At 43.8% G+C, this 71,898-nt stretch overlaps 2 protein-coding genes across 3 annotated transcripts in view; both read right to left on the reverse strand.

Moving 5' to 3' along the window:
* LOC136376222 (hepatitis A virus cellular receptor 2-like) overlaps positions 1-10,872 on the reverse strand; it is a 16,360-nt gene extending 5,488 nt beyond the window's left edge. Inside the window, exons 1-5 of the mRNA XM_066342076.1 lie at positions 10,678-10,872; positions 8,161-8,499; positions 6,407-6,490; positions 4,839-4,879; positions 2,336-2,462 (exon numbers count right to left, since the gene is read on the reverse strand). Coding sequence (XP_066198173.1) covers positions 2,336-2,462; positions 4,839-4,879; positions 6,407-6,490; positions 8,161-8,499; positions 10,678-10,732 — 646 coding nt within the window. The 5' untranslated portion in view covers positions 10,733-10,872. The remainder of the gene's footprint in view (positions 1-2,335; positions 2,463-4,838; positions 4,880-6,406; positions 6,491-8,160; positions 8,500-10,677) is intronic.
* Positions 10,873-24,672: 13,800 nt separating this feature from the next.
* Positions 24,673-59,784, reverse strand: HAVCR1 (hepatitis A virus cellular receptor 1). 2 transcript variants are annotated; one of them, XM_066341616.1, is made up of 9 exons: positions 59,235-59,784; positions 57,170-57,259; positions 51,923-52,012; positions 48,582-48,671; positions 43,929-44,018; positions 34,296-34,351; positions 29,511-29,622; positions 28,606-28,642; positions 24,673-25,019 (listed from the first exon to the last, which is right to left on the reverse strand). In XM_066341616.1, exons 1-9 carry the CDS (start codon positions 59,479-59,481, stop codon positions 24,908-24,910), a joined length of 924 nt encoding a protein of 307 aa, XP_066197713.1. In that variant the 5' UTR covers positions 59,482-59,784; the 3' UTR covers positions 24,673-24,907. The 2 variants fall into 2 exon arrangements, with proteins under 2 accessions (XP_066197713.1, XP_066197714.1); XM_066341617.1 differs by lacking the exons at positions 48,582-48,671; positions 51,923-52,012 and having other exon boundaries at positions 59,235-59,780.
* Positions 59,785-71,898: the final 12,114 nt, after the last annotated feature.

Raw genomic sequence — 71,898 nt, forward strand, 5'->3', positions numbered from 1 at the left:
GGGCTCATCAGCTTGAGCACGGGGTCATCAACTTGAGCATTGGATCATAGACATGACCCCATGGTCACTGGCTTGAGCCCAAAGATCAATGGCTTGAAGCCCAAGGTCAATGGCTTAAGTCTAATATCTCTGGCTTGAACAAGGGGTCACTCGCTCTGCTATAGCTCCCAGTAAAGGCACATATGAAAAAGCAATCAATGAACAACTAAGGTGCTGCAACAAAGAATTGATGCTTCTCATCTTTCTCCCTTCCTGTCTGTCTGTCCCTATCTGTTCCTCTGTCTCTCTCTTGGTCTCTGTCACAAAAATAAATAAAAATTTAAAAATAAAATAAAAGTAGGATTACTGGGCATTACTGAGTGCCAAATTTTGGCTTTGATGATATGACTTAAAAACCTGTCACCATGGTTGTAAAATTTTCTTGAGCTACTGCTTGGGATGAGACTGCAAATTGAACAGGACTTCCCCAGGTTCTTCTCAGTAGCCGTGATTCTGGAGTGACGTATATTTGTGTACAAAATGTCAGACTCTTTCCAGTCCTCACGACCCTCCCTTCAAACCCCTTCTCACATTCTCGATTGGGCCCTAACATTCAGGCCTTGACAGAATTCAAAAAGTTATGACTGTCATCACTGCTCCTAATCAATCCGTAGACCATATTCATGTGATCAATTCACAAACTCCACTGCTGCCTCTGGTAAACCCGTGTGCATGTAGGCGAATAGTTTCTCTCTACACAACCCGTTTAGCAATAATGGCAGAATAAGCTAACAGGGGGAGCAGGAGAGCCCTGATTTCAAAGACCATGGATAGCAATTAACTGTGTGACTGGGCATGTAACCAAACTTTCAGCACGCTGGTCTCCATTTGGTTAGTTGGAATAATATTAATACCTTTCTCAGTAGACTAGTTGTAAAGATTTAATGCCCGTAAATACTTAACTGCTTCTAGCCACACAGTCAGGTCAGGGTGACCAGTTCATCCTGGTTTTCCCTGCACTGTCCCAGTACTAGCACTGGAAGTCCCACGTCTTAGGCAAATATGGAGTGGTTAGTTAGCGTGTTTGTGTATCGGAAAGAAAGGCTAGAATGCACTAAGCCCTGGGGTAGAAGGCCCTGGCCTCTGTGTTAGAGAGACGAGGCTATATCACAATTTTAAGAGTGTGTGAGGTTTGGGGGCTGATCAAATATTTGGGTCTTGATTGTGGTCATAGTTTCCCAGTTTCCCACGTGTAATTATCCACTGAAATTTACCCAGTTGTATACATTTAAAATATAAGGTTTACTGTATATAAATAATACTTTAATAGCATTTTTAAAAATAAAAATAAGAAAGCTCTGGATGGGGAGCTGAGCATCTTCCTGATACACAGAGGTTGTAGGTTTGATCCTCGGTCAGAGCACATACAAGAATCAACCAATAAATGCATAAATAAGTGGAACAACAAATCCATATTTCTCTCTCTCTCTCTTTCTCCCTTTCTCTCTCTTTTTAAAATCAATCAATAAATTATTTTAAATGATAAGTAACTTTGAGAAAAGTGCATGTGCTCAGTGCCACAGTAGAGGAAAATACTAAAGCTCTAGTTTTGACCATGGCCCAGTATTAAAAAGGACTTGATACCTCACTCTACAGATCTATGCCTGAGAAATGAAGAGGTAGCAAAATTCACAGAAGGAAAGGATTTCATTGCTGTACTTCCTAATAAACCTAGACATATTCATGAATTTAAAAGGTTCATTTTCTTAACAAAAGGTAAGAGAACAGGTACTGAACTCAGCCTTCCTGGATCTGACTTCCAGCTTTGCCACTTTCTCATTCTGAAACCTTGGGAAAGTGGCTTTCTCTCTCTAAGCCAGGGGTCTCAAACTCGTGGCCTGCGGGCCGCATGCGGCCCGCCAAACAATTTTGTACTGATTTTTTTTTGTTTTCAACTGCAGTGAGAAAAGTGTTGCGTAACAGTTGCCTTTTGTAGACCTAGTGCGGCCCGCCAAAGGGCTGTGATCTTGCTCTGCGGCCCACATGCTGAGTTGAGTTTGAGACCCCTGCTCTAAGCTCTACTCTCCCCTGCTGTCAAATGGGGCAATAACCTTACCTAATAAGGTGGAGATTATGATGAAATACTGTATATGTAAAAGTTAGCACAATGCCTGCTTATTACATAACTGTCGGATAAAAATTAGCTTTTATTGCTAGGGTCTGGAAGGACTAAAGAGTTTTAGTCTAATCACCTTTAGGTATAAATATAAACTTATAGTTCTATCTAGGTTTATATTTGTTCCTATATTAACAGTTTCTTTCCAGAGGGAGAGACAGACAACATCAAATGACTTACATTTGAGAATTAAAGCACCGAAGATAAGAACCAGAGCCAGCCCAGCGGAGGTCCCTAGTCCGATGTACACACTCATTCGGGTGATCGCACCAGAGTCTTGTAACTCATTAGCCAATGTGGATATTTGCTATGGAAACACAAACAGAATTGAAGCATATGGTCAGAAATTAGTTGGGTGCTCAGCCATTTTCAGACTTGTGCATTGGACCACCTCTTTTGCAGCATCACAGGAGTACAGGAACCTTGAACCCACCCTTGATCTGTTCCCTTCTAGACAAGCCTCAAACCACCCAAAGAAAGGGAGCTGCTTAACCTTTAGAATCACAGGGGATTAAAATGTGCTCTTCTGTGCTGTGGGGTAAAGTAGGAGCTCTTAGTAAATGGACTCCCCTCTCCCACAAACAAAAATGGGCTTCAGAGTCTTTTTTTATTCAAGACTGCCTAGCAGGGCCCTGGCCGGTAGGCTCAGCGGTAGAGCGCTGGCCTGGCATGTGGGAGTCCCGGGTTCGATTCCTGGCCAGGGCACACAGGAGAGGCGCCCATTTGCTTCTCCACCCCTCCCCTTCTCCTTCTTCTCTGTCTCTCTCTTCCCCTCCCACAGCGAGGCTCCATTGGAGCAAAGATGGCCCGCGCGCTGGGGATGGCTCTGTGGCCTCTGCCTCAGGTGCTAGAATGGCTCTGGATGCAACAGAGCAACACCCCAGAGGGGCAAAGCATCGCCCCCTGGTGGGCATGCCGGGTGGATCCCGGTCGGGCGCATGCAGGAATCTGTCTGACTGCCTCCCCATTTCCAGCTTCGGAAAAATGGGGGAAAAAAAAAAGATTGCCTAGCAGTCCCAGGAAGTTTCAGAGAAGTCTAAATTTGGTGTCTTTTGGTGAAACTGCTATTTTCATAGAAAGACAGCAACTCGACAACTCGAGAGCCAAGGCTTTGCAGCCAGACAGTCCGGGATTCAACTCCAAGCTCTGTCACCAAGAGCTAAGTCATCTTGTAGAGTTTTGGGGAAAATTAAGAAACAATACATATAAAATGCTTGGTGCAGCACCCAATCGATAATAAATGCTTAATAATTGCTATTGCTATTGCTGTAATTAATTTGATTCTTTGATAACTGAGAATCACACATAAAATCCTCTGCTTCTAAATTTCAGTTCAAGTTCCCCCTTTAGAACAATAGTAAACACTTTTGAAACAAAGAAGGCAAGGAAGTTAAATTCTCCACTTATTCAATAAGCATTACTGCAGCAATGCTCTGTGCAAGGCAGGGGTCAGGAAACATTTTGGCTGAGAGAGCCATGAACGCCACATAGTTTAAGATGTAATTTCGTGAGAGCCATACAACAACCTGTGTATGTTATGCATTATCCAATAAAAATTTGGTGTTGTCCCAAAGGAGAGCTGTGATTGGCTCCAGCCATCCGCAACCATGAACATGAGCGGTAGGAAATGAATGGATTGTAATATATGATAATGTTTTATATTTTTAATGTTATTATTATTTTTATTAAAGATTTGTCTGTGAGCCAGATGCAGCCATCAAAAGAGCCTCATCTGGCCTGACCTGTGGTGGCGCAGTGGATAAAGCGTTGACCTGGAAATGCTGAGGTCGCCGGTTCAAAACCCTAGGCTTGCCTGGTCAAGGCACATATGGGAGTTGATGCTTCCAGCTCCTCCCCCCTTCTCTCTCTCTGTTTCTCTCTCTCCCTCTCTCTCTCCTCTCTGAAAATGAATAAATAAAATCTAAAAAAAAAAAAAAAAAAAAAAAAAAGAGCCTCATCTGTCTCACGAGCCGTAGGTTCCCGACCCCTGGTGCAAGGTATTGCTCATCAAGCCCGAGGGTGCACAAAGGAACTCAAAAGGCAATCTGTGATCACAAAGAGGGGAGGGACATATACCAAATGCTGAGCCTCAGTTGTGAACACACATTGGAGACTAAATCGAATGAAGGAGGAGCCCTGGATGAGTCGTCAAAAATTTTTTTACTCATTGCTATAAGTTTGTTTTCTAGAGGTTTTCTCTTTTACTCTAAGAATGTGGGGGCACTAATGTTGTTAATTATAATATAGCTTGATTTATAGTAAGAGATATACATTTAGGGCTTAAAATATTTCTGACCAGTATCTTGTCATACATAAATAAATAAATTAAAACAGAAAACAATCTTTTGTCATTGGATTGCAATGGAAGCAAGAAAACATACTCTAGGGAGGGGAAGGGTCTCTGAACTCTCACAGGGGACACAGCTGTGAGCTGAGGACAGAGTGCTAACGCCAGGCACCTCACGGGCACCACTGCATCCATGCTGACAACAGACCATTGTCCTCAACATGCTACAGTCCAGGCATCTGAAACTGGGGAAGATGAAGGCATTGTCCACCAGGGAAAGGGTGGGCTGGAGGGAAGGCTAAAGCCATACTTTCTTTTCTCTGAGTTAAACACAATGTTAGCTCACACACACACACACACACACACACACACACACACACACACAAAGTCACTTACGGTTTGATTTTTATCATGAAGTGTTTCCAGTGTCTGTGTTTCTGCCACAAAGAGGAAGAATAACCAAGAGAATGATTAAAAATATTTTCTTGCCTGACCAGGCGGTGGCGCAGTGGGTAGAGCGACAGACTGGGATGCCGAAGACTCAGGTTCGAGACCCCAAGGTCACCAGCTTAAGCGCAGGCTCATCTGCTTTGAGCATAAGCTCACCAGCTTGGACCCAAGGTTGCTGGCTCCAGCAAGGGTTTACTCGGTCTGCTGAAGGCCCACTGTCAAGGCACATATAAAAAAGCAATCAATGAACAACCAAGGTGTCGCAATGCGCAACGAAAAACTAATGATTGATGCTTCTCATCACTTCGTTCCTGTCTGTCTGACCCTGTCTATCTCTCTCTGACTCTCTCTCTCAGTCTCTGTAAAAAACAACAACAACAACAACAACAAAAACATATTTTCTTTTATCTGAGTTTAAAATTTTAAAGATGACTATAATCCTATTGGAAATCTCTATACTCTTCACATTAATTAATTGACAGACCAACAAACTTTTTCCACATTTCAAATTAAAGAAAAGGTATATATAACTACAAATAACTTGAGTTGGGGATAACTGACATAATGTTACCTAATATAAATATGCAATTAAATATCTTTTTTTTTTCTGACAAAGACAGAAAGAGAGACAGATAGTTACAGACAGACAGGAAAGGAGAGAGATGAGAAGCATCAAGTCTTAGTTGTGACACCTTAGTTGTTTATTGATTGCTTTCTCATATGTGCCTTGACAAGGGAACTACAGTAAAGTGAGTGACCCCTTGCTCAAGGCAGCGATCTTGGGCTCAAGGTAGTGACTGCTGGGCTCAAGCCAGCAACCATACGGTCATGTCTATGATCCCACGCTGAAGCCCCTGGCCCCGTGCTCAAGCTGGTAAGCCCAGGCTCAAGGCAGCAATTTCCGGGTTTCAAACCTGGGTCCTCTGCATCCCAGTCCAATGCTCTATCCACTGTGCCACCACCTGGTAAGGTTATCATTAAATTAAATATTTTAATTTATTTTATTTTAAAGTCATTGTCTTCTGTTTGTTTGTTTAAATGTTCTCTTGTGTGTTTGAAAATCTTAAAGATTATAGATACTGTGGCGATATTCTCTGATGCTAGAGATGGCCCTACTTTGGTAGTCTAGAAGGAAGGAATAAACAAGTGAAAACTGGAAGGGAGGTGACTTCTGGGTATGGTACAAACAACTCTAAGGAAACCCACTGCCTCAGGAGGAATGTGTGTGCCTCATGAAATCCACAATCATCTGATCAGAAGAGAAAACTGAGATCCCAAGAAGTGAAAGGCATGGGCCCCGGGCTAGGCGGTGAGTAATCAAGAGTCCTAGCCCAGGGCTCATTCTCCCCAGCACAAGGTTATCTCCACCCCCTCCCGCACCTGAAATACCACATCCTGTGTGCAGATACACTCATTCCTCCAATCTTCAACTGTCTCCTCATTTTCCCATATTCAAAATGCCCTGAACTCAGACTCCCCCTGAAGGCTCGCCCCCACAGCCCGTGTATAATTACCTGGGCCATGCTCCGCGGTGGAGAACATCCTTGGAAAGGCTGTAGTGGGATCCCTCCGTGGAGTCCCCGCAGGGCTGACCTTGGCTAATGTCAGAAAGCAATGTGAGGATGAGGCTACTCTGAGAGCAGAGAGCTTATTTCAAGGCATCAAAGGGGTATGTCACACATGTAAAATGTTCACGACACAGACTAAGAACTCTGCTACAGTCATCATTGTCACAGTCTAACTGTTAATAGAACTAACAGCCACACAAAAGGCCACCCTAATGCTTTACAAAACACAACTAAAATCCTTCCAATGGCCTATACGGCAGGTATAATCATATTTCATAGAGGAAGAAGTCACAGAGTTTAAATAACCTGTCCCCAGATGACACAGCTTGTAAGAGGCAGAGAAGGAGTTGAACCCGGCTCCATCAGCCACAAAGCTCATGCTCTGTGCACCTGAAAACATACAAGCACATGCACCCCCCCCCCCCAACACTCATGCACAGTTCAGTGGGTCTCAGTACTGGCTGCACGTGGGGAAGACTTTGTGAAATCCCCGTGCTCAAGCTCTGCCTCCAGAGACGCTGCTTTCTCTGGTTAGTGGGCGGGGCTCAGGGTGAATTTAAAGTGCAGTCAGGGTCCCAACCACTGACCGAGGCTTTTCCTCCTAGTTTTTTTTTTTTTCAAAGATTTTATTTATTCATTATAGAGAGGGGAGAGAGAGAGAAAGAGAGAGAGAAGGGGAGAGAAGCAGGAAGCATCAACTCCCATATGTGCCCTGACCAGGCAAGCCCAGGGTTTTGCACCGGCAACCTAAGCATTTCCAGGTCGACGCTTTATCCACTGCGCCACCACAGGTCAGGCCCTCCTCCTAGTTTATGGATCCCGTCCATGAGTTTCAATATAGACAGAGGAATTAAACATGGCTGGTGTAAAGCCAGTAATCAGGGCCAGGGCCACTATCACAGCAGCCCGGCCCTTGCAGGTTCGCATTGGATTCGGACAGTCGGTAAAGAAACAAAGGAGCCAAAAACTGGTGGGCCATAGTCTTTAATCTAGCTTGCACCTGGCGGGCAAGTAAAAATACACACTGGGCTCCAAAACCCAGTCACATTCAGTGCTCACAAAGCTACTGACTTATCCGAGTTTCCTAGAATCAAAGGTTTCTAGCTCACCAGACTTATTCACCTCTGTTTCCCATCTCCTTCCTTATCCCAGATACAAACTCTGTACAAACTGGCATCTCACTCAGCACTCCGCCATCTTGGCTGCTTTTCCTGGCCTTCTCCACGTGGCCTCCTCCCGCTGCTGGCTCTATTCTCTCTGCTCTCTCATGCTAACCTCAGGAACCAAGAGCCGAGTCCCGTTCTGCCTCCCTTTTATAGTGTAGAAATCCAAACCCTTAATCCAATATACATAATAGGGAAGTCTCTAATACAAAGTCGCTTCTCTGAGGCATGATAGGATTGTACCGCCCTACAGCAAAAAGGGTGGGAAAGGCTTAATCCCAAAACCAAGCCCCAGGTTACAACGATCTCCAACACACATTAATATCACCTGGGCGACTGCCTCCTCGTGTTATCTTTAACAAAGTGAGCATAATACATTTTATCCGCCCAACAGCTGGACAGCACTGACAGGGCTGTAGGCCTTAGGAGCCCCCACCAGGGCTGTAATTGGGGAGGGCAGAAGTGAGGCCATCAGTATATTTCACACGGTCTGCAGATCATGCTTTCCACACAGAAAGCATGCAAAGGTCCACTCACCTGGTCTGATGTCCAACTTCAGGTCTGACTTTTTATCATTCATTGGGCCTGGGAACTGGATGCGGCAGCAATAGGTCCCACTGTCGGCTAGAGTCACATTCTCTATGGTCAAGGACACATCTCCTCTGTGGATGTACCCCCTGAGCTGGTATCTGCTGGATACCTGGAACTTCAAGTCCCTTCCATCAGTGCGGAGCAGCGTACTCTGACAGTCAAACGCAGGGCAGGGTCCCTTGCCCCAGCACACAGGCACGAGAGCCTCAGGGCTGGCTGGAGAGTAGGAGCAGTGTAGATAAGCATTCTGACCCACCTCAGCTGTGTGTGAGCCTTCCAAAGGCCCTGAATAAAAAGAGGAGAGCAAGATGCAGGCAATGAGTGAGACTGGACCATTCGGGGGAAGGGCAAATAAGTAATGCCTTGTACATACAGAGAAAGCACGGCTGCTACCCCGTCTGGAGGAAGACCACTGTGGCAATGACTCTCAGACGTGAGGCCGCCAGAATCACCGGGAAGTCTGGTTAAAACAGAGATGACTGGGCTCAACCACTAGAATTACTGGCTTAATAGATCTGGGCTGGGGCAGAAACATTTCGATTTCTTACAAGTTCCCTGGTATTGCAGACATGGTTGCTCTCAGACCCCCACTGTGAGAACCAGAGCTCTGGGAGAGAATTATGACCCAGTCTTGTGAACACTGGAGGGCAGGGCTGATGGAAATAGGCATTTTCAACCAGGAAAACAGCTCACCATGTGAGTTAGCTGTCTGTTCATCAACAAAGGGCAGTTATCCCAACACAATTTGTATTTTTTCCCCCCACCGGGCATATAATGAATAAATACCCTTACTTGAATAAGTATCTAACATATGGCTACATTAAAGTTTAAAATTAGTTGCCTCTTAACAATAATAAACATACATGGTAAAACAGTCAAACAAGCCTGACCAGGCAGTGGTGCAGTGGATAGAGCGTCGGACTGGGATGCTGAGGACCCAGGTTCAAGACCCCGAGGTCGCCAGCTTGAGCGTGGGCTCATCTGGTTTGAGCAGAAGCTCACTACTTGGACCCAAGGTTGCTGGCTTCAGCAAAGGGTTACTCGGTCTGCTGAAGGCCCATGGTCAAGACACATAAGAGAAAGCAATCAATGAACAATTAAGGTGTCAAATGTGCAATGCAAAACTAATGATTGCCTTGGCCAGTTGCCTCAGTGGTAGAGCGTCGGCCTGGCGTGCAGAAGTCCCAGGTTGGATTCCCGGCCAGGACATACAGGAGAAGCGCCCATCTGCTTCTCCACCCCTCCCCCTCTCCTTCCTCTCTGTCTCTCTCTTCCCCTCCCGCAGCCAAGGCTCCATTGGAGCAAGGTTGGCCTGGGTGCTGAGGATGGCTCCATGGCCTCTGCCTCAGGCACTAGAATGGTTTTGGTTGCAACAGAGCGATGCCCCAGATGGGCAGAGCATCGCCCCCTGGTGGGCATGCCAGGTGGATCCTGGTCGGGCGCCTGCGGAGTCTGACTGCCTCCCCGTTTCCAACTTCAGAGAAATAAAAAAAAAAACAAACAAAAAAAAACTAATGATTGATGTTTCTCATCTCTCTGTTCCTCTCTGTCTGTCCCTGTCTATTCCTCTCTCTCTGACTCTCTGTCTCTGTAAAAAACAAACAAGCAAAACAGTCAAACAATATAAAGGTGTCTGAAAAGTCTTCTCTGTTCCTCTTTCCTATGTATAGCTCCCCTTCCAAGAGGCTATACATTAAGAAACACTCATTTATTCTCACACCCTACAACACACACATACATACACACACACACATAAAATAAATGTCTACTATCTGTAATACTGTAATATTCTGCTCCTTGGTTTTATTTTCTTTTTCTTTTTTTAAGTGAGAGTAGAGGAGATATAGAGATAGACTCCCTCGTGTGCCCCAACCAGTATCGACCCGGCAACCCTGGTATGGGGCCATGCTCGCAACAGAACTATACTGCTCACAAAAATTAGGGGATATTTTATCTCTTCATATTCATTTTGAAATATCCCCTAATTTTGTGAGGAGTATATTTTTAGTGCCTGAGGCCAAGGCTCAAAAGAGCCATCGTTAGTGCCTGGGACTTGCATGCTCAATCAATTGAGTTATGGCTGCAAAAGAGAGAGAGAGAGAGAGAGAGAGAGAGAAGAGGAAGAGGGTGGAGGGAGAAGCAGATGGTCGCCTTCCCTCTATGCCCTGACTGGGAATCGAACCTGGGACATCCACATGCCAGGTCAACGCTCTACGACTGAGCCAACCGGCCAGGGCCAGCTGCTTGCTTTTTTAAATTAACATTATGAATTAGAGATACTTCATATCATTATGTTTAATCAGTTTCACTGTTGGTAAGATAGATACAGCACTATTTATTTTGCAAACTTCTCTGTGAATATTTAGGTTGCTTCCCAACTTTTGCTATTGCAAAGGTTACGACAGCTGTCCTTGTATCCTTACCTTGCACTACACAATTGCAAAGGTCCATGCCCAGACTTACTTGGAAGTAGTAGCAGCCACGGGAGGACACAGTCAAAGGAAGGGTGTGAAAACATGGGTTCTGCCAAAGAAAAGTCCAAGAACGGCTCTGCTGAGGTGCTGTTTTAATTCTCCAATTAAACTGGGTACTTCCTGCAATGGCCGCTCTACTCCACAATCACAGAAGCGGTGCCCACTTCCTCGAATGCCAGCCCAGCACACTGCGTGTCTGATTACTGATCATTCCTCTATTAATGCTGCCAAGTCCACAGCACATCAGAGGAAACCCCAGTTGTCTGTCATGCTACACCACACACATCCTGTAAGCACTCTGATATTTATTCTGTATCAACAAAGAGGAAGCAATACTCAGAGAAAAAAGTACTACTTGGTCAAAAAAAGTGTTTCTCAGCAAGTAAAGAAAGCATTCTGATACCTCAAATGAAATAGTCCTCTGTTTGAAATAGAATATGTCTGAGTCCAGCTGATTATTAGGGAATACAAGGTAAAAACTTATGCATTCATTCAGAAAGTCAGTCAGTTGGTCAGTCGTGTAACCACTGGTTATGAAGCATCTACTATGTGTCAGGCACTGGACTAGGAGCTGGAGAATACCACAATGAATGGCATGTTCCTATCCTCACAGTCGTGGGCCCTTTCCACTCCATCATGAGCCTAATTCTTCATCTTATTCTAACACAAATTGGCTGACGTCATAAAACTTAGCTGGATCTCCATTTCCTCATTTATAAAATGTATAAAATGAGGAATTTGTGTTAATATTCTTAATTTGACCTGAACTTTTAAACTCTTCTTCTAGGGAAGACATCGTCCTGCCAACAATGCTTCCTTTCCCCTCCTATGGGTAGAATTAAGGGACCGCAATTTCTATTTCAGCTCATAGACCCGAGATGTCCCCTCCCTTCTCCCCCCAGGGCTTCAGTCATCAATTGATGGAAAGTACTGAAGAACTGCCAAACTCACCATCCCCAAGGGAACACCTCAGACCCAAACAGTTTCAGTCCTGCCAGAGTGACTTTTGTCTGGAAAACTTAACAGCCAAAGGTTCTTTACAAAAGACAAGTGAGATCACAGACTGAATAGTCCCTCAAAACCCGTGGTCTTTCTCTGTCTTTCCTTCCTGAATCTCCTTGTTACCTGCTTAATGCCATTAAATCCATTTAATATAAATCTCCAGCTTGTCCAATGTGTCCACTTTCATAGCGTCACAGAGCTAGCTAGCAGTTACTTAAGAGATCAATGTCGTCATTTTATAGATTGTGAACTTGAGACCTGAGAAGGTGATTTGCCCAAAGGCACATGATTGGTCATTTTAGTTGAGAACATGTGTCTCTAAACTCCAGAATTTTCCATGATAAACTATGTTTCATGAACTTGACATTTGCCTTTAACATGTCTTCCCATATAATTAATAACAACCAGCAAATGCCCATATTCAAGTGTAAGGCAGGTAGTCAATTAACTGTGGGGTCAGGGGTCATATTTACTAACAGCATGTGGTATGTGAATCATCTCTCAATAAGGCTGTTTAAAAACTCTCAAATTTCAGCTAACATTCTGGCCAGGCCTCTCTCACCAGACATTTGCTAGGGCCACCCTGCCAAAGACCGGCCCTTGACAGGGCCAAGATCACCATCCCTCTCTAAGAAGTCCCTTCTCACTGCCAGGAAGAGTTCTAGAAATGGTCTCTGGCCTGCGGTGGCTTCCTGGCCTCTAAAATAATTATTGTAGCTATTACGATGCCCATCCTTGCACCTTTACCTTGCACTATCCAATTGTACCTAATTCTTTCATTCATATCAAATGCTTCTGATAACCTAAAAAATATTCTTCAAATAAATGAACAAAGAAAACTGAAAGAGACTAATAGATGCCGAGAAAGGACTGGTGGTAGCCAGGGGCACGGTGGGTGGGAAAGTGGGTGAAAAAAGTGAAGGGATTAAGAAGTACAACTTGTTAGCTACAAAATAGACACATGGCTATAAAGTACACAGTACAGGAAATACAGTCAATAATATTGGGATAACCTGACCAGGCGGTGGCGCAGTGGGTAGAGCGTCGGACTGCGATGCAGAGGACCCTGGTTCTAGACCCCGAGGTCACCAGCTTGAGTGCGGGCTCATCTGGTTTGAGGAAAAGCTCACCAGCTTGAACCGAGGGTCACTGGCTCCAGCAAGGGGTTACTCGGTCTGCTGAAGGCCCATGGTCAAGGCACATATGAGAAAGTAATCAATGGGCCCTGGCCGGTTGGCTCAGTGGTAGAGCGTCGGCCTGGCGTGTGGGGGACCCGGGTTCGATTTCTGGCCAGGGCACATAGGAGAAGCGCCCATTTGCTTCTCCACCCCCCCTCCTTCCTCTCTGTCTCTCTCTTCCCCTCCCGCAGCCAAGGCTCCATTGGAGCAAAGATGGCCCAGGCGTTGGGGATGGCTCCTTGGCCTCTGCCCCAGGCGCTAGAGTGGCTCTGGTTGCAGCAGAGTGACATCCCGGAGGGGCAGAGCATCGCCCCCTGGTGGGCAGAGCGTCGCCCCTGGTGGGCATGCCGGTGGATTCCGGTCGGGCGCATGCAGGAGTCTGTCTGACTGTCTCTCCCCATTTCCAGCTTCAGAAAAATACAAAAAAAAAAAAAAAAGAAAGCAATCAATGAACAACTAAGGTGTTGCAATGCGCAATGAAAAACTAATGATTGATGCTTCTCATCTCTCTCCGTTCCTGTCTGTCTGTCCCTGTCTATCCCTCTCTCTGACTCACTCTCTGTCTCTGTAAAAAATAAATGAATAAATAATAATTTTTTTAAAATTTAAAAAAAAATAAAAAATAATAATAATAATATTGGGATTACCATGTATGGTACCAGATAGGTATGTACGGAAATACTAGCAGAACACTTTAAAGTATATGATTGCCAAAAAAGTTTTTTTAATCAAAAATAGAGTATAGACTCCTGCTCCTTGTGACAACTCCTAACAGACTGAACTGGGGTTGGGTTGCATTTTTCAGGGATTTGGCATGGTGATGGTGCCAACTTGGACTTGGTGAACATGTTAAGGACACTACTCTTTTATGGATTCTTGCTGTATTGGCCAAGAGTTTGCTTAAAGGCTTTTAATCACTGTAAAAAAAAAAAAAATAGAAGACTGGATAAATAAGATGTGGCACATATACACCATGGTATACTATTCAGCCATAAGAAATGATGACATCGGATCACTTACAACAAAATGGTGGGATCTTGATAACATTATACGGAGTGAAATAAGTAAATCAGAAAAAAAAAACAAGAGCTGCAGGATTCCATACATTGGTGGGACATAAAAACGAGACTAAGAGACATGAACAAGAGTGTGGTGGTTCCGGGGGGGGGGGGGGGGGGGGGAGGAGAGAGAAGGGGAGGGGAAGGGGCACAAAGAAAACTAGATAGAAGGTGACGGAGGATAGTTTGACCTTGGGTGATGGGTATGCAACATGGTTGAATGACAAGATAACCTGGACATGTTTTCTTTGAATATATGTACCCTGATTTATTGATGTCACCCCATTAAAATTAATAAAAATGTATTTATAAAAAAAAATAGAGTATATGATTATCTAACCACTATGCTGTATACTGGAAATCAATACAAAATAATATTGAAAGTAAACTGTAATCAATAAAGAAAATAAAACCCAAAGAAGTATAAAGTGGCTCTTAATCCTAAAAAAATAAAATGAAATAAAAATATAAAATGTTGTACCAGAATAGGTCTGTTTAAATTTAGTCTCGGTTACTTTCTTATATTGCATTTGGTTGCTGGGTCTCTTAACTACCTTTTAATCTAAGACAGTCTTCCCTTCTTCCCCGACCCTCCACCCTCACTGACTGGTTGTGCAAGCCGGTTGCCCTTTGGAACATTACATATTCTGGTTTTGTCTGCTTCCTCGTGGTGTCATGTACATTAATCCTCTTTTTCTATATCCTATAAATGAAACTTAACGCTGGCCCTGGCCGGTTGGCTCAGCGGTAGAGCGTCGGCCTGGCGTGCGGGGGACCTGGGTTCGATTTCCGGCCAGGGCACACAGGAGAAGCGCCCATTTGCTTCTCCACCCCCCCTCCTTCCTCTCTGTCTCTATCTTCCCCTCCCGCAGCCAAGGCTCCATTGGGGCAAAGATGGCCCGGGCGCTGGGGATGGCTCCTTGGCCTCTGCCCCAGGCGCTAGACTGGTCGCGGCAGAGCGACGCCCCGGAGGGGCAGAGCATCGCCCCCTGGTGGTGGGCAGAGCGTCGCCCCTGGTGGGCGTGCCGGGTGGATCCTGTTCGGGCGCATGCGGGAGTCTGTCTGACTGTCTCTCCCCGTTTCCAGCTTCAGAAAAATACAAAAAAAAAAAAAAAAAATGAAACTTAACGCTAGAGAGTTTGGTTAAATTCAGGTTCGACTTGTTGGCAGGAATTCTCCACAGCGAGCGCTGTGTGGTTCCTATTCCATCACAATCGTCTGGCTACCCCATGCTTGGAGATGCTGAGTTTGATCAGCTGGCACTTTTCTCTTTTGAATTAACACGATAGTCTGAAGTGTGTGCGCTCCGTTTCAGCGCATACAGATTGTCCTCGTTCTTTCTACAGCTACGTACATGCATTCCACTTAACATAACATTTGGTGAAAACAAACAAACAATAAATTACGGTAAGTTATCATCCTTTTGAAATAGACACTCTGTCTCAGTTTATTTGTAAGGATGATCATAAAAGACACATCAAGGTCTAGAATTCTGCTATCCTAAAAACAAAAAGACCTTTCAACGTCAGAGGCAATATATTTGAGATCACAATGAACAGCTTTCAGGAAAGCACTGATTGCGGCAGAAATCCAAATAGTGTTTTGATTAGGAGATAAAGGCTCTGAGTATTTATGAGAAAGTGAAGGGAACAATGACATCAATAGAAGAAAGACATTTTTATTTATTTTTTTTTATTTTATTTATTCTTTTTTTTTTTTTAGAGAGGAGAGAGAAAGGGAGAGAGAGAGACAGAGAGGGAGAGAGAGGGAGAGAAGGTGGGGAGGAGCTGGAAGCATCAACTCCCATATGTGCCTTGACGAGGCAAGCCCAGGGTTTCAAACCGGCAACCTCAGCATTTCCAGGTTGACGCTTTATCCACTGTGCCACCACAGGTCAGGCAATAGAAGAAAGACATTTTTATTGGTGCAGATAACATAACATAGTGATGTTAATTCTGAACTGTGTTTTTAATTTTTAGTCCAGGAGTCAATTGGCCCATTAGTCATAATAACTGCTTTCTTGTTAGCTTTGCAAGTAGTTTTTTTGGTCTCAAGATTCCTTCAGGTCGAGTCCAAAGGTTATTATGCCCTGTTTTAATAATCCAAGATTTCAGGCAGATACGATGCAAGGCAGTTCCTCTGGCAATGGCAGCTCCGGCTCCATTTTAAAGTGGCTCTATTTTTTTTTTAATTCTTTAATTATGTGTATGGAAGTTTGTTTGTTTTTTTTATAAAGTTTATTTTTTTTAATTTTTATTTATTTTTAAAAAAATTTTTTATTTATTCATTTTAGAGAGGAGAGGGAGAGACAGAGAGAGAGAAGGGGGGAGGAGCTGGAAGCATCAACTCCCATATGTGCCTTGACCAGGCAAGCCCAGGGTTTCAAACCGGCAACCTCAGCATTTTCAGGTCAACGATTTATCCACTGCGCCACCACAGGTCAGGCTGGAAGTTTGTTTTTTAAAAGGAGCCTCTGAGTATGCTTTGGTAAAGAAATCTTGTATTGAAATGAACAGTTTCTAAATTGTGTTTAGAGAGTTACACAGTGAATTTTCTTAAGGGGCAGTTGTTGAGAGTTGGTTATAATTATGTAGAGGGGCACTACATAGAAGCTACTGAGTAAGATGCTACTGTAAAGATAAAGTTTTTGTTCTGCTGTCTCCTTTCGTCAGTAGGAAAAATAGCAGATAATCTGGCCCCTTAGTGACAGCCACCAAGCAGCAAATGAAAAGATTAGACTTATAACTAATTGCAATTACAGACAGAGCAAACCCCATCTCAGCAGTCTGCAGTGCCAAAGACGGTTACCCTCCAGCAAATCCTCACAGGCCAAAGGGACTTTCTTCTTTGCTTATTTTTACAACTTGTTGAACAACACATTTAGTTCCAGGGACAGTCAGCAAGACAGCTGTGGGCCAGCTTCCTGAGACGGTTTCAAAAGCCCGGCAGCGTCCACTTCTTGTCCCCAGGCTGCCACCAAGATAACGCCGCTGTCCTGGAAGCCAGACATGGGAAAGATCGGCGTCCCCAGCGTCGTGCCCCACTTCATCGTTCACGCTGTTGACATCTCTCTGTTCTAGTTTGCATATTTTACGCTTTCCCAGAGCGCTTGTCGCATGGAACAAGAAAACATGCTCTCGCCGTCCCTCACCAAGTCTCTGTAGGTCAGTGGTTCTCAACCTCGGCTACACATTGAAACCACCTGGGATAGCAAAGCAATAACCCCACCAGGCCCCACCCGCTGAGATCCCGGCAGTTGTTCCGGGCATGCGTAGTTGGCCCATCTTCCCAGGTGAGGCTAATAACCTACAGCTAAGGTTGCAAAGCTCCATCCAGACAGTCCTTGAGGCGCATGCAGACTCCAGCCAGTCATGTGCAGAGTTGTTTGTAGCTCATAAAGAGTTGTAAACAGCCTGACCTGTGGTGGCGCAGTGGGATAAAGCATCGACCTGGAACACTGAGGTCGCCGGTTCGAAACCTCGGGCTTGCCTGGTCAAGGCACATATGGTAGTTGATGCTTCCTGCTCCTCCCCCTTCTCTCTCTCTCTCTGTCTCTCTCTCTCACTCCTCTCTCTCTAAAAAAAAAAAAAAAAAATCAAGAGTTGTAAACAACCCTGGCCAATTGGCTCAGTGGTAGAGCATCAGCCTGGCGTGCAGCAGTCCCGGGTTCGATTCCTGGCGAGGGCACACAGGAGAAGCACCAATCTGCTTCTCCACCCCTCCCCCTCTCCTTCCTCTCTGTCTCTCTCTTCCCCTCCTGCAGCCAAGGCTCCATTGGAGTAAAGTTGGCCCTGGCGCTGAGGATGGCTCTATGGCCTCTGCCTCAGGTGTTAGTATGGCTCTGGTTGCAACAGAGCGATGCCCTAGATGGGCAGGGCATCGCCCCCTGGTGGGCATGCCGGGTGGATCCCAGTCGGGCGCATGAGGAGTCTGTCTGACTGCCTCCCCGTTTCCAACTTCAGAAAAATACAAAAATAAATAAATGAAAATAAATAAATAAAAATTAAAAGAAGAGTTGTAAACACACTCCTCTCTCTCCCACCCCACCCCCAGCACACACAGGAAGGTTCTAGGAATCATTCTTCAATTTATTCACCACTTGTCATAGATATGGATACGTATTGAGCACCCACTCTGTGTTCACTGGGCGCTGAGAAACTGCAGACACGTCTCTCAGACTCACAGAGCTCAGCAGACCAGGCGCCATCGACCACACATCTCTAACCCAAAGGACTAAGTTATAGGTCACTATAGAGCCACTGTTTGTGCTTGAGTTTGGCCAGATTCCACTTGACAAGCCTCTGCCTTGGCTCAGGGGCTGTTGCCAGGAAAAAAGGAGGGGTGGGGGACTCTGTAATTCTCCCAAATGGGCTTCACGTGCAAGGTAGAGCCCTGGCCGGTGCAGGATGACTTGAAGAAGACACTAGCACCATGCCTGGCATATCTGTCAAGTGACTAAAGGGCTGCACAGAAGGGTTCGTAAGAGAGGAGTGATTCTGGCTAGGGGTGGCATCCAGCAGGACTGGAGAGGACATTTGGGCTGACCTTGAAAAATGGCAGGCCCAATGAAAAAACAGGAAGACAGCATCCCCCGAAGATGGGCTGACCTTCAGAGAGGGGGGTGGGTGTTTGAGGAGTTCCTCCATGCAGGGAGGAGGGGCTGCATGAAGCAGGCAAGGGGAAAGCTGGGAGGGGCTGACGGGGGCCTTTCACCACTGCAAAGCGGGGGGGCAGGGGGGGGTCAGCTAACATGTAACACACTCGGATCTGGTTTTCTGGATTACTCTGGAGCTGTGGCTAGGAAGGGCTCAGGGAACATTGGGGAAAGGCGCCAGTGGCCACCACACACTGAAGTCGGAGTGGGAAGGCCGTAAGGGAACCCCCAAGGGAACCTGCTGATAGATTCCCAGGCGCTCCACGGCCTGCAGCCCCACACACACCATGCTGACACTCCGTAGTCAAGGCTGATAGGGAGCCACCTTACTCTTTGATGGCTGTCGTTACCTTTGCACCAGGTGGATCAATGCCTCTTTGTACCGATTTCCTCAGATAATCTGATGTGGTCGGGAGTCAAAGAAGAGACAATCTTGCGTATCATGGGACCCTTCCAAGCTGTCCACGACCAACTGACAAGGCCTTGATCAAGAAGAAGAGAAAAGACAAATTGTTATTTATTTCCTTCCAGAAAGCACTGTTAGCCTCGAAGAAATGATTCTGAACAAACCAGGCTATGAGATCCCGAGTGTAAATATGCTTCCCCTGCAGCTCTGAGGGTTTTCCTATATTCTGAGGACTCCCAGGAAAGATTTGCTTAGCCTCACAAATGGCATCACAAGTCTCACAGAATCTAAACTTTTTTTTTTTTCATTTTTCTGAAGCTGGAAACAGGGAGAGACAGTCAGACAGACTCCCGCATGCGCCCAACCAGGATCCACCCGGCACACCCACCAGGGGCAATGCTCTGCCCACCAGGGGGCGATGCTCTGCCCATCCTGGGCGTCGCCATGTTGCGACCAGAGCCACTCTAGTGCCTGGGGCAGAGGCCACAGAGCCATCCTCAGCGCCCGGGCCATCTTTGCTCCAATGGAGCCTTGGCTGCGGGAGGAAAGAGAGAGACAGAGAGGAAAGCGCGGCGGAGGGGTGGAGAAGCAAATGGGCGCTTCTCCTGTGTGCCCTGGCCGGGAATCGAACCCAGGTCCTCCGCACGCTAGGCCGACGCTAAACATTTTTTTGTGTGTTCATTTCCTGTGATATATTTCTGAATTAAATAGAAATGCAGAATTTTGCAAGCTTATTTGTACGTGTTCTTTTAGGAAGTCTGAATGTTTTTGTTGAAATTTTGTAGTAAATTGTCTTCTGTAATATAAACAAACAAAAAGATGAAATCTTGGATCCTGTCTTACTGAACAAAATCTCTCGGCAGAAGGCCTGGGGATCTGTACGTGAACAAGCCCCCAGCAGATGTGACCTACTGCCTCCTGACTCAAGGCATTGACATAACTCATTGTTTTTTTGCTATTGTTCTTTCAGGTTGTTTTAGATTAATTAACTTGAAAATTGTAGTCATCCTAAAAAATATCCACTAAATTATGGTTCTGATGCATTGTTTTACAAAATACACATCAAAACCCACATCTACATTTTAAAGCCACTGAAAGCAGCCCTGAGTCACTCCACTGCTCTAAGCTGCCAGTTTGGGGAGAGAGGGTTCAACAGCTGCGAGGCCCAGCAGGTCAAACCTGGGCACGCTACCCCTCTTCTTCCAGGACCCCTCTCCCGAGGCCTGGTGGCCTCACACAGCCTTGTGGAAGGCCCCTCACTGCCAGGATGTACCCTCTCCATCCATGTGTCACCCGAACCAAACTGGCTTTCCATATGTAAACTTACCACAGTGTCACTGAAGCCATGCAGACAAATGTTAGTATAACTTGGTGATGCACAGCCGGTTTAACCCTTAACATAAAAAGTGCTTTGTGCCTGACCAGGCGGCTGCTCAGTGGATAGAGCGTCAGACTGGGATGCGGACGACCCAGGTTCGAGACCCCAAGGTTGCCAGCTTGAACGCGGGCTCATTTGGTTTGAGCAAAGCTCACCAGCTTGGACCCAAGGTCACTGGCTCGAGCAAGGGGTTACTCCGTCTGCTGAAGGCCCATGGTCAAGGCACATATGAGAAAGCAATCAATGAACAACTAAGGTGTCGCAACGAAAAACTGATGATTGATGCTTCTCATCTCTCTCTGTTCCTGTCTGTCCCTATCTATCCCTCTCTCTGACTCACTCTCTGTCTTGTAAAAAAAAAAAAAAAAGTGCTTTGTTTTCCACGAGTGGGACTCTTCTCAAAGAGACGTGCTCACATGCCCTCTGTAACCAGACCTTAGTGAGAGACAGCGCCCCTGTCCCCAGCCTCCTCGCTTTCCCACCCCACCCCCACTCCACTCCCGTGGCTGCACCATGCTGGCTTTTAGTTCTTGGAACACACCTTACTCTCCCTCCTCGTGCACTTGCTTCTTCCTGCCCCGAGGCCCTTGCACTGGGTGATTCCACCAGTGGCTGCCTTATTTGGTTTCAACTAAATGTCGCCTCTTTCTCAGAGGCGGTTCCTGACCAAGCCCGCACTGCTCCTCACACTCCCCAACCACATCCCTCCCACACTGAGGTGTCCTGCATCACCTTGATGTCACCAAAGGGGACATTGCTTCTCAGGAGACATTTATAGCTGTCACAACTGGAGGGGCACAACCATCCCCTGGTTGGAGGAGGCCAGCGATGCTGTAAGACACCCTGCAATGGACAGAACAGGCCCCGTGACAGAGGGTGAGCTGGCCCCGAAGGCCACAGTTGAGAAGCCCCACTCTGTCACTGCATTCTCCCCTCTGCAGCTCTGATGGCACCAGAATGGACGGTTTGGGGGTCTCCCCTAAACGGGCGCTCCATGGGAACTGGCGTTCAGGGCTGCTCTCTGCCCCACCCCGGGCCCTAGAGGAGTGCCAGGCACACTGACTCCCCATCGTGGCCCCTGCCCTCGTCCTGGGACTCACAGCAAGGGGAAGGGGCAGGCCCCGACTGACCCACCGATGAGCCTGAGAAAACAGTCAGTTTTCAGAATGAAAGCAAAAATCACATTTCTTGGCGAGTGTGCATATAATAACAATGTGACCCTTACACTTTCACGTACTCACAAAATTATCTTCACAGCCATCAGTGAGAGATTGGTTCTGCTGCTTCTTTACGATGAGCAACATTTCCTCAGTTTAAAATATGGTCATCAGCTTGAGCACGGCTCATCTGGTTTAAGCAAAAGCTCACCAGCTTGGACCCAAGGCCGCTGGTTCGAGCAAGGGGTTACTCAGTCTGCTGAAGGCCTGCAGTCAAAGCACATATGAGAAAGCAATCAATGAACAACTAAGGTGTCGCAATGCGCAACGAAAAACTAATGATTGGTGCTTCTCATCTCTCCGTTTCTGCCTGTCTATCCCTCTCTCTGACTCTCTCTCTGTCTCTGTAAAAAAAAATAATAATAAAAAATAAAAGTCTTAATTACAACCATGGCCTAATACCTAGGACAGATTGTAGATAATGGAAAACTCAATACATTTTACATGATTGATGTATTTTCAGAAAATAATTTAATATTAATACCTTTTGTTCCTTTCTTCTAACCCATTTTACCTCTCTGATATAAACAATTATTTTCTTTTTTAAATTTTATTAATTACTTTTTATACTATAAAATGATAGCCAAATTACCTAATATTAACTTCTCCAAAAGAGAAAAAAAAATTTTTAAGAGTTACTATAGCAAGGGACTTATGAATGACAGACACACTGTTGGAATTATTTACTAAGCACTGGTACTAGACCTAGTACTAAACATTCCATAAAAATAAAACAAAAAACTTTGCATTCTGTAATGTTTCGCACTTTTCAGATTCCTCACAAGTAACATGTCGTCATTAGAATTACGTCTATGCTTTGATATAGGTATGGAAATAATGGTCTCTAATACATGTAAAAATGGAGGCACACAAAACAACTTTCCCTAATGTCATCCAGTGCTACTGGTAAGAGTTAGGACAGAAGTCAAGTCTAGTTCTAATTCTGTGTCCCACCTGCTGTTCCCACACCCCACATAGTTTCACAGATGCTGCTGGGCATGCCAGTAACCATTGTGCTCATGGGTTTCAAACAAATTCTGGAATCGCTGGATTGAATACAGTTAACCAGACTCCCAGAGGCTTTTATGTGCCATCAGACATCTCCAGGGAAGGTGTTGAGACTAGAACAGGCATCATAAATTCAAGCCCCACAGTCACAAAGCAGGTAACAAACAGGAGCGTGCAGACAAGGCAAGGATCTGGGGGCCTGGGGTGGGGTGGGGGATGGGATGCCATCCAATAAGGTCCCGACTGCATAGGAATGCAGTCCAATGTGCCAGGTCTTTCCAGAGAAGCTACAAGTCTGGGCTTTAATCTACAGTCTCCATGTTTATATGTGTGGTCTCAAATTTAAATGAAAACTTTGTAGTTAGTTTGAACAAAATGTTTTAGACCACATTAGTCTTGTTCTATTTGGGAAACCTGGTAGACAGTGCTGAACAATCTTACTTGCCCATATAACCTTTATTCAGAGGTGCTATTAACCATGTCAAAAATGTTGCTTTCAAAAACAAGCATCCTGCGCCTGACCAGGCGGTGGCGTAGTGGGTAGAGCGTCGGACTGGGATGCGGAAGGATCCAGGTTCAAGACCCCGAGGTCGCCAGCTTGAGCGCGGGCTCATCTGGCTTGAGCAAAAGCTCACTAGCTTGGACCCAACATCGCTGGCTCAAGCAAGGGGTTACTCAGTCTGCTGAAGGCCCGCGGTCAAGGCACATATGAAAAAGCAATCAATGAACAACTAAGGTGTCGCAACGCACAACAAAAAACTAATGATTGATGCTTCTCATCTCTCTGTTCCTGTCTGTCTATCCCTCTCTCTAACTCTCTCTCTGTCTGTAATAAAATTAAAAAAAAAAAAACAAGGATCCTGCCACCTTAGACCAATCTGGTGTGAGTAGCATGTATGAATGGTGTTCACGTCAGGCATGAATTATTTCAGGATGAATGAACTCAAATTGAAATTCTTACCCAGCCTTGCTAATATTCCTGTGGAAATGTTTCTGGTGACTAAAAATATCTTTACCTTTTGCTTTGTTTAACTATCTTGGCAAAACCAAAAATTTAATTCAGTTGTGAATAAAGAATTGTATTGAAATTAATTTGATATGAAAAAAAACCCTTCATCCTTCTAAAATGATTTTAATAATCAAAGTAGTTTGGGAATTTAGAATTTCAGTTGCAACTAGTAATATTCAAACAACAGTTCTATATACAACAGTTCTATATTTGCAAACGTGCTTTTCTAAGGCAGAAAGCCCCCTTCTTCCCTGTTCTCTCCCTTTCTTTTTCTCTTTTGTTTATCTCTGCCCTGCATCATTCTAAAAATTACTTCCGATTCCCTGGCAGTTGTCTATATGACTGCCTGGAACTTGGCACAGATGTCAGAAATAGCATGCGTGTGTTAAATCACATGTAATTGATCTTCTTCTCCTGGTATCTACTCGGTCACTCACCGGGCTAGCTTCCTCTGACTGCTAGAAAGCCCATTCTGGTCCTGGGAAAGCACTTGAAACTTTGTGTTTTCAGAACCATGAAAAAAAAACAAAAACACATCTAATGATGAAATCACACTAACTTTATTTTCCCATGAAGAAAACAAAAATCTGTAAACCTCCATGATTTGAAATACTTGGGGGACCTAAGAAATGTAGTGTTTGGAATTGTAAGATAAAAAACAACAAAGATCATGAAATGCTTCTAAATGAAGTCATTTATGATCCAAATCAAATTTGCTGAATTTAAGTCATATTCCACTGGGGTTTTTTTAATTTATTGATTAGAGAGAGAGAACATTGATTTGTTTTTCCACTTATCTATGCATTCATTGGTTGTTTCTTATATGTGCCCTTACTGGGGATCAAATCCACAACCTTGGCATGTTGTGATGACATGTAACCAACTGAGCTACCCAGCCCAGGGCCCTATTCCACTGTTGTTGACAGCTTTGATGACCAATGTAGAAGTTCTTTTCCTGTCCACCCAATGAGAATTCTTAATGGATACAGGATTCATAAGATCTAAAAAGAATACACAATTCTAAAGTGTTTGTTTTCTAGTTGGGAGAGAGCGCTGCTGTGACCAGACAGAGCGCTGCTGTGACCAGACAGATTGAGCCTATCTTGGTATAAAAAAATTAGGAGTTATTACCAATTAGGTTGACTATACAGAGATAAACTAGAAACACTCAAGCCAACATCATTGACATGTTGGAATGCCATGAAAATTTGACAGAAAAATCCTGGAGCTTAAAAGGACTCTATCGTGATGAGGTCTGGTCGTTGTCTTCTGCAGTCAAGGGTATAAAGCCTTAGAAGGTCACTGGGTCTTATTTCATGCTGTAAAGGTTGTTCTCAAAGTAGACATTCTCATCTGCTTGGTAGTGCACTGCAGCCGCACCTTGCAAAGTTCCATCCGAAGGGCCATTCGGTAAAAGTTTGCTATATAAAAAGAATAACGTGGTAAGGGAAAAGCAGATCACTTCTATATTATGAGCAGCATGTTTGTTTATGATCAGGTAAGACTGGGTATTTGCAACTCTCAGAGTCCCATTCGCATAACCTATAGAATAAATAGAAGCTTCCAGAGTTGTGAGTATTAAGTTGCAGGAAAGCCTGTTTACCAAGCAGGCAGAAATCCTAAGCAGTATTCAAATAAATCAGGCTAGTCTCCTTCAAGAGACTCAAGTAACAGAATACAAAAGTGGGAAGTCTAAGATAGATATCAAATTAGAGTACTATATCAAGATGCATATTCCACAAATTGACTAAGAAGTGGTTTGGTCAGTGTTTTTCCAGCTGTGGATTGTGACCTCTCAGACAGGGTTATTAAAACTATGGTGTGACCAGGTGGTGGCGCAGTGGATGGAGCATCGGACTGGGATGCGGAGGATCCAGGTTCGAGACCCTGAGGTTGCCAGCTTGAACGGAGGCTCATCTGGTTTGAGCAAAAGCTCACCAGCTTGGACCCAAGGTCGCTGGCTCGAGCAAGGGGTTACTTGGTCTGCTGTAGTCCCCCGGTCAAGGCACATATGAGAAAGCAATCAATGAACAACTAAGGAAGCCGCAATAAAGAACTGATGTTTCTCATCTCTCTCTCTTCCTGTCTATCTGTCCCTATCTGTCCCTCTCTCTGACTCTGTTGTTTCCACAAAAAAAATAAAAAAAATAAATAAATAAAAATAAATAACTTTTATAACATATTTACATATCAAGTATGGAAAAAAATGTGAAGAGTTTTGATATAGTTGCTGTTTTATCATCTGTACTAATGACCATGTTTCTTACCTAAGCTTGTCTATAAATAATATCAAATAGCCTGACCTGTGGTGGTGCAGTGGATAAAGCGTCGACCTGGAAATGCTGAGGTCACCGGTTCGAAACCCTGGGCTTGCCTGTTCAAGGCACATATGGGAATTGATGCTTCCAGCTCCTCCCCCCTTCTCTCTCTCTCTCTCTCTCTCTCTCTCTCTCTCTCTGTCTCTCCCTCTCCTCTCTAAAATGAATAAATAAAAATTTTTAAAAAAATTAAAAAATAATATCAAATATACTGAATCTTTATTCAACTTAGATCTTTCAATGAACCAGAAATACATGTGTGAAACAGTTTCGGTGGCAATAACTGAATATGAATCAGTGTTATAGAGCTGCCAAGAAAATGTTATGAGAAAATGCTCTTTATTTATTTTTAGGTGAGAAGAGGGGAGATAGTAAGGCAGGCTCCTGCATGTGCCCTGACTGGGGTCTACCAGGAAATCCTGTCTAAGGCTGATGCTCGAGTCCAGAGCTATTTTTAGCACCTGGGGCTGATGTGCTCAAACCAACCAAGCTATTCTTAGTGCCTGGAGCCATGCTCTAACCAATCAAGCCGCTGGCTGTGGAAAGGCACATATGAGAAGCAACCAATCTGCTTTTCTCCCCTCACTGTGCCCCATCTCTCCCTCTTCCCTTCTCACAGCCACAGTGGTTGTGGAAGCTGGGCACTGAGGATAGTTCAGTAGATTCGAGTATTGGCCCCAGATAGGGTTGCTGGGTGGATCTCAGTAAGGGTGCATGCAGGAGTCTGTCTCACTATCTCCCCTCCTCTCACTAAAAAAAAACAAAACAAAAAACCTAAGAGTCTTTTATCTGCTGTGTGGTATGAACTTGTATTTCTCTTAATATTTCTAAACCTGTTCTCCAATCTATAAACTGGGAGTAATAATGCCTTTCTCCCAGGTTTATTGCTGTGAAGGGAATGACTACAATAATTAAAGCCAACATTTATGGAGCTCGTTCAATGTGTTGGGTATTGTTCAGGGCAAAGTCTATGGATTGGCTCATGTAATTGAGACATAGAAAAAATGGACATTCAGCAAATTAGAACTAGGAACAATGAATGGCAGCCTGAGGGATGGCTTTTGAATCAATGAAAGGCCTTGCTTAAATCCCAAACTGGCCTGACCAGGAGGCGGTGCAGTGGATAGAGCGTCGGACTGGGATGCGGAGGACCAAGGTTTGAGACCCCGAGGTCGCCAGCTTGAGTGAGGGCTCATCTGTTTGAGCAAAAGCTCACCAGCTTGGACCCAAGATCACCGGCTCGAGCAAGGGGTTACTCAGTCTGCTGAAGGCCCACGGTCAAGGCACGTATGAGAAAGCAATCAAGGAACAACTAAGGTGTTGCAATGCACAACGAAAAACTAATGATTGATGTTTCTCATCTCTCCGTTGCTGTCTGTCTGTCCCTGTCTATCCCACTCTCTGACTCTCTCTCTGTCTCTGAAAAAATAAAAATGAATAAATAAATAAACTGTTTACTATAAAAAAAAAATCCCAGACTGGACTACATGAAGTAGAGTAGACTACTTGGATTCGGTAGTCGGTAGCGGTTTCGTACCATTGCAGGTGTTCACTGAGATGACCACAGGAGGAGGATGAAAGTTGAGGAGACTTAAGCTTTAATTGGGCAACAGGGTAGATTTACACAAATTGTCAGTCAAATGTTTATGAGGTCAGATAACCTGTGCAAAGGAGCAGAGCAGAGAAGGGATGGGGACATGGGGAACCGGAGGTTCTGTCCCCACCACTGTGCTTTAGCATTGCTTCCAGCTGGCCTTGTCTTCCTCCAGATCTTTGCCAGCAGCCTCCTGTTCCATCAGGGTCACTCACACAGCCCCCTGCCCTGGTCAACATTCCCCAGGGTATTTGCCTGGAAGCACTAAAAGACCATTTATTTGCATATATGTTTTTTGTTTATTTGTTTTGTTGTATTTTTCTGAAGTAAGAAGCAGGGAGGCAGAGAGACAGACTCTTACATGCACCCGACGGGGATCCACCTGGCATGCCCACCAGGTGGTGATGCTCTGCCCATCTGGGGCATTGCTCCGCTGCAACCAGAGCCAGTCTAGTCCTGAGGCAGAGGCCACAGAGCCATCCTCAGTGCCTGGGCCAACTTTGCTCCAGTGGAGCCTTGGCTGTGGGAGGGGAAGAGAGAGAGAGAGATAGAAAGAAAGGAGAGGGGAAGGGTGGAGAAGCAGATGGATGTTTCTCCTGTGTGCCCTGGCTGAGAATCGAACCTGGGACTTCCACACGCCAGACCAACACTCTACTACTGAGCCAACCTGCCAGGGCCTTGCATATATGTTTTGTCTGTTTTGCTCATCTCTTTGAAATATAATAGGCACTCAGTAAACAAAGCACTGAATGAAATCAAGAACAAACTAAACAACTCTTTCAAATGTAATTTCACCAAACATAATTTGTGATTTAGTCCCCCTACTCTAAGGGGTTGAGAGTAGGGTGCTGCTTCTGTAGTAGTTCCTGGCCCAATTCCAGGGAAATACAGAAAGAAATACAGAAATACAGAAAGCTAAAAAGATTACTGGATGGTATGGACAGCAATGGAGGAATCATTAGACTAGATTTTTCAGGGTCCAGGGTGTAAAATGAAGAGTTTAGGAGAAAGAAGAAAGGAACATATAGAAAATTTTCTTTATTTTTATTAGAGTAGGAACTTCAGAAGGTATTGACACAAATCTTTCAAGCTTACCTTATATGCAACAGTCTTCTACTCCTGCATAAATATTCTAAATTCGGGAGAAGAAAAAGAGAAAATTAAGTGTGTCAGCCAAAGAGTTTGAGATCTTTTCTCAAACAAGTATATTATTTCTGCTATTACTTTAATTAAACAAAATATGTACAAAGCCAGAGACTTAAAAAGTTAAATTTAGAATAATATTTTTAAAAAAGAAGAAAACAAAATATCAGACTAGGCTCTTTTCTGGTCCCTTTAGGTTTCTGAATGTGTAGGACCCAAAGAAGCCCCTCCGTGCAAACCATCTCATGTGCTTTAATGGCTTCCTGTATTCACACGTGTGCCCTAACTTACTTTAATGAAATTAATAATTATATTTCATTTTTAAATAATGGATGACGTGGTTCTTTCATAGAGGCCAGTTACACACACACACACACACACACACACACACACACACACACACTCATACACACTGCTGGCGGAACACTTTTTCTTGAAATCCTTTGTTGTGGTCTCAGTCCTGAGATGTTTCTCTTCCGATGTCTCACTGCTTTCTCACTGAAACGAGTGTAGTGAAACTCTCAGCAGTATTATCCTTCGTGGGAACAAAAGCGGTGTCGAGGGGACGGGAGGAGGAAGAGTGGACAAATCTTACTTAGTACATGGTTTGCTGTCTTCCAAATCCCAGCCGTACCCAACAAACTCTTATTTCTTAAAAATTAATTTCTCCTATGAAAAATTTAAATTTCATTTTTCTCTTTATGGGCCAATATCTTTTAAGAGAAAAAAGAAAAAGCTTATGAACAGGGAAGCTGTGTGAAATCAAAAGTACGTGGTCTGTGGAATGACTTCACACCAGGCAGCCTGGCTCTAGAACCCGAGCTCTGTTCCCTTAGACAAAATCCTGAATGTCTTACTTCTGGTGATTACAGCAGCCAAAACAGTAAGCAGCATCAGGGCAGCCACAGAGAATCCGATGCCGAGTGCCTCTTTGGTGCTCAGCCTTGAATTCTGATTCACACTCGCGTGCTAAGGAAATATCAGCAGATTGCAAAAGCATCTTGTTAGAATTATGGTTAGAAAACATTTCCTAAAATAACGTACTCAGACACATGTATCTTTTTTTTTTTAAACAAAGATTTTTTATTTTATTTTATTTTATTTAATCAGTTTTAGAGAGGAGAGAGAGAGACAGAGAGAGAGAAGGGGGGAGGAGCCTGAAGCATCAACTCCCATATGTGCCTTGACCAGGCAAGCCCAGGGTTTCGAACCGGCAACCTCAGCATTTCCAGGTCGACGCTTTATCCACTGTGCCACCACAGGTCAGGCCAGACACATGTATCTTTATTGTCTCTTGTCTACTTCTAGATCATGAGGGGTAAGACCAAGTGATCTAGAAATTCTACAAGTTGAAATTCCATATGTATTTGGGTAAGTAGAAATATTTTACATCATGCTTGAAGTAGGATTTATGTGGGTGGTGTATACATTTGTCAAAGCTCAAACTGTACACTTCAAAGGGTGCACTTTATTGTATGTAAATTACCCATATTCTTTTTAAAAACCACTAAGCTACATCTTCTACTATAAAAAAGAAAAAACAGCCTGACCAGGTGGTGGCGCAGGGGATAGAGCGTCGGACTGGGAGGCAGAGGACCCAGGTTCGAGACCCCGAGGTTGCCAGTGTGAGTGCGGGCTCATCTGGTTTGAGCAAAAGCTCACCAGCTTGAGCCCAAGGTCGATGGCTCGAGCAAGGGGTCACTCGGTCTACTGAAGGCCCACGGTCAAGGCACATATGAGAAAGCAATCAATAAGCAATTAAGGTGTCGCAACGAAAAACTGATGATTGATGCTTCTCATCTCTCTCCATTCCTGTCTATCCCTCTCTCTCTCTCTCTGTCCCCGTAAAACAAATAAACAAACAAACAATTTTTGTACTTATATAAGTTGACTTGGTGAAGCTATCTGATGTTATCTGGCTGTGCTTATTAAATTTGGTTATTGATTCAATCCTTTTTTTTTTTAAACTATAATTCAAGATTCTAGCCATATCTGTATAAATGAGCCTGAATATAGCTGCTCACAGACCTGGCCCTGATTAACAGTTAACTTAAAATGCTGTGCAATTGGGTAGAACAGCAGAATTTTGTTCAAATCTCCTGGTGCAGTTCATAAGAACCATCCTCCTAGAATAAGCCAAAATATGCCAGGCATCATGCCAGGCCCTATACACAGCTTAGCTCTAATTCTAAAGAGATCCCACGGGTAGATGGTTTAACAGAAAGAAAGCGGAAGATTAGAGAGAAGGATCAACCCTCTGGCTGCATCAAAATTTAATCTCTGGAGTCAGAATCCTGGCTTGGTTAACTAGTCTCTTAGTGGGACCCTAAACAAGTTATTTAGCTTCTCTGAACCTCTGTTTCTGTGTCTGTCAACCACAGACTAGACAAGGTCTTGGGGAAAGGAGCGTGTAGATACTTCCTGAAAGACACGATAAAGAATTTAAGGAGGGTAATTTAGCATTTGAGCCATCTATATTTAAAGGAGGAGTGGCCACTAACTGGGAAGGAAAAACTGTGTTGGTCTTACCTTATCTATGGGGGTAAGTGGTTAAATGGAACATGGGTTTCCAAATGAGGCTTTGCTTTCCTTTTTAAAATTATTATATTACATAAAAACTGCAAGTTCATTTTAGAGAGTGCAGTTAAACACAAATAAAGAAAAATTAAATCTGGAACGCTGAGGTCCCCAGTTCAAAACCCTGGGCTTGCCTGGTCAAGGCACATATGGAGTTGATGCTTCCTGCTCCTTCTCCCCCTTCTCTCTCTCTCTCTCTCTCCTCTCTAATGAATAAAGTCTTTTTAAAAATAAAGAAAAGCTCAGTTTAAATTTTAAAAAACTACAATTAACCATAACCCTAACATCCAGAAACAACTATTGTTACCATTATTTATCATATACTCTTCTAGAATTTTTCTTTCCAGTGCTTTTTTCTTAACAGAAATAATTACTATATTTATTTATTTTACAGAGATAGAGGGATAGACAGGGACAGACAGACAGGAACGGAGAGAGATGAGAAGCATCAATTATCAGTTTTTCATTGTGACACCTTAGCTGTTCATTGATTGCTTTCTCATATGTGCCTTGACTGTGGGGCTACAGCAGACTGAGTAACCCCTTGCTTGAGCCAGCGACCTTGGGTCCAAGCTGGTGAGCTTTTTTTTTTTTTTTTTTTGCTCAAGCCAGTTGAGCCCCACGCTCAAGCTCAAGCTGGTGACCTCGGGGTCTCGAACCTGGGTCCTCCGCATCCCAGTCCAACGCTCTATCCACTGCACCACTGCCTGGTCAGGCACTATATTTAATATATGCTGTAATTTATATCCTGTTTTAAAAGTTTCTTTTTTACTTTAATGTCTCTCCATTTCAGTAAATGCACTCTAGCGATGACATTTTTTTTTTGAGAGGTAGACTTGGTGTGTGTGTGTGTGTGTGTGTGTGTGTGTGTGTGTGTGTGTGTGTGTATTTTTCCGAAGCTGGAAACGAGGAGGCAGTCAGACAGACTCCTGCATGCACCTGACCGGGATCCACCTGGCACGCCCACCAGGGGGCGATGTTCTGCCCATCTGGCGTCGCTCTGTTGCAACCAGAGCCACTCTAGCGCCTGAGGCAGAGGCTACAGAACCATCCTCAGCGCCTGGGCCAACTTTGCTCCGATGGAGCCTTGGCTGCAGGAGGGGAAGAGAGAGACAGAGAGGAAGGAGAGGGGGAGGGGTGGAGAAGCAGATGGGCGCCTCTCCTATGTGCCCTGGCCAGGAATCGAACCCGGGACTCCTGCACACCAGGCCGATGTTCTACCACTGAGCCAACCGGCCAGGGCCTAGAGAGGTAGACTTTTAATAACTGTTTTTATCACCAGAGTAAGTAATGCAGTTACAAAGTAATTAAAAATTTCTGAAAGGTGTTATTGTTTATAAAAAGAAAAAACTCATTCTTGCATAAATAATATTTAGCACTTCATTGGAGACACCACAGCTCCAAAGGCCTTGGCAAAATAATCCCCACCCAGTACCCTGAACTCCCAGTTGTTTTCAGGCCTCTGTTAATGAAGCTGCGTGTAGACTGTGCAGCCACTGAGAGAGGACACTGAGGCAGGGCGAGTCGGGGCCGTCGGCGATACTCAGAACCACCAGCCAGACTCCAAAGGGGGAGTGCAAATGGTTTTTTCTGGGACCCATTATTTGAATTATTGTTGTCATTCAACACAATAGACATTCTTAATGGCAATAGGTGGGTGTGCTTAATTAAGTAAGTCATTCATTTCTTACTACTGAGCATTGAGGTTGTTTGTAACATTTTTCGTGATTTAAATAGCAGCAATGAACATGTTTTCTCATTCATCTTCACGTATTTGTTCAATTCTCTCCTTAACACAGGATCCAGGAAGTTGACCTACTAGGTCAAAATATATGCTGCATGTTTTCTAGGCACAGGGAGACATCTTGATATCCTCAGAATCAAGGCACAGAAAGCCCATGATTTTGCTACTGCTGACCACAGACTTGCCTCTAAATTTTTATCTTCTACTTGCTGCTAAACATAACTTTCCTACAGGTAACTGAGGTCAAGAACAATCTCACTATTCAGAGTGTATTTTTTTTAATCCAGCATAAATCTGGCCATATAGCAACATAATAATCATTTCTATAGTGACATTTCTAATGGTTAGGGAGTATACACAAATTCAGCCCATATCCATCAGATCAATTAGCATCTAGGCATATAAGTTGTTAAAGTGTTTCATATATTACTCCTATGTAGTGTTCGCATTATCACTGAGACATACAACACAAGGTCATTTGACCCTATACTAAATAATCCCACTTTGCCTAAGCTTGAATTTCTTTCACTATGGCTAGGATGTCATTTCTCACCACATGGACCAAGATTTTTCTCATATCTCAAATTCTTAAGTTAGTTGCTTTTTGAGCATTCAAAAGTAAAGTTGAAAAATTTGCCTAACTTATTTGCAAAGAGGAGACTTTCATTAGCATCATGAGACTTGAAATCCTTATATTTTTCTCAAGTTCACTGGGGAAAAGTAGAAGACCATCTTTCAAAATCACAAAGTTAAGACATTAACACCTTAATATAGTAAGTCATCCTATAGGGAGGTTCAGGCATAGAAAAACTCTGCAGTGGCCTCAACATTTCTGCGTAGAAAGACAACCGGGTTGGAAAATGATACTTGGGGGCCTTTAAGCAAGCACACTGTCACTTACATAATATCTTTGGAACGGCCTCCATGCCATCACAGCAACTCAAAACCTGTATTCCCCTAATGATCATTGAAGTCTCCTTGGGAATGTTATGTTAACTCACTCTCCTTAATTTAGTTCATTTATTTTTGTCCAATGTTGGCCAGGAGAGAATCTGTAGTGTATGAGTATTGTGGGTGTGTTTGTGTGAGCAAAATATCACTTATCAGGCATCGCAACAAGCTGGTCTACCTATATCTATACAAACTCTACAAATTAATCAAAGCATCCCTGTTTAAGAAACAACCCATTTTCTTCTTTGTCCCTTAACTAGAAAGAATCAATCTGTGGGTTAGTCTTATAGAAGTAATCTCTAAGCATAACTTGCTTCCAGAGACACATACAAGTGAACACGGCTAGTAAAATAGGAAGGAATTGGCTTACAGTTTCATTGATTCTCCGATGGCCATCTGAAGGCTGTGTCACAGTGCTATTCCCATCTGCTCAACAAAAAGAGAATTAATTAGAACTATAAAAAGTATTGAATTTTTCCCACAAACACTAAATATGGTCACATTGCTCTCTGATGATAAATGAAAAGTTGAATAACAACATGGCCAAATGTGGCAGGCATTGCAAGAGTTATATCAAGTTTGAAGCATTTATTAAGTTATCCTGTAAGGCTGTGTTTCTTAATCCATTTGTCATGGACCCTGTGAAAATTGACCCTTTTTTCTTCTTTATGGAAAAAAAAAAAATGTGTTACATACAAAGTTTTATCTACAAGTTCAGAAATACAGAGGTCATTTTTGGAACCAGGTTAAAAATGCCACTTAAAAAAGAATGCCACTTAATGGTAGATATTTTTATGCCAGCTAAGGACCTATCAGTGAGTGCTACTTGCACATCTAAAGATCAAACAACTCTAGCCTGACCTGTGGTGGTGCAGTGTATAAAGCGTCGACCTGGAAATGCTGAGGTTGCTGGTTCAAAACCCTGGGCTTGCCTGGTCAAGGCACATATGGGAGCTGATGCTTCCAGCTCCTCCCTACCTTCTCTCTGTCTCTCTCTCTCCCTTTCTCTCTCCTCTCTAAAATGAATAAATAAAATAAAATAAAATAAATTAAAAAAAAAAAGATCAAACAACTCTATTCAGAATGGACATTACATTGGTTTTTGCATTCAAAATGTAAGTAAAATGTACTTAGATATCTAAAACAGGTTGCATATAACTCCTACATTATGTCAAGTGCCTAGACTTTGATTCAAAAGTACTTTAGGAACTACCTGTTATATCAGCCACAGAACCAATATATCTTATACTATCTAAAATCCTAACATAAAAGGATATTATTCCTTAATATCTTTTTGGTCAAAACAATTATATTTTTGTATGCATGCAAATTTTTTAAGTGATTAAAATGTCTTAATTTTAACTCAATCATTTTTTAAAAAAAACTGAAAATTATATAAAAAGTCTCTCTCTAGTTTCCTTCAATCCCTATAAATCCCAACACAAACTTGTCTATAAGTGACCATTTTTATTATTTGCATGTTCAGTTTACTTTTAAAAATAATTTTTACTTTTCAATAAAGTTGACACAATAGTGTATTAGACTCAGGTATACAACATAATGACCAAACATCTATATAACTTACAAAGTGAAGTGATCACCTCAAAAAATCTAAGCCATACATAGTTGTTACGATGTTATTGACTGTATTTCCTCTGCTGTACTTTACATCCCCATGACTATTTTATAACTACTATCTGTACTTCTTAATCCCTCACCCCTTTACTCACTGCCTCAACCCCCTCCCATCTGGCACCTATATCTAAGAGTTTGTTTTGCTTATTCATTTGTTTTTTAGATTCCACATATAAGTGAAATCATATGGCATTTGTCTTTCTCTGTCTGACTGATTTCACTCAGCATAATACCCTCCAGGCCCATCCATGTTGTTACAGATGGCAAGATTTCATCCATTTTATGGTTGAGTAATATTTCACTGTTTATATGTACCACTGCTTTTTATTTATTTTTTAGATATTATTTATTTTAGAGAGAGAGAAAGGAGAGAGATAGAAAGGGGGAAGGAGCAGGAAGCATCAACTCCCCTATGTGCCTTGACCAGGCAAGCCAGGGTTTTGAATGGGCAACCTCAGCATTTCCAGGTTGACGCTTTATCCACTGCGCCACCACAGGTCAGACTGTACCACTTCTTCTTTCTCCACTGATCTATTGGTGGTCACTTAGGCTGCTTCCATATCTTGGCTATGTAAATAATGCTGCTATGACCATATGTGTGCTTATGTCTTTTTGAATTAATGTTTGGGATTCATTTGCATAATATCCATAAGTGAAACTGCTGGGTCTTTCTTTGTCTCTCTCTTTTTTTTTTTTTTTTCCCTGAAGCTGGAAACGGGGAGAGACAGTCAGACAGACTCCTGCATGCGCCCGACCGGGATCTACCCGGCACGCCCACCAGGGGCGATGCTCTGCCCCTCCGGGGCGTCGCTCTGCCACGACCAGAGCCACTCTAGCGCCTGGGGCAGAGGCCAAGGAGCCATCCCCAGCGCCCGGGCCATCTTTGCTCCAATGGAGCCTTGGCTGCGGGAGGAGAAGAGAGAGACAGAGAGGAAAGGGGGGGTGGAGAAGCAAATGGACGCTTCTCCTATGTGCCCTGGCCGGGAATCGAACCCGGGTCCCCCACACGCCAGGCCGATGCTCTACCACTGACCCAACCGGCCAGGGACTTCTTTGTCTCTTGTTATAGCCTTTGGGTTTTTTTTTTGTTTGTTTATTTGTTTTTTTTACAGGGACAGAGAGAGAGGGATAGACAGGGACAAATAGACAGGAACGGAGAGAGATGAGAAGCATCAATCATCAGTTTTTCGTTGCCACACCTTAGTTGTTCATTGATTGCTTTCTCATATATGCCTTGACAGTGGGCCTTCAGCAGACCAAGTAACCCCCTGCTCGAGCCAGCGACCTTGGGTCCAAGCTGGTGAGCTTTTGCTCAAACCAGATGAGCCCGCACTCAAGCTGGCGACTTCGGGGTCTCAAACCTGGGTCCTCTGCATCCCAGTCCGATGCTCTATCCACTGTGCCACCTCTTGGTCAGGCATAGCCTTTGTTTTAAAGTCTATTTAGGTAGAAGTATTAGGTAAAAGTCTATTTAGGATTAAGAATTGCTACTCAGCTTTTTTTCTTTGTTTCCATTTTCATGAAATATCTTTTTCCATCCCCTTAACATTTTAAATGTTTAATTTTAATAGTGCTTAGAAATAGTAAGAAAGAACATAACACTTCCTGGGCAATTATAGGTCAAATGTGGAATCCTCTTTTAACTAAGTATCTATTATATACCAAGCACTTTACAACCTTAAAATTTCCTCAATCCTGATAGATTTGTAAATTCCAAACTGCCCTCTTGATGTTCCGCTTATCTGTCACACCTCACCCTTACTGGACTATCGCCCCTGAGACAAAGGAATTCCAAAAAGCTGCGAAGCCACCCCAAGGAGGGGCACCGGACACACCAGGACTTTTGATCAAACACCCACATGCTCCAAGCCTCCAAGGAGGAGCATTCCGGACATACCAGGACTTTTGCCTCAGTATCCCCTCAGGCTCTCCCAAACACTATATAACTCGCCCCTAGTCTGTAACCCGTGCTCTTCTCCCCCAGGAGAAGAGCCCGGCAGGGTTCCTTTCTTCATTTCAATAAAGCCTGTTACTCTGGTCTTTCGGACTCGCATGGATTCCAACAAATCCCATTTTATAGATGAGTAGACAGACCTGAAATGGTTAAACAAGTTTACAACTTCAGTAAATGACCATATCCCGTAATATCTAAACATTACTTCTGTGTTTTCATTTTACTCATTCTGATACTACTTTTAGCCTAAGGCAGCATCTAGGTTTAGGCAATGTCTACCATCTAGGCTGTGATTGTGACTTGGATTTGACCTTAAATAAGTCCTTCTGTTATAGAACTGGATTATGCAGTAATAAAATCATGGACTTAACTCAGATAAAACTTGAGTTTGCTGCTGATAATCTTCCTTGGAAAAGTGACTTTGACCAAGGTCTTTTGCACACATATATTTGTATGTGTGCATATGTATATTTTAATATTTATTTATTGCTGCGGTGACCCTGAACTGCAACTACAAGCTATAAATATAACTCATCTCATAACCACATCTAATTGTTAATTTAAATGATACATATAAATTACTCAACACTCTATCAGATAAATGTCAGCTATTACAATTATGACATTATAATGGAAGGAACAATGAGGAAAACACTGTGCAGTGACTTTCCAAACACCTTGCCCTTCATTCAGCATAAACATCCGGTGAGATACACAAATTCATAGACAGACAACAGTACGGTCATTGTCAGGGGGAAAGGAGGGTGGAGGGAGGTTTAAGATGGAATGGGCGGATAAACGGTGGTAGAAGGAAATTTGACTAGGGTTGGTGAACACACGATATAATATATAGATGATATATATATAGAATTGTACCCCTGCAACCTACATAATTTTATTAACCAATGTCAACTCAATAAATTCCATTTAAAAATACATCAACTTGTCATTGTGCATGTAGCTAGTACTTGGCAGTGAAATTGGGAGCTATCTCAAAAACAGAGCTATAGGGCCTCCCCAGTCTGGCCATGGCAATAAATAAGACCTTCGCTGGGAGAATTGAATGAGATAACGTATGAAATTTTCCCAGCACACACAACCGTCAAGGTGGGCGGCGGGCCATATGACAACCAAAATCCCTCCCAGACCTGACATCTTTGCTTCTGCGAGGGTGCAGCCCACAGAAGGCTGACGTAGACACAAGTGAGGATTTGGCTCTAGAGGCCCAGATCCCCTGCCAAAATGGCCTGCCAAGCAGTCACAAGTCATGGGGACACAGCTGCTCCATTGTCTGTTCCACTCTGGAAAGCTCTATGCTCACCAGGTTAGAGTGACCTGATATTTAGAAAATGATTCCCCCTCCCACTTTCCTCCTCCTCACAACGCTAACAGTGTGGGTACAGCTGCTCACACTGCTGTTACCTTGTGTTCTTTCCTATTTTCACTTGCTTAAGGGTCTGGAAACAGTTCACACTAAGGGTTCCACTTTCAAAACCAAATGTCACCATTGTCTAATCTCACCTGAATGGGTCCCTCTGTGAATCTCACTGCAGGTCCATTTTAAATTAACCATCTTCCAGGAAAGGTTGGCCAGAGGCAGCCATGGTGGGGGCTCCTACAGACTGACAACTCCTGAGTCGACTTAGCCATACACAGAAGGAGCCTTGTGAGGTTTGCCCTTGTTTGGAAACAGCACAAGCAAAAGGACACAGCCAGTCTGCATTACAAAGGGGATCAGCGTGTGGTACTCCCCCACACTGACCACGATGGGTTACAGAGTTACTGGGAAAGGTGACCGGCTCCAGTATCACCTTTGTCTACCATGGGAAGACACAGAGCAGAGAGTACAGGGGGCCTGCCGGGAACGCGGGGAGTGGGGAAGACATTTTGGAGGGGAATAACAGATTCTCTGTGGGGCACGCCTCTTTCCTTGGTGTGGTGTTGGTCTCCTCACCCTATCTCCTTAAATTTTATTTACTCCTTTTTAGAGAGAAAGGAGGGAGGGGGAGAGAGAGAGAGAGAGAGAGAGAGAGAGAGAAAGGGGGCGAGGAACAGGAAGCATCAACTCCCATATGTGCCTTCACAAGGCAAGTCCAGGGTTTTGAACTGGTGACCTCAGCATTCCAGGTCAAAACTTTATCCTGCACCACCAAACTGCACCACCACAGGTCAGGCTCAACCCATCTCAAAGTGTCCATGTCCATCTGCAAGCCTGAGAAGGCAGCAGGACAGTCTCCTAGACATATTTAGGCTGGGGAGTTCAGAGAAAACATAAACACAGGTGACCAATTTGGTCTGGATTTAATGGTCAGCTCTGGCCCAAGGGAGCAAGCCCAGCAATAAATTTGGAGTAAAGACTGGTTCATGTGGCCCTGGCTGGGTCCTCAGCTGGTTAGAGCTTCATCCCAAAGCACCAAGTTTACAGGTTCCATCCCCGGTCAGAGCACAATCAAGATCAACCAATGAATGTATAAGTAAGTGGGACAGCAAATTGATGTTGCTCTCTCTCCCACCTTCTCTCTCCAAATGCAATTAAATAGCTAACTAAATAAATGAACAAATAAATAAAGGCCTGGCCAGATAGCTCAGTTTGATAGACAGTTTGATAGAGCATTGTCCCGAGGCGCAAAGGTTGTGGGTTTGATCCTCATTCAGGGCACATACAGGAACAGAGCAATAATTCTGTCTCTCTTTCTCCCTTCTTCTTCCTCTAAAATAAATAAATAATATTTAAAATAAATTAAACACTGGTTCATGCGATTTAGAAAAATAGAGATACGCACGTGGATGCCCCCAGATCATATGCTGATCAGGTATATGCACTCTGGACATCTAAGAAATAGTTGCTATTGTAGCTTTCGCTTACCCCCTTAGAACTATGTCGCAAGCTCTTCATCTCATTTAATCCTCACAAGGATTCCACATGATCAGTGATGTTCCATCCATTTTGCAAATGATGGAAACAGATTCAGAGAGGGTAAGACGTTTGTTCAAGTCATATAGCTGATTGGAGAGGCCGGCATCAGCACTCATGGGCTCTTTTTTCTCTTTCTTTTTTTTTAAGCGTGTGCATACACGCATGAGAGAGAGAGACAGACAGACAGGAGAGAGAGGGACAGACAGGGACAAACAGACAGAAAGGGAGAGAGATAAGCAGCATCCACCTAATGCTTCCTGTGGTGGGCTAGGCTGGGATTCTGTTGTCTGCATTGGAAAAGATGAAGTAGCTACTGCCGTGCGAATAATGGAAGAGCTGTTTCATTTGTGGAGAAAAATTCCCACCTCAACAAAAATTAACAAAACTAAAATCAGGAATTACATTCAACTCTTTCTCAGAAATTTATTCGAAGCAACATTGAGGCCTTGTACTCCCATCTAGATATATTATTATCAGGAATAAATCTGATATAGATAATGGTTTGGATATTTATCTATACATAAAACTATTTCACTCTTTTCATACTCTTGGAATCCCCCAAAATCTTTCAAACCTACAACAATGGCTCTTATGTAAGATACCCAATTAAGATTTCCTTATTGCCTCTCACTGGCCTTTCTGTTTCTCTTTCCCTCCATAACCTTCACATTTCAATCTCATCCCTCCTTTTGTTCTGAACCGATAGCATGTTTTCCTTCAGGACTGAACCCGATAACAGGAAGTAGCTCTCAGATGATCAGAATGGACCCAAATTAGATCTGTGCAACAGACCTCTTGCTCTTAACTTCTTTCCCAAGGTTGGCTACCCGTAGGCACCTTTCTTTTCTCCCCTGTTCCTACAACCTTCCACCCAAGCATTCCATCACTATTCTAGGACATGAGCATGTGCCTAAAATTGCCTGAAACACGATTAGTGCCAGGGTTCACCTGCTTCCTGTAGTATGAAGTCAAATTATTCTCCATTTGTATTAAATCTAAATGCTTAAATCAGAAGTCTGAAGTGTGAGTCATGTATCCTGAACTGAAATAAGAAGCCATAAATCCTAAATCCCTGAAAATCTTAAATCTGGGGTTTAATTTATCATCAGTATAACAGCATTGTTTTTTATTTTTATGTTGCAGATTAAAAAATACTAGAAGTGGCCCTGGCCGGTTGGCTCAGTGGTAGAGCGTCGGCCTGGAGTGCGGAAGTCCCGGGTTGGATTCCCGGCCAGGGCACACAGGAGAGGCGCCCATCTGCTTCTCCACCCCTCCCCCTCTCCTTCCTCTCTGTCTCTCTCTTCCCCTCCCGCAGCCAAAGATGGCCCGGGCGCTGGGGATGGCTCCTTGGCCTCTGCCCCAGGCGCTAGAGTGGCTCTGGTCGCGACGGAGCCACGCCCCGGATGGGCAGAGCATCGCCCCCTGGTGGGCAGAGCGTCACCCCCTAGTGGGCGTGCTGGGTGGATCCCGGTTGGGTGCATGCGGGAGTGAGGGAGTCTGTCTGACTGCCTCCCCGTTTCCAGCTTCAGAAAAATTCCAAAAAAACACTAGAAGTAAAACTAAAACTGCATAAGTCACTGAATGACATTTGACAGAGTAATTATAAGGTTTTTTCAGTAAGGATGTCTGAGTAGGACAAATTTATTTAAATATAACTTCAGTCCCCATGGTAGAAAGCACAGTCCAGTAGTTATAACCACAACCCCAAATTCAAATTAATAGAGACTGAATCCTAACTGAACCACTTTTTCTCCATATGCCTTTCAACAATAAACTTAAACTGTGTGCTTAGGTTCCCATAACTATAAAATGGGATTAAATTGCACCACCATTGTATAGGGTTGTGAGTAAAATCAGGATTCCTGTCCCATAAGAGATAAGTAAATGTTAACTTCACTGAAATCTTATCCAAGAGTGGAGGCTCCACCTTTAGTGTGCAATTAAGGAACTTGTAGTAATATAATGTTATAGTAATTAAATATATAGAAATATAAAAAATATGGAAGATATATAAAAGTAATTAAGATATAATATTAAAATTAACTAAGGGAACTAAATAAAGTTATGCCATCTGAATAGGAATTAATATAGTGTGTGCAGATGTGATAAATAGCTTCTGACTTTCGAGCAGGCCCAGTTAGTGTATGTGTGAAGTTATACATAGATAAGAAGTAAGAAGTGGCTTGATGTCATAACTTTGTAAGTTAACATAAACAAAAAGCTTTCCTAGGGACATCTTAAAAGTGGTTTAATGTAACATTTGAGTAGATTAATATAAAAGGATTTCCCTGTGAGGAACTACCAAAAAGGTGGTTTGAGGTGATAATCCTATAGATGACACCTGTTAGAAGGCATTGGCTAAAAAAGGCACTAAAGCTGAGGGGCCCCCTGCTGAGGTAGTCACCCAGACTCCAACGTGAACATGGACTATCTCCATGCCGCTCTGAGCTCTGACCAAAGACAGCCAAGAGGAGCACGCCGACTGGGCCCCCTTAAGCTGTACCTAGGCATGCCAAAAAGATTTGTGAGTAATAAATAGCCTGTATGATTCTTGCAACTAACTTGTGTGTTGGTTGTGTTTTTCCTCCGGTGGCCGTTAGTGTCAGCACTGATCAGTAGCATCCTCATAGCCGCCTCAAGAGTAGTCTCGAAGAGGCTGCCAGCCCTGCTGATAAGCAGGGGTCTCCCACTGCACAGGGAAGTCGAATCAGGGACACCTGATCAACATAGGGCTTGGGCTCTACTGGGACAGAACTCCACTCAGAGATACATGTAAGGACAGAATCTCCTTAACCTGACCCTTGTTCTCTGCCATTCCCTGTATTTTCCTTATAAACCTTCGCTCAATTGAGTCATATCTACACCATCTTCCTTAGATCAGTGGTCTGGAGTTTGTTGGCTAATAATTAATACCTTTGAGAATTCAATTAAAAGACAAACAAAAATAATGGGTCCTCTCACCGTGAAAATATTTATAAATGTAAGTATATAATTGGAATAGGGGCTCACAGATCCTGTGTGTAAGGTCGGTGGATAATGGGGAAAGGTCAGACCTGCGAACTTTGGCTGGGACCGCCCACAACCAAGTGCACCAAAAGAAACTTCCCTGGAGCCCTTTGGAAAACAGTGACCGTCTGCCAGCCAGTGAGATTTCACCACGTCATATTAGCCTGACTTCCCTAGAGACCCCTTTAAATATCTCCCATGCGGTTTAATCCTTGCAACTTCCCTGGCCTCCATCTTTCCTTGGGGCCAGGGAACCTCGCCCGGCGGGATGCGCGCTCTGTACTCAATAAAGCCTTTTACTATTTCCACACTTCATGGCTCCAGCCCCTTCCTTCCTTCTCGGTGGGGAAAAGTACCTTACACTGTGAAGCCATGTTTGGAACCCAGAGGAGAAGCCGTATGCTGGATTAAACTTCTGCATTAACACAATGCCCGGGACAGTCCACACCTCTCATTAGAAGGCCACTGGTCTCAGGAACACCTCAGTTTACCTGTTTTGAGGTTCGATGTGGATGCTTGAATTGTAGGAGCAGAAGTGAAGACCCTGGCTGATGTTGTGACCCTGGTGACATTAGGTAAATCTAGAAATCAACAGAAAGCAAGAATTAAAGCAGCAGGAAACATGAACTCTGTGCTGAGCCTGTATATCAAATTCAACCAATAAGAAAAACCCCAGGCAGAACTGGACACTAATATCTCAACTCAGCATTCCGGCCTTTCACCAATTAGAATACGAAAGGAGAGGGCTGAAACTAGGCTGGTAAAAAGGAATACCTGCAGTGAAAGGTAGAGATTCCAGAAAGTTATGGAAGTGAAGAGGTTACCTTGGATTTGCACCAAAGCACTTTAACCAACGTCATCTCAATAAGTTCAATACAAAATAAACAAGAAAATAGCCATGCCATTCAGATTCATGCATTTTTATTAACATTGGTGAGAGGAAAAACATGTCCATAACCTAGACCTGTCCTTGTATTCTCTGTGGTGAATGATTAAAACTTAACAGCAGTTGTCAGGACCAAATATTTACTAAAAAGCATTTAGCTCATTCAGTTTTGCAGGCACCCTTCCAAAAATGCAGCACCTTAGGTGAGCTGCCTCTAGCAGATGCTAGATCACAGGAAGATTTTATACAACCTGTGCTTAAACAGAAGATGGACTAGACCACAGGTAATAATTTCACTCTTTGAAGAGTCAGAGGTGGTGCGGGTTCCAAACTACATACAGGTCTTCAAGCTACCCAGTGATAGATAAACTGGCTACTCAGCCACCATCTTTCCTAAGCACAATGCAGATCTGAAGGAGGAAGGAGGACTGGCCCACTCAGTAACCCGGCTCAGATCTCCCTTGCAGCTGGATGCTGATAAGGGACAATAGGATTAGGGTGCAGACAATTTTGAGGAACTGTGGCACCACCCCCAATCACAAACAGAAGAAGTGACCTTGCAGCCTCCTTTGCTCAAGGCCCTTTGGAAAATCCATAGAGCCCCTGCCCCATCCCTCCCTCGGGGCTGACACCCTCTGCTGGTCTCAGCCCACCTGCACCCAGGCGTTTTTAAAATTTCCTTTTGGAACACACCCCGTGGTTTCTGTCTTTCACCCAGAGAGAGAGCTGAAGCCACAGTGAAGCCCAAACATAGTGCCTACACAAAAGCAGATCGATGAAGGCTTGATTGGCAACGTGTACATTTTTTTTTTACCAGACACCTTTCTTTCCTGCAAAAAGTTTAAATAAATTTTATAAAATAGGTGATGAGCCAGTTTCAATCTTCTCTGGCCCCTCGGCTGTATTTTGCTATCCTTGATCTAAAGTATTTCAGAGGCTTTAAAGGGAAGCATAATCCAATCTCCTCCCTATAGTTTAAAATCTAATCTAGAGGGAAAAAGCAAGCATGCAAACAATCTCATCAAAGGAGCATAACAATAAGAGGAGAAACAAATCAGGTTATCTAATGAACTTGTTTTCTTCACTGGTAAATAGTTTAGCCAGAAAGTAACCAGGAAACTATAGGGAATAATGCTGATAAGAAAAAGCTCTAACAGAAGGCTGAAGAATGAACTCAGTCTGTAAAAATGGCAAAAAAACAAAACCCAGAGCAAAGAACTGGTTATTGGAGGCCGAGAATGACAGGCTCAGTTATAGACCCACTTCCACTGGACAGAGCAGCAACCTTGTAAATATTAAAGGAACGAGAGGCACTATAAAAATCTCCTACTGATTTCTTCCTATAACATTTTTTAAATTCAGCCACATCAAAATAAATTCACAGCTCCAAAAAGTTGTAGTCTGTTGGGCAGATAAAATGTATTATGCTCACTTTGTTAAAGATAACACGAGGAGGCCGTCACCCAGGTGATATTAATGTGTGTTGGGGTGGGCTAAAGGCAGGCAGAATCCTTGTAGCCTGGGGCTTGGTTTTGGGATTAAGCTTTTCCTACCCTTTTTGATGTGGGTGGTGCAATCCAATCATGCCTCAGAAAGTGGCTTTGTATTAGAGACTTCCCTATTTTGTATATTGGATTAAGGGTTTGGATTTCTACACTATAAAATGGGGACGGAGCGGGAGCTTGCGCTCTTGGTTCCTGGGATGATCAGCATGAGAGAGCAGAGGGAGCAGAGCAGAGAGCAGAAAGAGGCCATGTGGCCAGGAGAAGCAGCCAAGATGGCGGAGTGCTGAGTGAGATGCCAGTTTGTGTAGTGTTTGTATCTGGGATAAGGAAGGAGATGGGGAACTGAGGAGAATAAGGCTGGTGAGCTAGAAACCTTTGATTCTAGGAAACTGGATAAGTCAGTGGCTTTGTGAGCACTGAATGTGAGTGGGTTTTGGAGCCCAGTGTGTATTTTTACTTGCCTGCTGGGTGCAAGCTAGGATTAAGGAAAATGGCCTATCAGTTTTTGGCTCCGTTGTTTCTTTACCGACTGTCCGAATCCAATGCGAACCTGCATGGGCCGGGCTGCTGTGATAGTGACCCTGGCCTTGGCTACTGGCTTTACATAGTCATAATCTCTTCTCTGCACGTTGCCCTCTCACATCTGTCCAGTTTACTGTCTCACCAGCGTCTCTGGCTTCCCTGGTTGCCTCCCAGTCAGTCTCCCCAGAGGCAGCTGCTTCCTCCACCTGAACTGACCGTATCTCCCCTGCCTTCATAAGGGAAAGAAGCCAGTCCCAAAAGTTGGGACATTACAAAATCATGGTTTCTCTTAACTAAAAAAATAGAGATATAAGTTATTAAGGTCATGGGTATTGATTCCTGCTGTCAACATAAGAGCTGAGTGGAAGGAGACTTATTAAGAAGGAGCAGTAGAAACCAGAAATCCTCTTTCATCATATGATAAGGTTATTAGTATCTCCACATCAAGATGGAAGATATACAAACTTCCCAGATTATAGGATTGCATGAAAATCTTAAACTGGTAAATAGTTATTGGGATGCAAATGTTTTCATACTATAATAGAGTCACTTTGGTGTACATGCAACAAGACTGAATTGACAATTGTTTTTGTTAGTGATATATCTACTTGTCAGTACACACAACTTTAAAATAGAATTGAATCACACCTATAATGTATATAACAGGGGTCGGGAACCTATGGCTCGCGAGCCAGATGTTGCTCTTTTGATGGCTGCATCTGGCTCGCAGACAAATCTTTTTTTTTTTTTTAACTTTTTTTTTTATTTTATTCAGAGACAGAGAGAGTCAGAGAGAGGGATAGATAGGGACAGACAGTCAGGAACGGAGATAGATGAGAAGTATCAATCATCAGTTTTTCGTTGCGACACCCTAGTTCATTGATTGCTTTCTCATATGTGCCTTGACCGCGGGTCTTCAGCAGACCGAGTAACCCCTTGCTCGAGCCAGCGGCCTTGGGTCCAAGCTGGTGAGCTTTTTTTGCTGAAGGCAGATGAGCTTGTGCTCAAGCTGGCAACCTCAGGGTCTCGAACCTGGGTCCTCCGCATTCCAGTCCGACGCTCTATCCAGTGCGCTACCGCCTGGTCAGGCTCACAGACAAATCTTTAATAAAAAAAATAGCCTGACCAGGTGGTGGCGCAGTGGATAGAGCGTCGGACTGAAATGCAGAGGACCCAGGATTGAGACCCCGAGGTCGCCAGCTTGAGCGCAGGCTCATCTGGTTTGAGCAAAAGCTCACCAGCTTGGACCCAAGGTCACTGGCTCGAGCAAGGGGTTACTCAGTCTGCTGAAGGTCCATTGTAAAGGCACATATGAGAAAGCAATCAATGAACAACTACGGTGTCACAACAAAAAACTGATGATTGATGCTTCTCATCTCTCTCCATTCCAATCTGTCTGTCCCTATCTATCCCTCTCTCTGACTCTCTCTGTCTCTGTAAAAAAAAAAAAAAAAAAAATAGCAATTAAAAAAATAATAACGTTAAAAATATAAAACATTCTCATGTAATACAATCCATTCATTTCCTACCGCTCATGTTCATGGCTACAGGTAGTTGGAGCCAATCACAGCTGTCCTCCGGGATAACACCAATTTTTTATTGGATAATGTGTAACATACACGGGTCGTTGTATGGCTCTCACAGAATTACATTTTAAAATATGTGGCATTCATGGCTCTCTCAGCCAAAAAGTTTCCGACCCCTAGTATAAGGTTTTCACAAGAATTAAGTAACATAATTCTTATAAAGGTCTTAGCATGGTTCTTGACACAGGAGACAGAGTAAATATTATATTCACTGAAATCTTATCCTCAAGTGGACTGAAACATCTCCACTCAGAGCTGCTTGTGAGGACTGAGTCTCGTTACCCTGACCCTTCTGCTCTGGCATTCCCTAGGTTTTCCTCATAAACCTGTGCTCAACTGGCTAAATCCATACCATCCTCATTAGGTGTCTAAGGTCAGTGGTCTACGTTTAGTTGGCTAATAATGAACACCTTTGAGAACCTAATTAAAAAGACAACAACAACTAGGAATCCCCTCACTCTACAAACATTTATAGATACAAAAAGTGCATGCAATAGAGAACGATGGTTGATAGACACTGTGAGGCCAGGCATTTAACCCAGGGAAAACCCACAATTTAGATTGAACCTCTGACTTGACCCACGCCCAGGGTGGTCTTCATCCTCTCATTAGGAGGCCTCTGGCCTCAGAAACACATCAGTTTACCTGTCTTAAGGTTTGGTGTTGGTGCTGGAGTGGTAGGAGCAGAGGTGAAGACCCTAGTTGATGTTGGAACACTGGTGACCTGAGGTAGAGCTAGAAATAAACATGAAAACAAGGGTTAATCGAGCAGCAGAAAACAACAGGTTTGTGCTGGGCCTGTACATCAGCATCACCAACGAGAGCCCGTCTGTCCTCAGGTAACACCGGGCACGAACATCCCTTGGACTCACTATTCTTCTTATTGGCCAACTGGAATTTGACAGGGAGGGTTTGAAGATAAGCTTGCAAAAGGGAAATAGCTGTATTGAAAGGTATCTACATATTTTGGGAAGTTCAGAGGCAAAAAGGATACCATAGATTTAGAATGAAGCACTTGCAAAAGACCAGCCGTGTGTGCCTGACTTATGTGTCTTCGTAAACATCTGTGAGAAGGGGAATATCTCTAGAACCTAGACCTGTCCTTCTTTTCTCAGTGGTGAATGACTAAGACTTATAAACAGTAGTTCTCAGGCCCAGGATTAGGGTGCAGACAATTTCCAGGAACTGTGGCACCATCCGCAGCCACAAACAGAAGAAGTGATCTTGCAGTCTCCTTTGCTCAAGGCCCTTTGGAAAATCCATAGAGCCCCTGCCCCATCCCTCCCTCGGGGCTGACACCCTCTGCTGGTCTCAGCCCACCTGCACCCAGGCGTTTTTAAAATTTCCTTTTGGGACACACCCCGTGGTTTCTGCCTTTCACCCAGAGAGAGAGCTGAAGCCACAATGAAGCCCAAACATAGTGCCTACACAAAAGCAGATCGATGAAGGCTTGATTGGCAACGTGTACATTTTTTTTTTACCAGACACCTTTCTTTCCTGCAAAAAGTTTAAATAAATTTTATAAAATAGGTGATGGGCCAGTTTCAATCTTCTCTGGCCCCTTGGCTGTATTTTGCTATCCTTGATCTAAAGTATTTCAGAGGCTTTAAAGGAAAGCGTAATCCAATCTCCTCCCTATAGTTTAAAATCTAATCTAGAGGGAAAAAGCAAGCATGCAAACAATCTCATCAAAGGAGCATAACAATAAGAGGAGAAACAAATCAAGTTATCTAATGAACTTGTTTTCTTCACTGGTAAATAGTTTAGCCAGAAAGCAACCAGGAAAGTATAGGAACAATGCTGATAAGAAAAAGCTCTGCCTGACCAGGCGGTGGAACAGTGGATAGAGCGTTGGACTGGGACGCGGAAGAACCAGGTTCAAGAATCCGAGGTCACCAGCTTGAGCGTGGACTCATCTGGCTTGAGCAAAGCTCACCAGCTTGGACCCAAGGTCGCTGGCTTGAGCAAGGGGTTACTGGGTCTGCTGTAGCCCCATAGTCAAGGCACATGAGAAAGCAATCAATGAACAACTAAGGTGTCACAACAAAAAACTGATGATTGATGCTTCTCATCTCTCTCCATTCCTGTCTGTCTGTCCCTATCTATCCCTCTCTCTGACTCTCTCTCTCTGTCTCTGTAAAAAAAAAAAAAAAAAAAGAGAGAAAAAGCTCTAACAGAAGGCTGAAGAATGAACTCAGTCTGTAAAAATGGAAAACAAACAAAAACAAAGCCCATAGCAAAGAACCGGTTATTGGAGGCCGAGAATGACAGGCTCAGTTATAGACCCACTTCCACCGGACAGAGCACCAACCTTGTAAATATTAAAGGAATGAGAGGCACTATAAAAATCTCCTACTGATTTCTTCCTATAACATTTCTTAAATTCAGCCACATCTAAATAACTTCACAGCTCCAAAAAGTTGTAGTCATAATCTCTTCCCTGCACGTTGCCCTCTCACATCTGTCCACAGTTTACCGTCTCACCAGCGTCTCTGGCTTCCCTGGTTGCCTCCCAGTCAGTCTCCCCAGAGGCAGCTGCTTCCTCCACCTGAACTGATGGTATCTCCCCTGCCCTCATAAGGGAAAGAAGCCAGTCCCAAAAGTTGGGACATTACAAAATCAGTTTCTCTTAACTAAAAAAATAGAGATATAAGTTATTAAGGTCATGGGTATTGATTCCTGCTGTCAACATAAGAGCTGAGTGGAAGGAAACTTATTAAGAAGGAGCAGTTGAAACCAGGAATATGTCCAGTAGCCACGGCCACCATCACAGCCGCCTGCCAGCACAGTTTCGCATTTGATTCGGACAGAGAGTAATGAAACAAGAACTGGTGGGCCATTACCTTTAATCCTAGCTTGCCTGGTCTGCTTATTTTATGTGCAGAAATTAAAGCCTTTAAGCCAATATACAAATAAGGAAGTTTGTGATACAAAGCCACTCATCTGAGGCATAAATGGGATTCCTCATAAGAGTGCACCACCCCACATCATGCAACAGTCAAGGGTGTGGGGAAAAGCTCAGTTTTGAGAAGATCTTAGTATTAAAAGGGTGGGAAAGGCTTGGTCTTAAAACCAAGCCTTAGGCTATAAGGACCTTGCCAGCCTACACCTGTCCCCCACATGCAATGCAAACCATAAGCAAGCAAACCTATATATCATATTTACAAACTGATTTGACCAACACCAGGAATCCTTTTTCATCATATGATAAGGCTATTAATATGTCCACATCAAGATGGAAGAAATGCAAACTTTCCAGATTTTTGGATTGCATGAAAATCTTAAAAGAAACTGGTAAACAGTTATTGGGATGCAAATGTTTTCATACTAAAACAGAGTCACTTTGGTGTACATGCGACAAGATTGAATTGACAATTCTTTTTGTTAGTGATATATCTACTTGTCAGTACACACAACTTTAAAATAGAATTGAATCACACCTATAATGTATAGGGTTTTCACAAGAATTAAGTGACATATTCTTATAAAGGTCTTAGCATGGTTCACAGGAGACAGAGTAAATATTATATTCACTGAAATCTTATCCTCGAGTAGAGGGTCCTTGAGTGGACTAAAGCACCTCCACTCAGAGCTGCTTGTGAGAACTGAGTCTCATTACCCTGGCCCTTCTGCTCTGGCATTCCCTAGGTTTTCCTCATAAACCTGTGCTCACCTGGGCGAAGTCCACACCATCCTCATTAGGTGTCCTAGGTCAGTGGTCTACGTTTAGTTGGCTAATAATGAACACCTTTGAGAATCTAATTTAAAAAAAAACAACAACAACTAGGAATCCCCTCATTCTAAAAAGATTTATAGATACAAAAAGTACATGCAATAGAGAACGATGGTTGATAGACACTGTGAGGCCAGGCATTTAACCCAGGGAAAACCCACAATTTAGATTGAACCTCTGACTTGACCCACGCCCAGGGTGGTCTTCATCCTCTCATTAGGAGGCCTCTGGCCTCAGAAACACATCAGTTTACCTGTCTTAAGGTTTGGTGTTGGTGCTGGAGTGGTAGGAGCAGAGGTGAAGACCCTAGTTGATGTTGGAACACTGGTGACCTGAGGTAGAGCTAGAAATAAACATGAAAACGAGGGTTAATCGAGCAGCAGAAAACAACAGGTTTGTGCTGGGCCTGTACATCAGCATCACCAACGAGAGCCCGTCTGTCCTCAGGTAACACCGGGCGCGAACATCCCTTGGACTCACTATTCTTCTTATTGGCCAACTGGAATTTGACAGGGAGGGTTTGAAGATAAGCTTGCAAAAGGGAAATAGCTGTATTAAAAACTCTATACTTGGCCCTGGCTGGTTGGTAGAGTGTCAGCCTGGCGTGCGGAGGACCCGGGTTCGATTCCCGGCCAGGGCACATAGGAGAAGTGCCCCTTTGCTTCTCCAACCCCCCCTTCCTCTCTGTCTCTCTCTTCCCCTCCCGCAGCCAAGGCTCCATTGGAGCAAAGATGGCCCAGGCGCTGGGGATGGTTCCTTGGCCTCTGCCCCAGGCGCTAGAGTGGCTCTGGTTGCGGCAAAGCAATGCCCCAGAGGGGCAGAGCGTCGCCCCTGGTGGGCGTGCCGGGTGGATCCCGGTCGGGCGCATGCGGGAGTCTGTCTGACTGTCTCTCCCCGTTTCCAGCTTCAGAAAAATACAAAAAAAAAGAAAAAAGAAAAAACTCTAGACTTATTTTGGGAGGTTCGGAGGCAGAAAGGATACCCTGGGTTTGGAATGAAGCACTAGCCAAAGACCAGCCGTGTGTGCCTGACTTATGTGTCTTCTTAAACATCTGTAAGAAGGGAATATGTCTAGAACCTAGACCTGTCCTTGTTTTCTCAGTGGTGAATGACTAAGACTTAAACAGTAGTTCTCAGGCCCAGAATGTTTAAAATTAAATAGCATTCTGCTCATTCACTCCTGAGGATACCCTTCCAAAACCAGTACCTGCCTTAAATGAGGATTAACTCACACCAACTAACAGATGCTAGATGACCGGGGGCGTTTATCCAACATAGATTGGGATAGAAGTTAGACTAGACCACAGGTAGTAACTCTGGATAGAAGTTAGACTAGACCACAGGTAGTAACTCTGGATAGAAGTTAGACTCGACCACAGGTAGTAACTCTGGATAGAAGTTAGACTAGACCACAGGTAGTAACTCTGGATAGAAGTTAGACTCGACCACAGGTAGTAACTCTGGATAGAAGTTAGACTAGACCACAGGTAGTAACTCTGGATAGAAGTTAGACTAGACCACAGGTAATAACTCTGGATAGAAGTTAGACTAGACCACAGGTAGTAACTCTGGATAGAAGTTAGACTCGACCACAGGTAGTAACTCTGGATAGAAGTTAGACTAGACCACAGGTAGTAACTCTGGATAGAAGTTAGACTAGACCACAGGTAGTAACTCTGGATAGAAGTTAGACTAGACCACAGGTAGTAACTCTGGATAGAAGTTAGACTCGACCACAGGTAGTAACTCTGACTCTGCATAGTCAGAGGTCACGTAGGATTCCCAAACCACATACAGAGGTCTCCAAACTACCCAGAGAGAGAGCAGAAACTACAATCCAGCCAAATGCAGTCTCCGGCACAAAGCAGATCAATGAAGGCCTGACTGAACAATGTCTACATTTTCGTTTAACCAGGCACTGTTCTTTCTTACAAGAACATGCTTAATTATCAACTCAACTAGCTATGAAAGAAACCTTTGAACAGGAGATACCTGATTGAGAAGCGCTTCTTTGTGGAGAGATCCCGTTCAATTTGAGGCACTATTTGCCTTAGAAGAAAAAAAATCTTTTGTGGAACAAATATTTGTGAGTTTCCATTACATGTAAAACATTAGTCTGAAGCAGAGGTCAGCAAACTTGCTGAAAAGGGGCTAAGAGTAAGCTATTTAGATTATGGGGACTCTACACACTCAGTGTCAGTTGCTCAACTCTCAGACTGAAAACAGCCACAAACAAGAAAGTATAATAACTGGGTATGGCTGTTTGAATGAAATGTATTTATAAAACAGGGGATGAGCCACTTTTCAATCTTGTTGGGCCCCAGGGCTATCATTTGCTGATCTGGGCTAAAGTGTGATAAGAAGCTTTTAAGAGCACTGTAATTTATTCCCTTCCCTGTAGTTTAAAATCTAATCTAGGGGGAGAAAGCAAGCTTGCAAAGTATTTGATCAAAGGAACGTAAGATACAACAAAGGGGAAGGAACCTAATCAGGTTATCTAATGAACTTGTTTTTTATAGCTGGTAAATGGTTTAGCCAGAAAGCAACCAGGAAAATACAGTACAGGGAATGATGCTGATGAGAAGAAGCTCTAACAGAAGGCAGAAGAAGGAACTCAGTCTGTGAAAACAGCGAAAAGCAAACACAAAACCTGTAGCAAAGAACTGGTTATTGGAGGCACAGTGTTGGGCAGATAAAATATATTATGCTCACTTTGTTAAAGATGGCGCTGCCCACGTGGAGGCCGTCGCCCAGGTGATATTAATGTGTGTTGTGGGCAGGCAGTTGTACCTGGGGCTTGGTTTTGGGATTAAGCCTTTCCCACCCTTTTTGATATGGGGTGGTACAATCCAATCATGCCTCAGAGAAGTGACTTTGTATTAGAGAATTCCCTATTTCTATATTGGACTAAAGGTTTTGATTTCTACACTATAAAATGGGGGCAGAACGGGAGCTTACGCTCTCGGTTCCTGAGATTATCATTAGAGGAGAGAGCAGAGAGGAGAGGGGAGAGAGGCCACGTGGAGTAGGCCAGGAGAAGCAGCCAAGATGGCGGAGTGTTGAGTGAGAAGCCAGTTTGTGCAGAATTTGTGCAGGGAGAAGGAAGGAGATGGGGAACAGAGGTGAATAAGTCTGGTGAGCTAGAAACCTTTGATTCTAGGAAACTCGGATAAGTCAGTAGCTTTGTGAGCACTGAATGTGAGTGGGTTTTGTAGCCCAGTGTGTTTTTACTTGCCTGCCAGGTGCAAGCTAGGATTAAAGATAATGGCCCATCAGTTTTTGGCTCCATTGTTTCTTTACCGTCTGTCCGAATCCAATGCGAACCTGCATGAGCCAGGCTGCTGTGATAGTGGCCGTGGCTACTGGCTTTACACACAGAATGACTTGGCTCAGGCTCAGTATGGACCCACTGCCCACTGGACAAAGCAGTGACATTGTAGATACCTGCCTGTTAAAGGAATGGGAGGCCTTATAAAAATCTCCTACTGCCCTGGTTGGTTGATTCAGTGGTAGAGCATCGGCCTGGCGTGCAGGAGTCCTGGGTTCGATTCCCGGCCAGGGCACACAGGAGAAGCACCCATCTGCTTCTCCACCCCTCCCCCTCTCCTTCCTCTCTGTCTCTCTCTTCCCCTCCCGCAGCCAAGGCTCCATTGGAGCAAAGATGGCCCGGGCGCTGAGGATGGCTCTGTGGCCTCTGCCTCAGGCACTAGAATGGCTCTGGTTGCAACAGAGCAACACCCCAGATGGGCAGAGCATCGCTCCCTGGTGGGCATGCCAGGTGGATCCTGGTCAGGCGCATGCAGGAGTCTGTCTGACTGCCTCCCCATTTCCAACTTCAGAAAAACACACACACACACACAAAAAGTAAAAATCTCCTACTGGTTTCTCCCTAACATTTTTTAAAATTCAGTCAGATCAAAATAATCTCACAACTCCAAAAAAGTCGTAATGATAACTTCTTCCCTGCATGTTGCCTTCACACCTGTCCACAGCAACTGTTCCGCCAGCGACTCTGGCTTCCCTGGACTGCCTCCCAGACACAGCTCCCCCAGAGGCAGCTGCTTCCTCCACCTGAACTGACCTTACCTCCCTTGTCTTCATAAGGGAAAGAAGCCAGTTCCAAAGACTGGGAGATTATAAAAAAAAGTATCTCTTAATTAAAAAAAAAAAAGTAATGACATGTTATGAAGGCCACAGATATTGGGTTCTGCTGTCAACATAAGAACTTAGTAAAGGAGATTTATTAAGAAGCAGTAGCAGCCCTGGCCGGTTGGCTCAGCGGTAGAGCGTCGGCCTAGCGTGCGGAGGACCCGGGTTCGATTCCCAGCCAAGGCACACAGGAGAAGCGCCCATTTGCTTCTCCACCCCTCCGCCACGCTTTCCTCTCTGTCTCTCTCTTCCCCTCCTGCAGCCAAGGCTCCATTGGAGCAAAGATGGCCCGGGCGCTGGGGATGGCTCTGTGGCCTCTGCCTCAGGCGCTAGAGTGGCTCTGGTCGCAACATGGCGACGCCCAGGATGGGCAGAGCGTCGCCCCCTGGTGGGCAGAGCGTCGCCCCCTGGTGGGCATAGCGTTGCCCCTGGTGGGCGTGCCGGGTGGATCCCGGTCGGGCGCATGCGGGAGTCTGTCTGACTGTCTCTCCCTGTTTCCAGCTTCAGAAAAATGAAAAAAAAAAAAAAAAAAAAAAGAAGCAGTAGCAGAAACCAGGAAGTCCTCAAGATCCTACTACCTCTTTCATCAGATGATGAGTCTAGGCTAATTAATATGTCCACATCAAGATGAAAGAAATTCAAACTACCCAAACTTTTGGATTGCATGGAAGTCTTAAAAGCAACTGGTGGGCAATTATTGGGATACACATGTTTTCATATTATAATAGGGTCACTTCTGTGTATATGCAACAAGATTGAATTTAAAATTGATATTTTTAGTCAATACACACAACTTTAAAATAGAATTAAACCACACTTACATAAGAACTAAAGTGACATAATACTTATAAAGGTCTTGGCAATGTTTCCTGACCCTTGACATACAGTAAATATTATAGTCACTGAAATCTTATCCTCGAGTGGAGGGTCCTCGAGTGGACTGAAGCATCTCCACTCAGGGCTGCTTGTGAGGACTGAGTCTCATTACCCTGACCCTTCTGCTCTGGCATTCCCTCGGTTTTCCTCATAAACCTGTGTTCAACTGGGCTAAGTCCACACTGTCCTCATTAGGTGTCCAAGGTCAGTGGTCTACGTTTAGTTGGCTAATAATGAACACCTTTGAGAACCTAATTTAAAAACAACAACAACTATAAATCCCCTCACTCTAAAAAGATTTATAGATACAAACAGTGCATGCAATAGAGAACGATGGTTGATAGACACTGAGAGGCCATGCATTTAACCCAGGGAAAACCCACAATTTAGAATGAACCTCTGACTTGACCCACGCCCAGGGTGGTCTTCATTCTCTCATTAGGAGGCCTCTGGCCTCAGAAACACATCAGTTTACCTGTCTTAAGGTTTGGTGTTGGTGCTGGAGTTGTAGGAGCAGAGGTGAAGACCCTAGTTGATGTTGGAACACTGGTGACCTGAGGTAGAGCTAGAAATCAACATGAAAACAAGGGTTAATCGAGCAGCAGAAAACAACAGGTTTGTGCTGGGCCTGTACATCAGCATCACCAATGAGAGCCTGTCCGTCCTCAGGCAGAAATAGGCACTAATCTCCCTTGGACTCAGAATTTTTTCAGGCTGTTTTTTTGTTGTTGTTGTTGTTTTTTGACAGACACAGGAAGAGGAGGCCCAGGGAGAGAGACAAACAGGGACAGACAGGAAGGGAGAGAGATGAGAAGCATCAATTCTTTGTTGTGGCACCTTAGTTATTCATTGGTTGCTTTCTCATATGTGCCTTGATGGGTGGCTGGGGGGCTACAGCAGACCGAGTGATCCCTTGCTTGAGCCAGCGACCTTGGGATTAAGCTGGTGAGCCTTGCTCAAGCCAGATGAGCCCGCGCTCAAGCCGGTGACCTTGGGGTCTCGAACCTGGGTCCTCCACATCTCAGTCTGATGCTCTATCCACTGCGTCACTGCCTGGTCAGGCTCAGAGTTCTTATTGGCCAACTAGAACTTGACAGGAAGAGCTTGAAAATAAGCTTGCAGAAGACAAACAGCTGTACTGAAAGGTATATACAGTATTTTAGAAGACTTAGAGGCAAAAAAGATACCCTGGTTTTGCAATGAAGCACTTTGAAAAGACAAGCCTTGTCTGCCTGATTTATGTGTCTTTGTAAACATCTGTGAGAAGGGGAATGTGTCTAGAACCTACATCTGTCTGCCTTCTCAGTAGTAAATGACTAAGACTTATTTATTGTTATAGATTTAATTTATTCATTTTAGAGAGAGAGACAGAGACAGAAGGGAAGGAGGAGCAGAAAGCATCAACTCCCATATGTGCCTTGACCAGGGAAGCCCAGGGTTTTGAACCAGCGACCTCAGTGTTCCAGGTCGATGCTTTTACCCACTGTGCCACCACAGGTCAGGCAAATGACTAAGACTTAAACTGTAGTTCCAGACTCAGAATGTTTACCAAATAAATAGTATTCAGTTCAATCAATTCTGAGGATACCCTCCCAAGGAACCTGCACCCTAAATGAGAATTATCTCACACTCATTAGCATATGCTAGATCACAGACAATTTTTATATTTGGCTAGAAGTGGACTAGACCACAGGTAATCACTCTGCCTCTTCGCAGAATCAGAGGTGGTGTAGATTCTAAACCACATACCGAAGGTCTATCTTAAGAAAGAGTTTGCTGCCTGACTTGTGGTGGCGCAATGGATAAAGCCTCAGCCTGGAATGCCGAGGTCGCCAGTTTGAAACCCTGGGCTTGCCTAGTCAAGGCACATATGGGAGTTGATGCTTCCTGCTCCTCCCCCTCTTCTCTCTCCCCCTTTCTCTAAAATAATGAATAAATAAAATCTTAAAAAAAAAAAAAGACTTTGCTGACCAGGCGGTGGTGCAGTGGATAGAGCGTCGGACTGGGATGCCAAGGACCCAGGTTCGAGACACCGAGGTCACCAGCTTGAGCACGGGCTCATCTGGTTTGAGCAAAAAAGCTCACCAGCTTGGACCCAAGGTCGCTGGCTCGAGCAAGGGGTTACTCGGTCTGCTGAAGGCTGGCGGTCAAGGCACATATAAGAAAGCAATCAATGAACAATTAAGGTGTCGCAACGAAAAACTAATGATTGATGCTTCTCATCTCTCTCCGTTCCTGTCTGTCTGTCCCCGTATATCCTTCTTTCTAACTCTCTCTCTGTCTCTGTAAAATAAATAAATAAATAAAGAGTTTGCTGACTGGAAAGATCCTCTAGCCTGTGTTCTTCAAACAAGCTTGTTTTCAACACTTCAGTCCACACCAATAAGTAATTCTACTTCTCAACACTTATTAAAAAACAGGATTGTAGGAATTTCCACTTTCTTTATTGAAGGAAGAGAAAATTACTACCAAACAGTAGACATCTCAGCTCATCCACATGAAGTACTCAAAGGAGGAAAGAGGAAAGAGGACCAGCTCACCTGGCTTTATGTCCAATAATATGTTGGTTTTCAAATCATTAAACCACCCTGAGCGCTCAACACGGCAACAATACATGCCACGGTCAGAAGGGGCTGCGTGCTCAATGGTTAAAGACACATTCCCTTGTTTAATGATTCCGTATAGCTGATAACGCGTGTTCTTCTGAAAGGTGACACGGTATCCATCAGTCCAGATGAGTTCATTCGGGCATTTAAATGCAGGACATGGCCCTCGGCCCCAGCACATAGTTGCAATTTCACGAGCTGTCGAGTAGGTGCAGGGCAGCGTGACAGGCTGACCCTCCACTCCACTCACACGTCCCTGAGAAACTACAGAATCTGCAAACAGAAAGAAAACAGAGCGTGTGGACTAAATATTTTAATTTTGCGCCTGACCTGGTGGTGGCACAGTGGATAGAGCGTCGGACTGGGATGCGGAAGGACCCAGGTTCGAGACCCCGAGGTCGCCGGCTTGAGTGCAGGCTCATCTGGTTTGAGCGAGGCTCACCAGCTTGGACCCAAGGTCGCTGGCTCCAGCAAGGGGTTGCTCAGCCTGCTGAAGGCCCGCGGTCAAGACACATGTGAGAGGGCAATCAATGAACAACTAAGGTGTTGCAACGCGCAATGAAAAACTAATGATTGATGCTTCTCATCTCTCTCTGTTACTGTCTGTCTGTCCCTGTCTATCCCTCTCTCTGACTCACTCTCTGTCTCTGTAAAAAATAAATAAATAAATAAAATTAAAAAAAAATATTTTAATTTTGCATTTATTTCCACTTTCTTCTCTTTCATTTGCAATCATGTGACTTTTATCTTGAACCCAAAAATTTTATTATAAGCATTTTTCTGTTTATATCTTTATCAGCATTTTGTTATTTGATGCTTGTAAATAACAAATAACTTAAACTTTTTTCTGATTTAAAAATGTTTTTTAATAGAATAAATTTCTAAAAGATAACTTATTAGTATAAAGAACAGAAATATTTCCTCTCATTCTTTCAAATAGAATAAATTTCTAAAAGATAAATTATTAGTATAAAGAACAGAAATATTTCCTCTTTCTTTCAAATTTCTTTCCAAAACGTTTGAACAAATGACACTCTAGCAGTACCTGAATGAGCATGTATTTCATTCTGTGAAACAAGTATTTGCTTATTAAGTAGGTAATACATACATGTTGCTTTTCCTCTCCCCTAGATCCAATCACTCTCAGTTGAAATATGTCTTAAAAATTCTATTGCAATTAAAGTTTTAATTTTTATTGCAATTTTTAAAATATCTGTAGTAGATGAGGTCACCTCATTACCCCCTCTCTCATAAAAATAAGCTGAGCTAAAATTTTGGTTAAGGTGTTGGCTTCGGCTTGGCCAGATATCTTAGTTGACTAAGTGTCATCCTAATACTCAAAGGATGTGGGTTTGATGCCCGGGTCAGGGCACATACAGGAACAGACTGATATTTCTGTCTTTCTTCTTTCCTCTCCCTAATATCAATCAATAAATTAAAAATAAGTAAATACATACATAAATAAATAAGCCCTGGCCAGGTGACTCAGTGGATAAAGCTTCCTTGCAAGCACACCGAGGTCACAGGTTTGATCCCTGGTTGGGGCATGGGCAAGAAGCAATCAATGAATACACAACTAAAGGGAACAATGAGTTAATGCTCCTCTCTCTCTCTCTCTCTCTCTCTCTCTCTCTCTCTCTCTCCCCCTTCCCCTCTCTTTTTCAATCAATGAAAAAATTTCTTTAATTGATAAAAATAAAATGTTGCCTGACTTGTGGTGGCGCAGTGGAAGAAACATCAACCTGGAACACTGAGGTTGCTGGTTCAAAACCCTGGGCCTCCCTGGTCAAGGCACATATGGGAGTTGATGCTTCCTGCTCCTCGCCCATTCTCTCTCTCTCTCTCCCTCTCTCTCTCTCACTCACTCTCTCTTCTCTCGAAAATGAATAAATACAAAAATAAAATAAAATGTTGTTGGCTTAAGGGCAAAAGTCTAATAAACTCTTCAGAAATCTATTTTTTGCAAATGGGTTTCTAGTACTTCCAGGGGGAACTACGGCTTATCATGCACTTTCAGATTGGCCCCAAATATCTAGGTAGGTGCCGTCTTCATGCGTGGATGACAACTGGCACCGGAGCAAGGTCCACTTCCCCTGATGAAACCAGAGAACTGGATAATATTCAGTCAATTACTAACTTATGCCGCTTAAAAACACAGTCTCTCCTGTGGTTAGCAGTGTTAATACCCTATATTGTCAAATGCAGTCACGGTCATCTTTAAATAAAATCTGAGATTCACTAACTAATCTTATTTATTTATTTTTAAATGTTTTAATTTTTAAATTACAATTAATATACTATATCATATTAGTTGCAGGTGTACAAAATATTGATCAGACATTTACATAACTTATGAACTGATTACCCCAATAAGTCTAGGACCCATCTGACACCGTTCATAGTTACGACAATATTATTCACTCTATTCCCTTTGCTGTCCTTTATATCCCACCACTAATCAGTCAGGCCTGAGCTGTGAGTTTCAAACTGTCCTCAGAAGAAAATGTTCACTGTTACCCAAAACAAGAGTCTACTCTTTTACTAGATTCTTATATTTATTTTTGCCTAACATCATTTTTGGATTACGAATATACATAATAATTATAAAAATTAACTTATGAAAGTATAATAAAAATAAACTTTTCCCCAAAATCCTACCTCTAGATACTGTTTTTTTGAATATAGAATGTCTATTCCTAAGTTTTTCTGTATCTCATAGGATATTTTGAATTAAAATATCTTTTTTTAAATAAATATTATAACATGGTTAAAAATAAAGCAATCAGACTGTACAAGCTGTAAAATGAAAGACTGGTCTTTTTTTCATTCTATCCTCATTTTTCCTTTCCATTCCCTCAAACCCCATGATAACACTGGTACCATTTCTTACAAATACGTGAGAAGTCCATGCATACCCAACTACCTACCCACCCCCTTTTTCCTTAAACACAAATGGCAGCATATGACACACTGGTATACTTAGCCACTGATTTTGTAATGCATAGCATTTAAGCAATTTCTTTGGAGTAAGATTTCAGCCTGCTTCTTTGGCCCACTTACTCCAACAGAGCCCAAGAACTTCCATCCTCCTCCATCACACCCACATACCCCCTCTATAGTCCCCCACGCTCAACCCCAGCCCACCTAGCCACTCACCTGTCCAAAGTAGTACGAGGCCTGTGAAGACTACCCAGGGATGCATGATGGTATCAGCCTGAAGGAAAGAGAAAACAGACTGTTGGGTGTGCCTCCCACTGGATGGTATAGGAATAAATCTTAATTCTCAGACTGCAACTGTTCCTTCTATCCTGACTGAGTGAATCTCACGAGTGTACCCTGCTATGGATGGGAGTCCACATACAGGGGCTTCAGGTCTCTGTTAGCTCAGGGTGGCTGAGGGCTCTACAACTCCGACAGACAGGCAAAGCTGGCCTCGGAAGCAGCCCCTTATTTCCCAGCCCTTCACCCACACAAAAAGTCCAAACCAACTCCAGATGCTCACACGGGAGATTAGAGAGCACACAGGAGGGAAACCAGAGGCAGGCTCGGGGTGGGAATCACCAGAGCAAAGACTAGTCTCCCAAAGGCAGCGGTACACTTACCCTGGGCCTCTGAGATGACAATCTACTGGCCGTTGGGTGAGTAGAGGGTCCCTCCTGCCCTGTGGCCACAATGGTGAGTCCCTGGCCTCAATTATATTGCCAAGTTATTCATTAACAAAAATTAAGCCAGAACGTGATTCATTGTGTTTCACCATTCATGATACCAGAAGCAATAACTCACTGCATTTTACTGAATGATGTCAGAAGGATGATCAGAAAGCAGAATCTGGACCTGACTTGGTTTTTACTTACAGAGATCCAGGGAAAAGCCCCAAAACTGAAAATCTACATTTATAAATGGAAGGCAGGGAGAGACTGATAGAAGAAGCGGGCCACCCAAGTCTGCCAACTAGCAGTTTAAGCTTAGGGTTTTTTTTTTTGTTTTTTTTTTTTATTCATTTTTTAGAGAGGAGAGGGAGACACAGAGAGAGAGAGAGAGAGAGAGAGAGAGAGAGAGAGAGAGGAGAGACAGAGAGAGAGAAGGGGGAGGAGCTGGAAGCATCAACTTCCATATGTGCCTTGACCAGGCAAGCCCAGGGTTTCGAACCGGTGACCTCAGCATTTCCAGGTCGACGCTTTATCCACTGCGCCACCACAGGTCAGGCCCCAACTAGCAGTTTAATAAGAAAAACTTATATGCAAGGCTCCTCTTGGGTAACTGCAAGACAAAAAGGATCCCCATGCTTCTTGGCAGGCACCAAAGAATTATATGGGGTAAAGTGTGGAGACAGTCATAGATACTAGTTTGTGAATGCTACCAGGTATGTATTGGAAATTACATGCTTGACAAGGTCAGGACAATGGACTGTTCCAAGAATTGGTACATCGCAGGAGGCAAGGTAGGGAATCTAATTACTATCAAAATGAACACCAGTTATTATTGGACAGTCTCAAAGGGGGAAGTAACCTCCACTCTGGCCTGGACCCAGCCTGTGGGACAAACAGCGGTCATGTTATGGGACAATCGCCCCTCCACACTGCGCTCCTCATGACTCGCTCTTAACAATCTCATGCCTCCTCTCTTCTGCAAGGTGACCTAAGTGGTCAGCAAGGGGCTTCAGTATCAGGGAGGCAGCTCACTTATTGTTAATTGACTGCACTGAAGGCACAGTTCTCAGGAATAGTACAGACACAAACAAGAAAAGAGACAAATTAAAAGAAACAATCTAAGTATTAGTAATTTTATCCAGAATGCTCCCCCAGGACCCAAACCAGTAGGTTAGTAGGTCACCTAGGCTTGGGGCCCAATCACTTAAGGCTTTTACTTGGCTTTTCATATGTGCTAACAAAAAAGGAAATATTTTTAAAAAAAAAAGAAAAGAAAAAAGGAAATATTACCAGATGCGTCTAGTATGAAAACACAACATTCAGTTTGGATAATGGGACTGGTGCCCCCCGCCCCATAGCTGGACGCCCCTGACACAGCAGAATTCTAAGATCAGAAAGACAAATATTTAGCAGGGACTTGAATTGGGAGACCATCTTCTTCTATGAGAATTACACTTGTAGCCTAGCCAGGCTGTGTAAACTGCACGTTAGCCAGGAGGAAGTTGCACTCTCTGGCGCCAGAAGGTGAATAGGGGGGAAAGGGGCCAGGCCCACTCCTCCCTCTCTCAGTGGTACATGCCCAGCCTGTGCACAGCTTGTCTCCATGGATGGGTCTCCCCAGAGACTAAGCAGTTCCTCCCCACCCAAGGATGTGAACTCACTGACCCATCCTAGTGGCAAATCCCACTGAAGATTCTACTGAATGGTCCCTGTTCCAGGGGCAATGGGGGGATTTGTGCCCTCGTTATTATAACTTCTGGGTCCATGGCAAACTTAGGGCCTATAGCTGTGTCCTTTGTTTTCCGCACCTTTTCTGTGTTTTAGCACAAAGGACCAAATTCTGGTTTTGCATCAGTTCACTTCTGATATTTAAATCCACTAAATGAAATCTATTCTATTCTTAGGATGCTTAACCAGGTTAGAACAATGGGCCTATACCAGGAACCAGCACATAGCAGAAAGCCAGGAAGGGTGCTGACTTTTGTCAGGAAAAACATCAATTATCATCAGACAGTCTCTAATGGGGGTTTGTGGAAAGCAACCTCCAATCCAGCCAAAGTCCTGCTCATAGAGTGAGCCGTGGTCATGTCATAAAACAGTCTCCTCCGACCTTGGGTTCAGATCCAAGCTCTGACACTTAGGAAGTTGGCTATCTCTGAATTGCTATGTTGATCAAATCCTAAAAATACTTGTTCTGTCTCTCTTAATGGACTGTTATAATGAACAAAAGTGCTGTGGGTGAACTCTGACAACTAATCTAAATATCCATGAATACCACAGCCAAGGTTCCTGGAGCAGTGACTGAGTCACGCTCTGTGCATCTTACTTCCCCAGAACCCCTTAGGCAAGTGCTGTTATTAACCCCATTCTTAGAGGAGGAAGTTGAGGCTTGGAGAGGTCAAAGTGAGCCTAGATTCCAGACGAGGTCTTCTGACTTTTGTTGTTAATCATTAAACAATACAAAAATATGTCAGCCTGCCCAGCTCTTCATTAACTCCCCTTGTGGTCTAGAGATGCAGCCACTTCCTTCCGGGAGGCACTGGCCCTCCATCTCCGGCCTTTCTGTGGCCCCTGAGAGGCTTCATGGGGAAGTGGATGATGGCCTTGGCACACTGTGGCAATGGGTCCTTTGTTGCCCAGGAATGAGAACCTCTGACTTCAGCAGCCTCTGCACTTGGAAGGAAACTAAAGTCTAATGTTACAAACCGGGAGCCCGAAGACTGTTTGGGCCACAGAAGTGCTTTGTACAACAGTGTTTAAAAGCACGCAGAGAGGAAGGGAAGAGGGGGGAGGGAGAAAGAGAGAGAAGCATCAACTTGTACCCCTTAGCTGTGCACCTGTTTATTGCTTCTCATATGACACCTGATTGGGGCTCTAACAAGCAACCTGAGTACTCTGGGAGGATGCTCTAACCATGATGCCACTGGCCAGGGCTAAAAATTTATTTCTTAATTAATGGCCACAACTTAAAAATCCAGAAAGCACCCCCCCAAAAAACAACAACAACAACACTGCAGAGAGCCCACATGAGAACTCAGCTTTTCAGCTTTCTGTGAAATGAAATTAAATGGCTCACGTGGCCCGTTATCCACTACACCCTTTGAGGTTGTTCTCTCCAACAGGAGGGCTTCACTGCCTGAAGCCTTGGTTGGTCTTGGTTGGAGGAGGCCCTGCATTAGACTTTACTCCACTTCCTTGAGTATAATCTCCCTCGTGTCACTGGGCCTTTTCCTAGGCTGTCCCCTGGTCTCTGCGCTGAAATTTGTCCCTTCCATAAAATGCAAGGGTTGGACCATGTGATCTTTCATGGGTCTTCTAGCTTTACGATGTCACCCCCTTGAATTCAACTGAGTAATGAGATAAGTTCTACCAAGAAATAAGCACATTTCTGGATACCTGTTTTCCCTTGTAGTCATTTTTTAGAGTTTAAAGTGAAAGAGAGTTTATTAGTGAAGGAGTGGGACAGACAGAAGGCCACTCCATGGCAGAGCAGCCCCTGTGCCTTTACGCTTCGTCTTTACAGACTTAGAGTAGACGCCATCGACCCTACCCCACTGCCTCCAAAGGTTGGGGGGGAAATTCTGAAATGCTTCACACAGAAGGAGGTCATGCCTCATTCATTTGGGAAACAAAACATTTTATGACTAGTTTGCTTATACTCTGAGATTCTGCCAAAGCCCAATAGGGCAGTGATAAGGCTTTTCTAATTTAACTCAATTCTCCCAGTTTTTACTGTTAAATTGAGGGTATGACAAAATACACTAAGGATGAAAAAGTCCAGGATTGTACAATCAGGCAGAGACACAGATAAGTAAGCCATTAACTAATAAAATCAGGCAAAATGATACAAATGGTAAATATATAATTAGACCCTGTCACTCCCCCACTTAAAACCTTCTCATGGCTCTTTCAGGAAAAAAATAAAAAATAAACAATCCCAACTCCTCACCCAGATGCAAAGGCCCACGATCTGGCCCCTGCCTGGCTTTCAGTTTTCTACTCCTCTCCCCTGCCCACAGGGCTCCAACCACTTGGTGCTTTAAATGCATCCCTCCTCCAGGACCCTGAGCTTGTAGGCTCTCTGCCTCATCCCATTCCTTTCCCCCGCCATGTCCCCTTTCTCCTTTCCATCCTGATCTCGCTGCAATGTCACCTTCGGAGACATTCCCCAGGTCCCTCCATCTATAGTAGCCAACCACTCTCTGTATCACTCGATTTCAGTTTTCTATACTGTATTTGTCACCTTGTTTCCTGAGATGTGTGTGGTGTATGTGTGTGTGTGCTGTCCATCACTCTCAGAATTTTCTGCAGTGATGGAGTTATTCTATATGGGTGGTTAGGCAAGCACTTAAAATGTGGCTAGTACAAATGAGGAAGTTACATTTTAAATTTAGGGAATATTTGAGATCATTCTCCCTGGCATATGTTGTCAGTTTGGCTCAAATAAACACTGATAAAAATTTAAATAAATTAATTTTAATTTAAATAGTCACATATGGCTACTGTGTTGCACAGCATCAATACTGGACCACAAACCCTTTAAGGCAGAGTTCCTCCCTTTCACTTTCTCTTCTAGCTCTGAAACTTTGTAAAGGACCCAAGAAGTATTTTTTTTTCTTTTCTGTTTTTTTTAATCCAAGAAATATTGATTGAATAAACTAAAGGAAGCCCAAAGGCATGGGGAAGGAAAAAAGGAAGGAAGGAAGGAAGGAAGAAAGGAAGGAAGGAAGGAAGGAAGGAAGGAAGGAAGGAAGGAAGGAAGGAAGGAAGGAAGGAAGGAAGAAGGAAGAAAGAAAGGGAGAAAGGGAGGAAAGGAGGAAGGGAGGAAGGGAGGAAGGAAGGAAGGAAGGAAGGAAGAAAGGAAGGAAGGAAGGAAGGAAGGGAAAGAAATGAAAAGGGGATATAGGAAGCAGGGTCAAGAGAAAGATTTATTAAAATGCTAAAAATAACAGCACATTTGTCTGATCTGGAAATGACTGAGAGAAGAAAGAAAAACTGATTTGAAAGAAGAAAAATTGGAGGAGCAATGCAGAGATGGAACCCAGTGCCAAATGAGGGGACTGTGCTTAGGCATGGCCAGGAGAGGACTCGGGAGAATGCATGACCTCCTAGCAGAGCTAAGGAGTCACTGGAGGTAGGGGGCATGGAAGTGAGACCAGCCCAAGAGGCTGACATTATTCTCCAGCAACCTGCAGCTACAGGTTACGAGGGATGAGTAGAACCCACACCTAAGAAAAGCTGATTTTTAAAAATCATCTTGGATATCTGTAAATAATCCAATTGAGTATCTCCCCAACCTTAAAAGCCTACACTGGCTTCCCAATGCCAAAACCCAAACTCTGAAAGCTGCCCACCTTCCCAAGCTCCTTCCAACCAAGCCTCACACACTTCTAGCCTAACCAAACCATTTGTATCTGCTAATCTTGCAATTTCAATAGTTTGTAACCCAGCAGAGACTATATAGGACTATGAAACCTGCAAAAGCCAGAAGCCAATACTAGGCTCTTCCTTTAACAAACATTAGATTTTATACAACTAGCTAGTTTTTACAATGTATAAATACTTCACAAATCACAAGTTAATGAGCAAAACTATATAGCTATGCTCTAGACATACCTTTGTATTTCTATAATATTATATAATGCCCATTTCACAGATGAAGAGGCTCAGCAAAGGAATGTGTTGACTCTAACATCACACAGCTTTCAAGTAAGACTAAAAATATAGATCTTCCTGCCTGACCTGTGGTGGCGCAGTGGATAAAGCGTCGACCTGGAAATGCTGAGTTGCCGGTTCAAAACCCTGGGCTTGCCTGGTCAAGGCACATATGGGAGTTGATGCTTTCAGCTCCTCCCCCTTTCTCTCTCTCTGTCTCTCTCTCTCCTCTCTAAAAATGAATAAATAAAATAAAAAATAATAAAATAAAAATATAGATCTTCCTCCGATACACAATTTTCCTCACTGATGTTGCCCAAGAAATCTTAAACAACTCAGATGTTTAAGTTCATAATTCTATTTAAGTGAGACTCTATCTCCCAAGAAATTAAAAAAGTCTCTAATTTATGTGAATTTTTCCTAATTTTGCAAATTTATTTTTTAATTATACTTGATATAAAATATTACATTAGTTTCAGATAAACAACATAGTGTTTAGACATTCATATACCTTGTCACCATAAGTCTAGTACCCTCTTGACATCATAATTTTTACAGTATTATTGAGTCTATTCCCTGTGCTGTACTTTACATCCCTGTGACTAATTTTATAACTGGCAGTTTGTATTTTTTAATTCCCTCCATCTTTTTCACCATCCCGTGCCCTATCTCAGTCAGGTAACTATTAGTTCTTTGTATCTATGAGCTTGTTTTCATTTAGTTTTGTCTTTGCTTTTCCGTTCCACATATAACTAAAAACAGGTGGTATTTTTCTTTCTCTGCCTTAGTTCACTTAGCATACCACACTCTAGGTCCACTTTGTCACAAAAGGCAAGATTTCATTCCATTGTACACATATGCCACATTCTTTATCTATCTATTCATCTATTGATAGGTGCCTAAATTGCTGCTTGTGCTGAATTTAAGGGCATCTGGGACAGATTGCAGGCATGCCAGAAGCGGGCCATCCTCCTGTAGAGGTTGAGGGCATTTCGAGAGACTGTGGGGGCTCCTGGGAAGAGGCTCCAGCAGGGGGAGCAGGCTGGGTGTGGCAGGGTCGCAGGGGAAAGCCAGAGAAGGGCAGCCAGTGTGAGCCAGGTTAATGCAGAGGGGTTTCGTGCCTTCCTGCTCGGGGCCAGCTGGATGGGAAGAGAGCTCAGCAAAGGACAATAGCACCCATCAGAGCTTCTGTCTCCTGAGAGTTCCTACCAATCCCTGTCCCTCCAGCCTTTGTTCTAACGTTAGTCCATTTAATTCTTCCCTTTGCGACCCAGGCACTTCTGGAACCGCTGCTTCTGTGCCGGAGCTTAGAGTGAGTGAGTTGGTGCCGAACCCTCTATGTACAGAGCCTTAGTCTCCCGCAACCCTTCCTCAATCTCAGACGGAATCCCCACTGGTGTTCAAAGCCGGATGTTACTGGGACTCGGCTCCCCAGCACAGGTGCCCCCTGCTGGGGAGCCTGGTGTGGGGCTCAGACCTCTGGCTCTTCAGGAAGAACCTCGGAAGCCCTGCTATCTCTCCCATTCATTGTCGACCACACAGGGGGTGGGGGACCTGCCCAGACCACATATCCAGCCCTCCTACCTGTCTCAACGTGACTCCTTCTTTATATATCCTTAGAGAAATTCTGCTCAGTCTTCAGGTGGTTCTCAAAGACCTTCGTGCTACAGTTTCTACGTGTTCCTGGGATGAGGTGAGTTCAGAAGTGGGCCACCTTGACTCCGCCCCTCAAATTTTCCTAATTTCTATTGGCTCAATCATCGTTGCCCTGTTATCCCATATACTACTCAGAAAATTCAATCAATAAAGTTCTGATGCTCTCTTCGGCATAAATGTCTAGAGAATTGTACTTACGGGTGAGTTAGGAGGTCTCCAGCTCCTCTGGTGGCTGTCACTGACCCTTCCCCCAAAGGTTTTTATGGATACAGGCAAGTTTCTTCCAGAATTCCATTCCTTATCTCTTTGCCACACCTTGACATAAGAATGTTATCCAGTCCGCCACAATCTTCTTGCTGAATTTATCCACTTACTAACTTAAATAGATTATAAGGAGATATCAGTAGGTTGGAACAGCCTTTGTTCTCTGCTAGGCTGTATTTAAAGATTCAGCATAAATAAATATAAAAAACATAAAAGATTAAGCAAAGATCTTGATTTTAGGTTAGACTCCGGACCTGAAAAGCCATGCTAACTTTAAAATTTTTTATATCAATATGAAGGGATCTTAAACTACCTGGGGCCAACTCCTCAACTTATAATGAATAAAAGGAGGACCAAAACGAGGACAGAGTATGGAACCTATAAGAGACACACACTCTGGGGGGCAGACACAGAGGTAAAAGCCTAGTGTGCATATTCTTACTCAACTTGTATTGCACTCAGCAAACACTATTAAACCAAATAGTCATTGAACAACCCATGCTAAACATAGAAACATCCTATACAAAAAAAAAAGAAGCAAATCTATGGGGTGTTTTTTTTGTTTTTTATTTATTTATTTATTTATTTTTTACAGAGACAGAGAGTGAGAGAGAGGGATAGACAGATAGGAATGGAGAGAGATGAGAAGCATCAATCATTAGTTTTTCATTGCGCATTGCAACACCTTAGTTGTTCATTGATTGCTTTCTCATACGTGCCTTGACTATGGGCCTTCAGCAGACTGAGTAACCCCTTGCTGGAGTCTCAAACCTGGGTCCTCTGCATCCCAGTCTGATGCTCTATCCACTGCGCCACCGCCTGGTCAGGCCCAAATGTATGGTTTTTATCTTCAAAAGTTTAGTATGAAAACAAGGCACTTTACTGGTGGTAGGCACGAAATTTTAATGTTGACAAAACCCTCTGCTTATTAATAATATACATGGACAGCCTGACCTGTGGTGGCGCAGTGGATAAAGCGTCAACCTGGAAACACTGAGGTTGCCAGTTCAAAACCCTGGCTTGCCTGGTCAAGGCACATATGGGAGTTGATGCTTCCTGCTCCTCCCCCTTCTCTCTCTCTCTCTCTCTCTCCCCCCCCCCTAAAATGAATAAAAATAATAATAATAATATACATGGACAAAGGATGCCAAGATTTTGCTGGAACACTCATGTGGAACTGTGAAAATAATAAGTGAGAAAAAAACAATTCACACAACTATTACGTAGGGAGCTATTTTTGTAAAAATGCTACAACCAAATGACAACAGATGTATATACATGGGTCCCTACATGGAAGAGTAAGTGGGAAAGGTGTAGGTGTATGTGGATACTCATCAGACTGTTCAGTGTCCCCTCTGGTAGGTTAGCTGAGG

The sequence above is a fragment of the Saccopteryx leptura genome, chromosome 6 (assembly GCF_036850995.1).
Source record: "Saccopteryx leptura isolate mSacLep1 chromosome 6, mSacLep1_pri_phased_curated, whole genome shotgun sequence".
Taxonomy (NCBI): domain Eukaryota; kingdom Metazoa; phylum Chordata; class Mammalia; order Chiroptera; family Emballonuridae; genus Saccopteryx; species Saccopteryx leptura.

Coding starts and splice junctions, on each gene's coding strand:
- HAVCR1 (XM_066341616.1), bottom strand. CDS start 59,481: ATGTGCTGGGGCCGAGGGCCATGTCCTGCATTTAAATGCCCGAATGAA. Junction 52,013..57,169: donor AACACCAAACCTTAAGACAG/GTAAACTGATGT, acceptor GTTTATTTCTAG/CTCTACCTCAGGTCACCAGT. Junction 34,352..43,928: donor CACATCGAACCTCAAAACAG/GTAAACTGAGGT, acceptor TTTGTTGAGCAG/ATGGGAATAGCACTGTGACA.